We start from the raw sequence: 65915 nt of genomic DNA on the forward strand, positions 1-65915 counted from the left end.
ATTAAAATAAATATATAAATAAGATTAAAATAAATAAATAAGATTAAAATAAATAAATAAGATTAAAAGGAATCAATAAATAAATACGATTAAAATAAATCAATAAATAAGATCAAAATAAATCAATAAGTGATTAAATGTTAAATTAACAACATGTACAAATATAAATAATAAAATTAAGTAATTTTATAGTAAATAATAAGTAAATAAATACATTTGCCTAATTTATTATTTTTACATTTTTATACATGAATTTCTTATTTATGAATTTCCGTAAAAGTGTAGAGAAAAAAAATCAAACAATTTAAATAAACAAATTAGATTAAAATAAATAAATAAATGATTGAATAGTTATAAATATATATATATATATATATATATATAATTAAGTACATTAATAAATTACATTATAAACAGACAAATACATAAATAAATAAGTCAAGTCAAGTCAAGTCAACTTTATTTATATAGCGCTTTTAACAATGCAGATTGTTTCAAAGCAGCTTTACAGTGTTAAACAGGAAAATAATGCAGCATAATTTTATTCAGCTGTATAGCCATTCTGGAAAAAACGCTGATGTCATCAGTTCATTTCAATTATCATACAGTGACAGTGTGGGCTTTAGATCAATAATTCGATCAGTAATTTAGTTTAAATGGTTAATTTAGTTTATTAATTAGATTTATTTCAATGTTTAGTTGAAAAATTGAGTGTCCCCAACTGAGCACGCCAAGCCAGAGGCAACAGTGGCAAGGAAACCCCATCAGGTGACCTAATGGAGAAAAATAAACCTTGGGAGAAACCAGGCTCAGTCGGGGTGCCAGTTCTCCTCTGGCCAATTAACAAACAGCGTATTATTATTATTATTCTGGCAGCTTTACAGCTTAGAGGTCATAATAGATCTGAATATTCGAGGGACCGGGGGCAACATGCTGGAGACGGGTTTATTGAGGATGATGTTGATTAAATAATTATTAAAGTGCAATATTCGATTGATCAGAGGCAACACGCTGGAGACGGGTTTATTGAGGATGACATATCGATTTAAGTATTATTTAATTGTAATATTCGAACAATCTGAGTCAACACGCCGGAGACGGGTTTATTGAGATGCCGTGTCGATGAGGCAGTTGCAGGGGGCGTCTAATCACGGTCTCTTCGACACTTCAGGGTCCTGTGTTGGTCTTCTCTGGGCGCAGGTCCACCATCTGAACTGGATACGGCCCGGATCCGGCTGACTGCAGTAAACCTCGGGATAAAACAGAGAGACTATCATTAGCGTAGATGCCATTCTTCTGATGATGTCACGAGTACATCAGGTGTTATGGGAAGTGTTCCCGGTTCCGGCTGACCTAGTTAATGCAGCCTAACAATCATTTCATTGAAAAAGTGTTTTATGTGTATGCCACAGTAAAGAGATGTGTTTTTAGTCTAGATTTAAACTGACAGAGTGTGTCTGCTTCCCGAACAATGTTAGGAAGACTGTTCCAGAGTTTCGGAGCTAAATAGGAAAAGGATCGACCGCCTGCAGTTGATTTGGATATTCTAGGTATTATCAACTGGCCAGAATTTTGAGACCGCAGTAGACGTGATGGAGTATAATATGTTAAGAGCTCGCTCAAGTATTGGGGAGCTAAACCATTTAGTGCTTTGTAAGTAATAAGTAAGATTTTAAAATTTATGCGATGTTTAATAGGCAGCCAGAGCAGTGTTGACAGAACTGGGCTAATATGGTCATACTTCCTGGTTCTAGTAAGAACTCGAGCTGCTGCGTTTTGGACCAGCTGGAGTTTATTTATTAAGCGAGCAGGGCAACCACCCAGTAGAGCATTACAATAATCTAACCTTGAGGTCATGAACCAGCGAGTCGAATCATGATTCGGATCGCGTATCAAACCGGCAAACTGCTGAAATTTGGCGATTCAAACCGCTGATTCGACTCGCTGATTCATAACGCTTCGAAGCTTCATGATGCCGGGTTTTGAAATCGTCATCACTATGTAAGTCGTTAATTAGGGTTTTTTTGCGCACAAAAACTATTCTCGCCGATTCATAAAGTTATTTTAGAACCACTTTAGTAGCTTTTAAGGGTCTTGACAGTGAACCGTGCCATTGAGCCAATGGAGGCCTTTCTGAGCCATCGGATTTCAACTAAAATATCTTCATTTGTGTTCCGAAGATGAACGAAGGTCTGACGGGTGTCGAACGACATGAGGGTAAGTAATTAATGACAGAATTTTCATGTTTGGGTGAACTAACCCTTTAACATGTTCTGTATATGGTAGTGGTGCTATATAGCCCTTAGTCAAAGAACCGGTGAAGAATCTCTGAAGAACCGCTGAAGAACCACTGAAGCACCAAATTTGGTGCTATATAGCTCTTAAAAAGGTTCCCCTATATGATTACGAGCCAAGAACCATTTTTGGTGCCATATAGAACCTTTTTTTTTTTTAGAGTGTAGAGCACTCTTTTCCAGAGACACAAAATTAGACCAACCAACCTCAAAAGTATTTCAACTGAATCATCTTACCCTATATATTTTAAAAACTGTCATCTGTCTGTGTTTGGATGTGATGTCCTCTAGTGGCCAATTAAAGGAAACACTGACAATTTGCACTCTTACAAGAAAAGCTTATGAATAGAGCCTTAAAGGATCCGCCAGCCGCTTCTTTATACACTCTAAAAAAAAAGGTTCTATATTGCACCAAAAATGGTTCTTGGCTCGTAATCATAGGGGAACCTTTTTAGTGCTATATAGCACCAATTTTGGTGCTTCAGTGGTTCTTCAGTGGTTCTTCAGCGGTTCTTCAGAGGTTCTTCACCGGTTCTTTGACTAAGGTGCTATATAGCACCTCTGAAGAACCGCTGAAGAACCACTGAAGCACCAAAATTGGTGCTATATAGCACTAAAAAAGGTTCCCCTATGATTACGAGCCTTTTTTTTAGAGTGTAGGGATTCCCATCATAGGATCATTTTACGCATTTAGGTCTAATGAATCAATTTAGATTTTTATTTATTTATTTTTCTACAAATTAAACATCTTGTAAACATTTGTATCTTGTATCTTGTAACTTTATTACTAAAAAAAAAGTTAATTAATGAATATTATATGAAGTATCCTCTGTAATGTCTCTATGTGCTGTTTGTGAACTGAGCACGAGTTCCGGATTCATTCACGTGCAGCTTCCTATACATTACTGGTGTATAGCCTCAAGAATCCATAAGACCACAGCACACACATACACACCACAATGACTGAGCTGAAGAAAGACTAAAAGCTTTCCGGATGGATTGCCAGTGCCAGCGCAGCCCACGTGAAGCATAATGGGAGGTTTTCTGCCCTAGTTTTCAAGCAGAACTCGACCAGTGTGACTCCACAACACAATATGAGAGCGAGTTTATGATATATATGATATGGGAGTAAATGTTGCGCTGCGCATATATAAATAAATATATTCCGTCTATCCTAGATTTGAGGCGTGCACGCGCGCGTACTGTAGTTGCTGGATGTGTGTCCCCTCCCACCCGAGCTCGAGCGCACTGAATGCGCAGGAGAGAGAGAGAGAGAGGGGGATGATGATGGCGGAGGAAGATCGGCGCTGAGCGGATCTTTTTATATAATTGCGTTCCCTGAGTTTATTATAAATAGAAAACACAATCGACCTGCTCGCTAGATCCAGCCATGGGCAACGAGGCGAGCCTGGAGGGCGGAGAAGGGGCCACCGAGGTGGGGATGTCGGTTTCAGCACCGCTGGGCTCTGGACAGCTCGTGAAGCCCGTGAATGGCGCAGCGGCCGGGGCTGGACTCGAACCCAGGGCGGGGATGCATCGGTAAGAGCGGGGGTATTTCACCACACACACACACACACGGTAACAGCGAATCCTCGAATGTGATGCACGGGTTGACGGCGAGGAGCGTGTGATTGATTCTGAGGGGATGCTGGGGTGAGGAGGACGAGGAGGATGCTGTGGTGCTTGTTTCTAGGCTACGATCTCTGTTCACGAACACAAGAGCATGGGGACCGAGACGAGGCTGCCAGTGTGCTAACGTCGACCCATCAGAGAGATCGACACACCTGAGCTCGAGATGACAAACGGGGAAACCACACGGATGCTGAGAGAGAGAGAGAGAGAGAGAGAGAGAGAGAGAGAGAGAGAGAGAGAGAGAGAGAGAGAGAGAGAGAGAGAGAGAGAGAGAGAGAGAGAGAGAGAGAGAGAGAGAGAGAGAGAGAGAGAGAGAGAGAGAGAGAGAGAGAGAGAGAGAGAGAGAGAGAGAGAGAGAGAGAGAGAGAGAGAGAGAGAGAGAGAGAGAGAGAGAGAGAGAGAGAGAGAGAGAGAGAGAGAGAGAGAGAGAGAGAGAGAGAGAGAGAGAGAGAGAGAGCGCCTATGATCGTGTGAATGAGAATTGTCACGCGTTTGAAATATTTTCTCGGGCGCGCGCTGCATTCATAAATAATTCCACACACACGCGTTCAGATTCTTTTCGATTAATAAAGCGTGTGTATTCACGAGTGTGTGTGTTTTCTGAGAATCCTCAGAGCGCGAGCGCTTCTTCCTCTCTGCAAATGGCTGTCGGTGTGTGTTTGTGTGTGTGTGTGTGTGTGTGATGGAGGGTGAGAGGAGCTCCAGCTGTAAGTGCTTTTACATGAAGAATTGATAGCACTGCAATATACGCACAGCGGCTCATTCATGACTCATATTTACATCTGATCTCAGAGGCTAATAATAGCACGAGCTATGTGTGTTTTCAGGTACAGCCATCACTCACTCTCTACACACCGATCTGTGTTTTTGTTGATTTTTCCTTTAAACGCGCGCATGCTTGATTCATTCTGGTTGCTCTGGTTTTCAAAGGCTGTCCCTTATGCAGAATTGTAATGTAACATTTAGCAAAATCGTATTTGTATCTTATTGTAATTATTACTTAAGTTATGCCTTGCACAAAAACTGAGGAATATGATTCCATCAGGCAAAGCTTTAATTGTCACCATTGCACATGTGAATACACGCCAAAGGGTTGCAGAGATGCAGCCTCAGCTCCTTGTTGGTGTCTTGCCATCAAATTTGTTAATGCATTGGCTGAAGATGTGATGAGCGTGATATATTATATCTAGAACGATCTGATGATGATCTGAGCCAAAGATCCAGTCAACACTTGAGGAGGTGCACTGGCTGTGTTGAAATCCCTCCGTATCCTTGTGTAGTGCACGATTTGAAGGCACAGCCATTTTGTAGTGGTAGACGTTATTGAATGCACTCATTCAATCCCATAATGCACTGCAAAACCAAGTGTGCCACCCTCAACCGCCAGGGAATACCCATAATGCAGTGTGTTGATTGAGCCAAATTATTTCTTGGTCTGGCCAGAAGATAGTGCCCACAGTCGAATCACTTTTTTAACCACACCGTCAGCATTTTTATTTTATTAATAAAAAGCGATGCAAAATTTGGCAACCCTTCCGGGGCGCTCGATGTCCGATGGACTACACTAGTGATTTTGGACACAGTCACCGTCAATGAATTTCAAAATGATGGACATGCGTTGGCATAGCTTTGAAGATTTGCCGTACTTATGCATTCTATGGCGTTTTGTAGTGCGTGTTCCCAATTAAATTTCCAAAAAGAAAAAGTGCACTTTAAATACCCACATGATGCGCTTAATTAACTGAAAAACCAAGTGTGCAATGTTGGAAACTTCACGCACTCAAGAGTCGCAGCTTTCCTTATATAGCGGAAGGGAAGGGAAAATTGGAGGATGACAAAATAACCTTATCAATTCATATTCATACACAAGAGGGTTGAGTACAGTAGTGTATAGTGCATCATTTGAGACACAACTTTAGTGTTCCTGAATAAATAGGAAGAAATGGAAACTGAGAAATCGGATATACAACTGCTTTTAATTCTCAAAGAGTAGCCTAATAGACATGTGCTTCAGAATATCAGGCATTAATGCATAGGTGTGGTTCTTTTAGTGCATTTTATAATATTTAAAGGGGTCATGAACGGCAGTGTTCTGTTTTATGATGTTGCCTGTGGTAATGTTAGCATGATTTTTACATAAAAAATGGTCATAATTTAAAAATAAAAGGCATTTTCCTACCCTGATTTAGCCTCTGTTTGAAGGGGTGTGTCTGTTGTGAGACTCAGTGTAAACGCCCACTGCTGAAGTAATTCAGTGTAAACGCCCGTTGCTGTGATTGGCTACTGTGAGACTTCAGTGTAAACACCCACTGCTGTGATTGGCTACTGTGAGACTTCATTGTAAACGCCCACTGCTGTGATTGGCTACTGTGAGACTTCAGTGTAAACGCCCACTGCTGTGATTGGCTACTGTGAGACTCAGTGTAAACGCCAACTGCTGTGATTGGCTACTGTGAGACTTCAGTGTAAACGCCCACTGCTGTGATTGGCTACTGTGAGACTTCAGTGTACACTCACCTAAAGGATTATTAGGAACACCATACTAATATTGTGTTTGACCCCCTTTCGCCTTCAGAACTGCCTTAAAGGGGTGGTTGCATGCGATTTCACTTTTTAAACTTTAGTTAGTGTGTAATGTTGCTGCTTGAGCATAAACAGTATCTGCAAAGTTACAGCGCTGAAAGTTCAATGCAAACGGAGATATTGTCTTTTAAAGTTATGGCAATTTATTGCCTACAAAAACGGCCGGTTTGGACTACAACAAGCTTCTCCCCGGGTTGGTGACATCATAAACCCTTGCTATTAACATAAACACTGCCCCCGCGAACACGCAACAAAGTGGGCGAGGCCATGTAGCAGTCATTACGAAAGAGAGAGAGCTGTTGCAGAACCACAAACTACATTTGGCCATCTAACCAATCTAAGACCATTGCGTTTTTCGGAGGGATGGGCTTCACAGAAGCAGGAAGCAAACGAGCCGTTCAGAGGACAGTGGAGACAGCGGTGTGGAATAAAGGTAAAATATAAGAAAAATATGGCGTTTTAAAAATTAAGACATGTTATACTGCGCCCCATAAACACAACCAAGCCTAGAAAAAAACCACGGAACCACCCCTTTAATTCTACGTGGCATTGATTCAACAAGGTGCTGAAAGCATTCTTTAGAAATGTTGGCCCATATTGATAGGATAGCATCTTGCAGTTGATGGAGATTTGGGGGATGCACATCCAGGGCATGAAGCTCCCGTTCCACCACATCCCAAAGATGCTCTATTGGGTTGAGATCTGGAGACTGTGGGGGCCATTTTAGTCCAGTGAACTCATTGTCATGTTCAAGAAACCAATTTGAAATGATTTGAGCTTTGTGACATGGTGCATTATCCTGCTGGAAGTAGCCATCAGAGGATGGGCACATGGTGGTCATAAAGGTACGGACATGGTCAGAAACAATGCTCAGGTAGGCCGTGGCATTTAAACGATGCCCAATTGGCACTAAGGGGCCTAAAGTGTGCCAAGAAAACATCCCCCACACCATTACACCACCACCACCAGCCTGCACAGTGGTAACAAGGCATGATGGATCCATGTTCTCATTCTGTTTACGCCAAATTCTGACTCTACCATCTGAATGTCTCAACAGAAATCGAGACTCATCAGACCAGGCAACATTTTTCCAGTCTTCAACTGTCCAATTTTGGTGAGCTCGTGCAAATTGTAGCCTCTTTTTCCTATTTGTAGTAGAGATGAGTGGTACCCGGTGGGGTCTTCTGCTGTTGTAGCCCATCCGCCTCAAGGTTGTGCGTGTTGTGGCTTTACAAATGCTTTGCTGCATACCTCGGTTGTAACGAGTGGTTATTTCAGTCAAAGTTGCTCTTCTATCAGCTTGAATCAGTCGGCCCATTCTCCTCTGACCTCTAGCATCAACAAGGCATTTTCGCCCACACGACTGCCGCATACTGGATGTTTTTCCCTTTTCACACCATTCTTTGTAAAGCCTAGAAATGGTTGTGCGTGAAAATCCCAGTTACTGAGCAGATTGTGAAATACTCAGACCAGCCTGTCTGGCATCAACAACCATGCCACGCTCAAAATTGCTTAAATCACCTTTCTTTCCCATTCTGACATTCAGTTTGGAGTTCAGGAGATTGTCTTGACCAGGACCACAGCCCTAAATGCATTGAAGCAACTGCCATGTGATTGCTTGATTAGATCATTGCATTAATGATAAATTGAACAGGGTGTTCCTAATAATCCTTTAGGTGAGTGTAAACGCCCACTGCTGTGATTGGCTAATGTGAGACTTCAGTGTAAACGCCCGTTGCTGTGATTGGCTGCTGTGAGACTCAGTGTAAACGCCAACTGCTGAAATAATTCAGTGTAAACGCCCGTTGCTGTGATTGGCTGCTGTGAGACTCAGTGTAAACGCCAACTGCTGAAATAATTCAGTGTAAACGCCCGTTGCTGTGATTGTCTACTGTGAGGCTTCAGTGTAAACGCCCTCTGCTGTGATTGGCTACTGTGAGGCTTCAGTGTAAACGCCCTCTGCTGTGAGACTCAGTGTAAACGCCAACTGCTGAAATAATTCAGTGTAAATGCCCACTGCTGTGATTGGCTACTGTGAGACTTCAGTGTAAACGCCCACTGCTGTGATTAGCTACTGTGAGACTTCAGTGTAAATGCCCGTTGCTCTGATTGGCTACTGTGAGACTTCAGTGTAAACGTCCTCTGCTGTGATTGGCTGCTGTGAGACTCAGTGTAAACGCCAACTGCTGAAATAATTCAGTGTAAATGCCCACTGCTGTGATTGGCTACTGTGACACTTCAGTGTAAACGCCCACTGCTGTGATTGGCTACTGTGAGACTCAGTGTAAACGCCAACTGCTGAAATAATTCAGTGTAAATGCCCACTGCTGTGATTGGCTACTGTGAGACTTCAGTGTAAACGCCCACTGCTGTGAATGCTGCTGTGAGACTCAGTGTAAACGCCAACTGCTGAAATAATTCAGTGTACATGCCCACTGCTGTGATTGGCTACTGTGAGACTTCAGTGTAAACGCCCACTGCTGTGATTGGCTACTGTGAGACTTCAGTGTAAATGCCCACTGCTGTGATTGGCTACTGTGAGACTTCAGTGTAAACGCCCAGTGCTGTGATTGGCTGCTGTGAGACTCAGTGTAAACACCCACTGTTATGATTGGTTGCTGTGAGATTTTGGTGTAAACGCCCAGTGCTGTGATTGGCTGCTCTGAGACTTCAGTGTAAACACCCACTGCTATGATTGGTTGCCGTGAGACTTCAGTATAAACGCCTACTGCTGTGATTGGCTGCCGTGAGATTTAAGTGTAAACGCCCACTGCTGTGATTGGCTACTGTGAGACTTCAGTGTAAACGCCCACTGCTGTGATTGGCTGCTGTGAGACTCAGTGTAAACACCCACTGCTATGATTGGTTGCCGTGAGATTTCAGTGCAAATGCCCACTGCTGTGATTGGCTGCTGTGAGACTCAGTGTAAACGCCCACTGCTGTGATTGGCTGCTGTGAGACTCAGTGTAAACGCCCACTGCTGTGATTTGCTGCTGTGAGTCTCAGTGTAAACACCCACTGCTATGATTGGCTGCCGTGAGATTTCAGTGTAAATGCCCACTGCTGTGATTGGCTGCTGTGAGACTCAGTGTAAACACCCACCGCTGTGATTGACTGCTGTGAGACTCAGTGTAAACACCCACCGCTGTGATTGGCTGCTGTGAGAATTCATTGTAAACACCCACTGCTATGATTGGCTGCCGTGAGATATCAGTGTAAATGCCCACTGTTGTGATTGGCTGCTGTGAGACTCAGTGTAAATACCCACCTCTGTGATTGGCTGCTGTGAGACTCAGTGTAAACGGCCACTGCTGGATTGGCTGCTGTGAGATTTCAGTGTAAATGCCCAATGCTGTGATTGGCTGTTATGAGACTCAGTGTAAACTCCCACTGCTGTGATTGGCTGCTGTGAGACTCAGTGTAAACACGCATTGCTGTTATTGGCTGCTGTGAGGTTTTGTTGTAAACGCCCACTGCTGTGATTGGCTGCCGCAAGATATCAGTGTAAATGCCCACTGCTGTGATTGGCTGCTGTGAGAATTCAGTGTAAACACGCATTGCTGTTATTGGCTGCTGTGAGACTCAGTGTAAACGGCCACTGCTGGATTGGCTGCTGTGAGATTTCAGTGTAAACTCCCACTGCTGTGATTGGCTGCTTTGAGACTTCAGTGTAAACGCGCATTGCTGTTATTGGCTGCTGTGAGATTTCGGTGTAAACACCCACTGCTATGATTGGCTGCTATGAGACTTCAGTGTAAACGCCAACTGCTGTGATTGGCTGCTGTGAGACTCAGTGTAAACGCCCACTGCTGTAATTGGCTGTTTTTTACTATTACAGCTCTCAAGGCTAACTAATCTTGTAAATGGTATATTAGCATTATATTTAGATCTCTGGCATTATATTTAGATCTATCTATGGTATTATATTTAGATCTATGGCATTATATTAAGATATATGGCATTATATTTAGATCTATGGCATTATATTAAGATCTATAGCACTTTATTTAGCGCGTTCTTTGATCGCTTTCTATATATAATTTAATCTCAGTTTAAATAACAGATTATTTTCATCCTACTAAGAGAAACAATGTGAAGTTGAGCGTTTAGTCACTGGTTTGATTTTCTGACACATAGACAAAGAACATGTGACTGTGCATGAATCATATCAGAAATCACTGGTCTCAGATCAGGCATTAGAATCGTATCGCTCTTCTGTCCTCATCATCTCACTAACACTCCAGTGGGCGGGGCCAAAGTTGTGATGATGAAGTAGGCGTTGATCTTCTTCTGTAGAGGCGGTCTTTCACCATCTATTGTAGGCTCATTCCACAGCGAGTCATTCTCTGGGCTTGGTTACACTAAAAGTTGTTTTTGGACTAACAAGGAAGTTTTCGGTTCGGAAACTCACAGTATATTCTTATAGTATGATGACCTCTTATATGTTAAAAAGACCCCTTTAAGATTTGTATATGATCCTGTGTTTAAAAGACTTTTTTACATGCTATGCGCTGTGTACAGAGACACAAGAAGCGGCGTGTGCGGAAATGCAAGCTCCTGATATGGTAAATTAAGTAACATCTACTATATACCTAGTTCAGTCATGAAACTCTAGATGGCGCAGTTGACCAGAATGACCACAAGCTGATTGGCCTCTGCTGATCCTGCAGCCTATGAGATTGCTTGCTCAGTATTTAAACAGTCTGTTTCCGTGTTTCCTGCAGCACTATCAGAGTTCCCCTGAACCCCTCCACCTCCCCAGCTCCACCTGTCTAGATCTGATTCAGGATTCATGTCTGTCTATTCATGCAGCAGCAGATCTTACATGCTCTTTTCCGGACTCCGTTCTTCTCCCTTTCACATATCAGTTTGCAGCGGTCTTTATAAATTAGATGTGTCTGGTTTCCGCTCTCATCCGCCTCCAGTTATTTTTAGCTGTACAAAACGGCTCATTATGCTGCTTGATATTGCAAACGGGTGTTTCTTACTAAATTATTTGAATGTATTGTTGTAATTGTAAAGCACACATAGTTTTACTGTGAACTGCACTTTGTTATTCTATTTCCCTGCAGTGCTAATGAATCAGAAGTCTCACACATTCACAGATAATAGCTCACTTCCGCAGTGCATTATAAGGTGGATAGGGAACCTTGAAGCAGTGTTATATTATACTACAGTTCAGCACAGCAGACTCCACTTCATGTGTGCATTACTGTTCACCACATGCTTTTTCCTGTAAGCCTACCCATAAACTCAGTCTTTAAGTTAAGTTTCAACACCCATCATACATGAGAATTGGGTCACTCGCTGGTTGAGAAGCTACAAAACGATAGTTTTCCAGAAATGCAGGAGGCTGAAGTGCATCTGACAGAGACGGCAGCTCAAGCTGTGTGAGAGGAAACAGAAGCGCGATAAGTGTTTGTGCAAGGATAATGGATGGAAACACCAGACATTTAGTCGTTCAGCAGACGCTTTTATCCAAAGCAACTTACAAATCAGGAACATCATAAGCAATTTCTCCTGAGAGCATTAAAGTTTCAAGAGTAAGAGTAAGAGTACACAAGCTAAAGAAGACGTAACATACAGTGCACAATAATAAATAAATTGTATACTTTTGACCAGAGGTGTAGGAATAATCTTAAAATGGGAATGGCATGTTTTAAAATCACATTAGCCTCTCTATGCTTTTTAAAGGTCCATGGCATGGCATTTTTCTATTATTTTATAATGTTTCTTGAGGTGTACTTATATTGTTAGTATGATTTTTACATCATAAAATGTCATCATTAAGAAATAAAAGGCATTTTTTCTATACTGATGTTTGCCCTGTGGCTGAATGCCCTGTTTCAAGAGGCGTGTCTGCTGTGAGACTTCAGTAAAAATGCCCACTGTTGTGATTGGCTGACATCTTTGCATTTGAAGGAGTATCAGATCTTGTAGCGGAGGGGGCGTGGTTTAACAAGGTCTACGAGGCACGAGCAGAGCCTGCTGCCAGAGAGACGGATGGACCTGAGTTCACTTCTCATCAGTTCTCTCAGCACGTCTCAGTTCAGTGAACTGTTGTAGTTACTAGAATATACTTCAGGTTATTAGTTTATTTCTAGTCGGGGGGCTGTCACTCATGTCAGAAAGTTAGTAACTCTAGTAAATTATGGATCAGCGCTGACTCGAGACGCGAACCGTTTAGAACGATTCAGTCCGATTTGGTGAACTGGTTCGGTTCACAAAAAAGAACCGGTTCAAAAGAATGATTCGTTCGCGAACCGGACATCACGGACCAGAGACAGAGAGATTGCTAACAAAGTTATTTATAGTAACTACTGATTTGTGAGAGCGCTGTCAGCGCAAGTTTATTTTGTTTGTATCTGAGAGTTCTGAATAAACACGAGTCCCAGTCACGCCGAGCCCATCTTCCTCCTTATTCTACCAACTTTGTAACACATGTAATGTACCATTACAGCTGTCAAGATGAATGAGTTACGAGTAAGTGTTGATAATAGCATTATTTTTAGATATTTTCCTATCATATGAAAAGCGTCAGTGACGCGCATTGAGTACACAGCGCAAACAAAGACACAACAGCAGTAATCGAATGTAATCCAGTTTATTGTGGGCTAGGCTGGCTAGCCTGGATACGCTCACGATTACCCCCCTTCTGCTTAATCTTGTGCCGCGTATGGCGCCTCCGCTGTGGGCCAGATGCAGTACTGGGGGTCGGTGATGTTGAAGGCCGACCGGCCAGTGCAGCCCGAGCTGCGGCGTGTATGAGGTTTATCTCTAAAGAGATGTGACTCTGCTGATGTTGAGCAGAAACTCATGACTGTATGCACATTGTAGAACAGATAGACGCGATGAGGACGTACAAAAACACTGACTCGCAAGATAGAAAACAACGTTCTGTCGGGAGAAAGAGAAGCCGCAGTGTGTGCACGAATAATAAAGTTCTGTGTGAACTTGAATAATTAGCTACACATCAGAAATCACTGATTACAGATCAGAAGGAACTGAAAAAAGACTTCTGTTTTAATTTATACATCCAAACACTGAGAAACTGCCAGCATTCACTCGTTCACAAGCCATGATCTCTCGAGGACAAATATGGCGCTCGCATGGGCGTGCGAAAATCTCTGGGCGGAGGAAAGGGAGGTAACCGTTTCCTGTTATGACTTCATAACAGGAGACTTCAAGATTGGCTAGTCTGGGCTGTCATTTTCTCAAAGGCAGAGAAAGACAGCCAGAACTCGGGGACTTGGGGACAATATTCAGGCTAGGGGAACTCATATTAATGTTGAAAAACCTCATAAAATGACAATTTCATGCCATGGGACCTTTAAAGAATAGCTGTACATTCATATGGGATATCATTTGATAACCATAAGAACAGAATATTTAAGAAAAATCAGTCAATCAAGTCATTTTTTTAACAGTTCACAATTAGACCCGCAACATACATTAAGAAAACAAATAAGGTGAATTTTGGATGGCCGGTAGTCGCATCAGGTAAAACACATTTTTTCCTCAGCGCATAACATACATTTATTATACATTTGCTTCTATACGGAAAAAAAGTGCACAGCACACAACTAAATAAAAGAACAAGATTCAGAGCGAGAAAAACATGATGTAGGGTCCCATTCTCACTATTAACTAGTTGCGTATTATCATGCATATTACAAGGATATTGGCGGTTTATTAGTACTTATAAAGAACACATTAAAGCATGACCATATTCTACTAATGACTGCTTATTAACAGTTAGTGTGGTAGTTTTAGGTATTGGGTCGGATTAAGGGCTGTAGAATGGCTATTTTTGCTTATAACTTCTGAACTTCTTAGATTCGGGACATCATGCTGAGTCGTCTGATATCCAATTTGACCATATCGGCCATTTTGGCTGTTGGCCATTTTGAATTATGTGCTAAAATGCTGTATTTTATGAACGCATGAACGGATTGTTACGAAACTCGGTATGGGTCATCAACACGATGCCCTGAAGGAGCCCGAGAAGTTTCGAAACAGCGAGACCTAGTGGATATTTTTTATTTTTTTTATTTTATATTTATATATTTTTTTTTTATAACTTTAGGTGTGGTTGACTGATTTACATGGGAGTAACTTTTTTTGTCTCCTGAATCCTTGCCGAGTCCCATGATACCAGACTTGCCAGGTTTTGGCGTATGGTTTGTGCAGCGTGGTAATTTAGCACTTATAAAATGTTAGCTCATATCTTTGAAACCGCTAGTCCGATCGAGACGAAACCAGTGTTAGAATTTCGGAACCATAGGTTGATAGCCAAACAATAATGCCCAAATGTCAAAATATTGATAGTAAGGTGTAGTAAAATCCAATCAAAGTCAGGTGTCAGTCATTTCTTATGTATTTTTTCATATAAATGTATAAAACTCCAAAACAAAATTAGATATTTTCACCAAAATTGACATACACATGTATGGGCTCACTCCAAAGACACATAAAAAATTGTAGGATTGTGTCTCTTGAGTTGTGTGTTTTTGTCCATTTTTATATAAATGTCCTAGTTTATGTAATATTAGACACACTATTGAAAAAAAAAATGGTACTTGTCATTTTGCTTGGTATTTCTAAGCGATTGTGAGGGCATGGCATTATATAATGTTGCTGAACACAGCAATTTCAATTGTGTTTATACGATAAGTTGGCACGGTTTAGGTTGTGTCTGAAATCACCCTCAGTACCCGACAGCCATTTTAAGTGGTGTCCGAAACCACAGTGGACGATATTGAGTGCACTCATTCAATCCCACAATGAATCGCGATAACGAGTGAACAACCGATAGAGAATACCCATAATGCACTGTGAAGGTTGTGTTCGTATTAATTCCCTTGTCTGATCAGAAGATGGCGCCGCAGCTTAATCATTCATCTGGTTATTTTCCAAACCGCCGGTCCAATGTGGCTAGAGCATACTATCATAAAGGTATAAATTCCTTTTGACTTGATTATTAAATAGTTTAATTAAGGTTTACACATGACAATGTTTTCATCACTACTGGAGCTGCCAGTTTGCTAAGTTTCAAATGATTATTAATCAGTGCAAACTATGGAAAAGCTTCAGCCCTTCCACCGCACTCAGTGTCCAAATTCACTCACTTGTTTTCATTCACTCACTCAAGTGGACTATATTAGAGGACTAGTGTGGGGAATAGTGAATGAGGGTAGGGGGGTCAGCTTTAGTCTTCATGACCTGTGGCCGAACACTGAGAAAGAGCCAATGCTGACTCCAGTCTATCTGCCCTATACCTTAATATTGTAATATCCCTGAAAAGCAGTCGCACATCCACATTGGTTGTCATACGTGTACTCCACACTTCTCACACTACATACTCCGCATATCTGATATGATTTTGACAGGCTTGGACTGTACAGTATCCAAATCTGAAGTCTTGGGAAACGTTACTTTTAAAACTAGTAATGCATACTTTTGCACATTTTTCCTCACCTCAGCTCTCTGTCTCTTTCAGTCTAATATAGCATTATGCTGCATGGGCTTGCTTGTTGTTATCACACGTTAAATTTTTTCTATTGTAAATGTTTGACACAGTAATGCATCAGACTCACTCTCATAATTAAATGTGATTGTCACTCCTGAGGCTTTGCAGTGTATGGGGCTATTGTTCCTCTTATAGCTTTTTAAAATAAAGGAATACTTCAGAGGAATCCACTCATTGGCAGCAGTGCAAAAAGTTTGGGTGACTAAAATATGTTTCCTGCGATTGATTCATGTCCAAAGGCATATTTTTGTTGTGTCAGTGTTTGTTGAGCGAACAGAATACACTCATGCTTGTGAATCCTGTCTTTATAAACAACAAAGTGTAGACATGGTGTAAATAAGAGATTATGCAGTGTGGTGAGCTTTTTTTTAAACAATAACAGGTTTTGGCTCACGCTGAACGGAAGTGATTGACAGCTTCCGCTCTTTGCTCAGTTGTATTGTTCCTGCTGTTGAAAGGATCAATTGCCATGAATATTGCAAAGTTTCACATGACAGATATAGGCTATGATTTTGGATGCATTACTGCCAAACACTCTGAGATGGCAAATAAGCAGTTGTACATTTTTATGTTGCTGCCTTGTTTGTAAAATTAATTTTCCAATCCTTCTTTGTCTTAGGTTACATTAGCAACATGTTGTCAGATAATGTGTACTTTCTGAGTCAAAAATGTTTTGGATTTTCACACTGATTTGCACATTAGACTTTGTGCACATTAGAGTGTGCACAGATCTGCACTTCGGATTCTTACTGGATACATCCGGGGGGTATCTTTCAAATACTCATTTCAACATACTGTGATTTGAGATAGTATACTAATTGGGATGTAGCCTTGCTTATCCCTTGTTTTCCCACCCATCCACTTCAGTGCATGTTCTCTTGACTTTAACATGCTGCATCTTTTCTGAATGTAATGAAGTTGGCTTTCAGCACTCTCCAAAGTAATGGACCAAATGGAATGACTGCCAATTGGTAATAGGAAAAATGAAGAGGCTTGAAGAGCATGCAATCCTTCTACACTACCTGACTGTTCTTTAGACATAAAACAGATACATCATTCTTCCACTCCATAGTCAATGCTTTCATTTCCATCCTGCTTTAAGATAACACCACAACTCCCTCTAATGCAAGAAACCAGAAATCAGTCAAGTTAATTTGCATTCTGAAACCTTGCTTCCAATTAATAAATATCTTGACATATCAATCTGGCATCCACTTCCAAGTCTGATGACCGCAAGTCCAGTTTTTACAGTGGTTCCAAGTCCACTACTCCCAAGTCCAACTGCCATGGCCGCAACGTCAAAGTCTCCAGCAATCATGGCCCCCATGACAGAGCCTCCAGTCGTCATGGACGCCACGCCAGAGTCTTCAGCCATCATGGCCTTCTAAACTAGAGTCTCCATCCGCCATGGTCGCTACGCCAGAGTCTCCAGCCGTCATGACCGCTACGCCAGAGTGTCCAGCCGTCATGACCGCTACGCCAGAGTCTCCAGCCGTCATGACTGCTACGCCAGAGTCTCCAGTCATCATGACTGCTACGCCAGAGTCTCCAGCCGTCATGACCGCTACGCCAGAGTGTCCAGCTGTCATGACCGCTACGCCAGAGTCTCCAGCCGCCATGACCGCTACACCAGAGTCTCCAGTCATCATGACCGCTACGCCAGAGTCTCCAGCTGTCATGGCCGCCACGCCAGAGTCTCCAGCCATCATTGATCTCAAGCATGAGATCTACCTCAAGCTGCTAAGCCGGTCCCTAAGCCTTTGCAACTGGCTTCCAGTTTGGCAGATCCACCGCTCATGTCTGTGCGAGTGGTTGGCATCCCGGTGGTCCCAGCCCTTCAAGTCCAGCGGTTCCAGAGTTCCTACCACAGTTGTTTGCGCTGCTGGTGATGGCAACTACCATAATGTGTGTTTGGGCCGCATACTGCTCTCCAGCTCATCCTGAGGCGACGCTGTCCGCTCCGGAGTCGTCCCCGAAGTCGTCCATGAAATCTCTGTCTGCCCCGACACGACCACAGAGGTCACTGCCTGTCTTGTCTTGGCCAGAGAGGCAGTTCTAGATGGTCTGGTCTTCTGCTCCACAATGGGGATCATCAGTCCTGTCTACTCCGCTGTCGTGGTCTTCTGCTCCCCCATGGGGATCTGCAGTCCCATCTATTTTGCTGTGATGGTCATCTGCTCCACCGTGGTGGTCTTCAGCTCTGCTGAGATGGTCTTCAGTCCCGACAGCCCCACCCTGGCCACCTGCTCTGCCAGCTTCGCCCTGGATCCTCGATCCACCTCAGTCTCTAGTCCTGCTTCCACTCCACTCCACTGGCCCTCCGTCCCTCCCCTGGGTCTGCCTCGGCTCCACCTCCCTTCTATGTGACTGTTTGAGAAGTGTCTGGAATATGCTCCTTAAGGTATGTTACATCCACCAGCTGGAGTGTCCATGATCTCCACCAGATGACACTCCTCCCGACTCCCTTGCTTTCCCATCATGAACTTAAATTTTCCTGGACTCTTTATATTTGATTACTTCCACCTGTGTCTCATTATCCTGTTAAGCTCTGCCTATATAAACCCTGTATTTTCACTCATTCTTTGCAAAGTCTTGTATGTTGTTACACTGCTTTTCTGAGTGTTATCCTGTGTTTTCTGCCCGGTTGCTCATTTGGATTGTTTGTCCGTGTGTTTGGCCTAAATGATTCTAGATTGTCCCAATAAAGCTGCATTTGGATCTACAACCCAATTCTCAGAGCATTCTCAAGCTATCATCTGAAGTACAGAAGAAGAGAACTCACAAATATGCATGTTGTTTGGATGATATACGATATTTCATGCATCGTATGATTTTATTCAGTCTAGAACATTTTTCTGGTTATTCAATGCTCAGTTGGCTGGCCTTCCAGCATAGCAAACAATAAAAAAGGTCAACGTCACAGCATTGGTCTCAGTCCTGTATCCGCCTATAATAATAATTAAGGCTTTGTGGTTGTTCTGGAGGACTGATCTGTTGAGACCAGCACAACCATCAAGAAAGGGCTGAAACAGACACACAGCTAAACCAAAACCACACAAAAATGCACTTTAGAAACAAACTATTTTACTTTTCTGCATTTCTTTTCTTCTTCACTAGCCTCTGTGCCATAACCGTTGTTATTGTGGTACTGTGAATATTGTTGGTACCTGTGTGATAAATTGCTTGTGGTGTCCACTGTATGTACACTGTCTTGGATAAAAGTGTCTGTTAAATGATTCAATGTTAGTCTAATGTAAATTAATAACTGAGCTGAATTTTTACTCAAATGGCTGATATGTTAAGAGCAGGCTTGTTAAATAGGTGCACAAGATTAATCAGATGTTCTCATTCTCTTTTTGCTTCATTTAGGCTGGCCGGAGGGGGAGGCCCACCATCAAGCCCAAAACTAGGCTATGGAACTGCAGGCGATCGAGGGCCAGGCGGTGACTTTGGCATGCAAGCAAGTGGGAACCCATACAAAAAGGCAACCCATGATGGACCTAGACATCCCCAGACCACTTCTACACATCAGTCTCAAATTCAAGCGTCGTCAGGGGGAATGGGACCCAACCAAAGCCCTGGACAACACGCCTCCAGACGCAACCTCCAGGTGGACTTCAGCAGCAGCAGCAGCACCGGTGGTGGCAGACGAACAGGCCGGTCACCGTCAGTGTCTCCTGATAGAGCTAGCGCGCCAACTTCGCCATACTCCGTACCCCAGATAGCACCAATGCCTAGCAGTAAACTCTGTCCGGTCTGCAATACTACAGAGTTGACAAATGATGGGTCGCCAAATTTCAACAAGTGTACACAGTGCCACACTACAGCGTGCAACCAATGTGGCTTCAACCCCAACCCACACCTTATAGGGGTAAGACTTCTGAATAAATTGGATTCCTGCTACATAATGGTCTTATTATTATTGATTATGCGTTAGATTTTGATGATTATCTTCTAATAGTCTTTTAGTTTTTGCATGTGTGTCTTCTGTGACACCCTTCTTTATTTTTTATTTGTTTTATTCAAATCATTGCTGGACTGGTCATATTTTAGTTTAGTTTAGTTTAATTTTTGTTCAGTGATGCAGGTGGAACCAAATGTTATATTCTCAAGGTGTAACGGAAGAAAACCCAGTCAGTAGTACTAAAGCATACGTTTACAAGCATGTATATTTTAATTAGGGGCCGAGCACTGAAAGTGCTTCTTCCAATCTGGAAGTCTATGGCAGCCCATAGAACCGCTTGCGGAAAAGTTATAAAATTTGGCACACAGATAGAGGACAGTCTGAACATTAACCACAGTGATTTTTTGGAGTCTCTAACTCAAACCCTCTAGTGCCACCAGCTGTCCAAAATTGCACTTACGTTGATGCTAATAACTTTTGAACCATTAGGGCTAGAAACAAAATGATTTTTCCTCGGATTCCTTTGCTCGATTCAATTGCACTCCATGACGCCATTTTCTGTCATAAAATCTTTCCGCCATTTTGAATTTTCAGAAAAGACTACTTTTTTAAGCTCCTCCAAGGCCATTGCTCCAATTTTCACGAAAATTTAACCAGATCATCTTCAGACCGTGCCAACATAAATGTTGATTCATCAAACTGCTCTAGAACAACGCGCAAAACAATTCAACAGGGCATGACAAAATGGATGTGAGGCTATATCTCCACAACACTTTAGCATATTCTGCCCAATTTTGTTATGACAACCATAGATATACATAATAAAGGCTAGATGTCTTACGGTGGAGTCTCTAACGTCATCACCGGCGGCCATCTTGTCACAGGCAAGCTTTCTGGCGGGCTCTGTGGTACCTGATGTAAGGGGAGTGATCTGCAGTGTCATAACTACATCTCTGACGAACAAACCAAACAGTTTGAAAATCGGTTGAAAATTGAGCAAGTAATGGTTATTTAAAAAGTACATGCACCATTACAACAATGTTACGAGTGAGCGAGCTGACTGGGACAAGATGGCCGCCAGGTGCGGACGTCGACCTCCATTGGCCAGCAGCCTGGACGAGACATCTAGCCTTTATTATGTATATCTATGATGACAACCATGACCTAAGGCTACCTGCACAGTTTCAGTGCAGCGCCACCTAGTAGTCAGGAGATATAAATAATGGCTAAACAATTTTTTTCTTATAACTTCTTAATGGTTTGGACAAAAATCAAACCTAGTCTCTTTAGATTCAGTGCAGCAAACGTCGAACGATACCTAATTTTCCCATATTGGCCATTTTGGGCATCGGCCATTTTGAATTTTGTCATAAAATGTTATATTTTACGAACGTATTGGCGTATTGCTAAGAAACTTGTCTTTGGGACAGTGGACTGAGGGTACTCAAAAAGTGTTGAGACCTTGCGGTGAAAATTTATAATGAAATTTCTATAAATGTTAATATCTTTTAATTCAATTAATGTATTGTAATGAAACTAGTCTTAATTGATTCCTTGGGTCATGCCGAGAACATAGATACCAATTTTGCTGTAGTCGGCCAAACTTCTGGTCCGCAATTTGGTCCGATTTTCACTAAAATCGAATCTTATCATCTTCAGACCATACCAGCAAAAAGTTATGGATTTCATGTTGATAGACAAAACCGTTTTATTCGCAGCAACAAATTTGATGGCATGATGCCAAAATGACTGACATATTAAGGCTGTACCTCTGCAATGCTTTGACATATTGATACCACATTTTGCATGTGTCATTGTCACCTTACTCTGACCACAACACATCAATTTGGTCATAGCGCTACCTATTGGTTGAAAGTGATATACAATTACATCATATTACTAGTGATTGTATTTATGATTTTTCAGCAATTTTGCCTGGATCCTAATATGTCTCTAATATGTTGCTCATTGTTGCAGTTGTTCTGATGCTCCCAGCCATGATGTCATGACTTATCATGCCTTCTTTGTGCTTGGCCCTTTAATGGCTGCTTGCAGCTATATTTTATATTTGTTGCTGTCTGTGTTTTTGTGAGGGGAAGGACATTTAGAGTTTTGAGTGAAAATCAGATGTAACAGCCTTGGGTTGAAATGTTTGTGAATGAGAAAAGATGATAAAAAGGCTAGGAGAAAATCTGATTCGAAGACCATTATTCATTCATTTATTCAAGCCATTCTCTCTGCAATGAAATAAGGATGGATGATCTTTTTTCCACTAGAGGTCTCTGCTACCACATTTAACAATCTTCTGTCCCATGCTTATTTATCTCAAATAGTTATTTGATAAATAGAAAATCACTCACATTTCTCAGACCTTATCAAATACCAAATGTCAGACGAAATAAGTCAGTCTTGACTCCAAGCACAACTACACAATATGCTACAAAATCTTTAACACATTTAGGCAAAATCTTAAACAAAATCTTTTACACATTTTGAAAATATTTGAATAAGGGGTGAAGGGGTCAATTTTCCTAGGCCAGACATCACTTTTGGCCACTATGGTACACTATGTAACCTTTGCTCCTCTAGCGGTTAAAATTAAAACTGCATGCAAAATTGTTCTTGTTGTGCTCCTCTACGCATTTAGACAGGAAATTTTCCAGGACAGGAGTGCATTGACAAATAAATCATTTTAGTTTATTTGAATGATTCATGAATAATTTTTCTTTAATTTTACCACACCAAATCTGTCCCGGCAGCCCTAAAATATAAATAATTACTATAGGTTTATCAAATCGTATGAAGGTAAAGTAAAGAAGATGGATTTATTTCACTCTCAAAAAAAGACACGAATGAAAGTGACTTAAAGGAACTGTATGTAAGAAATGTATTTCAATGAATCATAAAATCGCCCTGATATGTCACTAGACATTAAGAAATCATGTTAATTTCAAATATTTATATCACTGACAACAGTAGTCCGGCCAGGATATTATCATTTAAAAGTGAAGTTGCAGCCCTCAACTGATGTTGATGTTGACATGTTGTGTTTTGGCCTGAAGCGCCACCCTCCGCCTATCTACCAATCACGAAGTCAGTAGTGTTTCGGCATCCGGGTTGCCAGCTCTGCTCTATTTACCACAGCTGCAGCTACAAACTTTTTGGATAAAAAAATTAAACTTTACGAAACCTAAAAGACCTTGTTATGAATCAGAAAAACGTTTTGACAATGAAAAAAAAATAGCAGCCATGTTCCTGCTGGATCCTGCAGCCTATCTGGCAACCTCGAGTCAGGGGGAGGGGGAGAGGGGATACACCGCTGTACAGTAATTTGAAAGTGATTGCAGTACCAGTTTTGGCCACAATCTTACATACATTTCCTTTAAGCACACTTATATTTCTTGCAAGTCAAAACATATTTCAAACACATTTCTTCAGAAATAACCCAGGCCCTTTTAGATAGGAAGGCTATCCCATGTACAACTGTCTTGAACTGGATCTTAGTAGGTCAGAGAATGAAATGGACAGTCCAGATGTTCATCATGGTCCAGTAGCAGTCTGATCTGTGAACAATTAATTCTTTTGAACTGATTGTTTTTAAAGGTCCTGTTCTTCGTGATTCCATTTTTCAAACTTTAGTTAGTGTGTAATGTTGCTGTTAGAGCATAAATAATACCTGTAAAATTGTAAGCTCAAAGTTCAAAGCCAAGAGAGATATTTTATTTAACAGAAGTTCCCTTTCAAAGCCTACAGCAAACGGCCGGTTTGGACTACATCCCTGTACATCCTGCTTTAATGACGTCAGTAGAACAGTTTGTTGACTAACCTCCGCCCACAAGAGTACACGAAAAAGGGGGCGTGGTCTTGTTGCTCCCGCGTGGAGAAGAGGAAGTGTTGCGTTTGTATAGTTTGTTTGTCGCCATGTCGTCGAGACGCTGTTATTTTCATCCCGGAGTCAAATCACCTTTGTTTGGCTTTCCCAGGGACGCTATACTTAGAGATCATTGAGCGCATGCATCTCCGTTATGGTAAGAGGCGTGACCTTTCCGGGTAACGTTCGCTAAGCTGCTGTCGAATCACAACACGGGAACCGCTGGCACAATTAGAACTCGTTACGTGTTTCTGAAGGGGGGACTTCATAGAATAAGGAAATCTTTCAAGCTGTTTTTAGGACAGTGGAAACAGCGGTATACAGATAAGTAATTTAATTTCTGAATTTGACTGATGCAGAGAATGAACATTTTAACAAAAGCATATTCTCTATAATCAATTTTTACACTTTTGCAGTAATGTATCAAATAGCAACAAAATGATAAACTGAAGTCTTCACAGATCACTGCTTTTACTTATGATTCTCAAATATATGAAAGAATAACTCAAGAACAGGCTTAACTGAGTTTTATTGTGTTTTTTCCCTGTTTCCCCGTGACCCATTTTCCCAACGTGTCTAATTAGTCATCACATTCACCTGTTCTGTTAATCATCTTGTTAGTTCCCTGTGTATTTATACCCTGTGTTCTACCTCATTCTCGTTGACATTTCTGTTGTGTGTAGTTTGGATATCTCCCTATTCCCCTCAGTTTTGTTATTAAAAGACTGTTACCTTGATTCTCCTTCATCTTTGTGACGTTTACAACCCATGACAGAAGAACGGACCAAATTTGGAGGAATTTTTTCCCCTTTTTTATTTTAGTTTTTTCCCTATGGACCTACCCCGCCGTCCAGCTTCTCTGCCTGGAGCAGGGAGACTGACCGCTGGAGGAACACACGGGACTTCCCCCATCTTGCGTGTCAGACACACTTCTTAGTGCTCACTCTGTTCATTCTATTACGCCGGCCTGAGCCATTGGTCTTACATGAGAGTTAGTTGACATGTATTTGCAAAGTTACTTCTGTCAGGATCACTATTGTCAAAGTGATAGACAATTAGCATATAGCTGAGATTGGCTGTATGGTTCTGTTCTGGGCAAGAACTCCCTGCGCATCCACGTAGCCTAGCATGGATAAGAGCAGGGAGAGCAGTGATAAACCCCCCTTAGGGTAAACAGAACAGAAGCAACAATTTATTGCAGATAGCATTCATGTCAATATTAATTTTAGAATTTAGTGTGATTCAGGGAGAATCAGAATGCCAAATCCTGACTGACGAGAGGAGGAGCTGGGGAAGAAGGAGGGTAATTAGCTCTGGAGAAACGAGAAACGATAGCAGCTAATAATACTTAAGGAGCTCATATCTATATAATATCTTTATAATATATTAGGCATGCTGTGATAGGCATTGTATTCCTATAGGTAGAAGTGATCAGCTGACAGTCAGCTGATGCGAGCTTGACTAACGTGACCTGCCAGAACTAACGCTATACGCTTGATTTATAGCCAACTGAATGTTCAAAAGGGACCATCAAAATAAAGTGTTTCATTGTGTTTTCCTGTGACCCAGTTTTCCCAATGTGTCTAATTAGTCATCACATTCACCTGTTCTGTTAATCGTCTCGTTAGTTCCCTGTGTATTTATACCCTGTGTTCTCCCTCATTCTCTGTCCATTCTCGTTGACTTTGTTGTGTGTAGTTTGCATATCTCCCTATTCTCCTGAGTTTTTTCATTAAAAGACTGTTACCTTACCTTACCTGTGACATTGGCGTACTTGATCCACCACTAAAACTGACAAATTTGAAAAGGGGATTGAAAGTGCAAAAGAAGTTAAATATTAGGTGGTAAATGGTTAGAAACACTGCTATAGATGGATTAATCTATATGATTGAGGTGTTGAGCTGTTTGATCATAAAGTTAGTGAGAAGTGCCCTGCAACTCAATCACACCTATGGGAAGTGCAGCAGAAATAATATGAAACCTCATGAGATGAAATATCATCTGCATATCCTGCTAATTTCACTGCTATAATGCAAAAGGTCTGAAGAATGCTGCATTTATTTGAAATATAAATAGTAATTTGAAACATCAAACATTTTCTTCCCTGTTGTGATTACAGGATGCATGGATTTATAATAACATTTATAATAACATTATAGATTATAATAACATTATAAGATTTATAATAACATTTATAAAGTATAGCTGCAAGTAGCCATTAAGGGGTCAAGGACAAAGGACACACGATAAGTCATACCAGCATGGCTGGGAGCGTCAAACCAACTGCAACAATGAATAGTTGATGACATAGTATGATGTTTTTAGGCAAAATGGCTGAAAAGTTATGAATACAGTCACTTGTAATATGATTTAATGGTTATCACTTTTGACCAATAGGTGGCGCTGTGACCAAATTGATGTGGTGTGGTCGGAGTGAGGCGTCAATGACACATGCAAAGTTTGGTGTCAATATGTCAAAGCACTGCAGAGATACAGCCTCCGAGTCATTTTGGCATCGTGCCATAAACTTTGTTGATGCGGTATACGAAAGTGGTTTTGTCTATCAACACAAAATCCATAGCATTTTGCCGGCATGGTCTGAAGATTATGAAGACTCGAATTTGGTGAAAAATTGACAAACAGTCTAGGAGGGATTCGGACAGGAGGGTTGGCTGACTATGGCAACATTTTTTCTAGCCTTTACGGTTCAAAAGTTATTTGCATAAACGTAACGGCAAATTTGGACAGCTGGTGGCTCTAGAGGGATTGAGTTAGAGACTCCAAAAACACTGGTTAATTTTCAGACTGTCCTCTATCTGTGTGCCAGATTTCATAAGCGGTTCAATGGGCTGCCATAGACTTTCAGAGCGGAAGAAGAATAAGAACACTAACGATAAGTGCCTACGCCTTCAGTGCTTGATGCCTAATAAACACCACAATATTCCATAAAACAACAAGAATTGTCCATGTGGATTTCATTGTGACTTTAATGTATCCATGGTCAATTAAAATAATGCGGAACATAAAGTGATTACAAATGTTTGAATGCAGTGTATATCTTTCTCTGAGTAATGAACTAATATGTGTCTTCAACAGATCAAGGAGTGGCTCTGTTTAAACTGCCAGATGCAGCGGGCTTTGGGAATAAACATGACTACACCACGTTCCAAGAGTCAGCAGCAGATACATTCTCCCTCTCATCAACCTAAGGCTGACCCCATACCCAAGCTCCAACCTTCTGCTCAGCCCACACCGCAGCTACAATCCCAAACGCAGGCACAGACGAAAATACAACCTCAGACTCAACCTTTCTCTGGGATCCAGAGACAGATTGGTCCTACTGGACCTAACCAGACTGGACTTCACAGTGGGCCACAAACTGGTCTCCAGACACAAAAAGAGCAACCACATTCAGGTCCCCAGTCAGGGTCCAAGGATATCCAAAGGCAGCGAGGGGAAGTATTTGGACCAAAAAGTCCAGAAAAAGTGGCCCAAATAGGACGGATTCCTCATCCAGGGGCAGTGCCTTTACCTGGCTTAGCAAAGGCACAATCGCAGTCTGATCTGGGGCGTGGCTCTCCAGTGCGGCTTGGAGGTCAATTTGATAAGACCCGAAGTGCCGGAAGCTCCCCAGCCCATCACCCACCCGCCCAAGAGCAACCTCAAGATGGTCTAACTAAGCTGTTTGGTTTTGGGGCGTCTCTCCTAAACCAGGCAAGCACCCTTATTTCTGTCGATCCTCTTCCTGGATCCTCCCAGCCCTCACCTGCCCGTAACCAGAGTGCCCAGGGGACAAGGGTGATCTTTAGTGATGCTACTGTAGGAGCTAGTGCTAAAACTACAGCAGGGCCACCTGGCACTGCCAAAACAGTCCCAGGTGGAGTCATGCTCCCTAAAGGTCCTGGAGCCCCTCCGCAGAAACAGCCTCTACAGCAGCAGTTACCAGTGCACCAACAAAAAGGGCCGAAACAACAGCAGTCACCGGCACACCATCAAATAACACCACAGCAGCAGCAGTCACCACTAAAGCAGCCGCCAACTCAATCAGTTATCCAGCAACAGTCACCACTAAAACAGCCGCAAACTCAACCATTTATCCAGCAGCAGTCACCACTAAAACAGCCGCCAACTCAACCATTTATCCAGCAGCAGTCACCACTAAAACAGCCACAAACTCAACCATTTAGCCAGCAGCAGTCACCACTAAAGCAGCCTCCAACTCAACCATTTATCCAGCAGCAGTCACCACTAAAACAGCCGCCAACTCAACCATTTATCCAGCAGCAGTTACCACTAAAACAGCCTCCAATTCAGCCAGTTATCCAGAAGCCAGACGTCACCTGCCCACTATGCAAGACTGCGTTCAACATCGGAACTACAGAACCACCGAACTACAGGTCGTGCACCCAGTGTCATACAGAGGTGTGCAATCTTTGTGGTTTCAATCCCACACCACACCTGGTGGAGGTAAGGAGCTACACACATCTTGTAATGTAGTGGGCTGAAACTATTCCTTCTTTTTATTTCTTCTCTCTCATTGCTTCTTATTTTACTCTTTCTCTGTCTTAAATCCTTCTTTTTTCATATTGAGTGCCAACAGAATCAATTTAAAAAAATCATCATACATACCATAACATTTTATTCCACCAAATTGTTTTAATATAAATGAAAGAAGCAGTTTTATTTTTTCTACGGGCAGTGGGAATTGTGTGTGATGTGTGTAGAGTAACTGTGTTCACAGGGAGAGGCCCAGACATCTGTGTTGTATCTTCTGCATTGTACACAAGTACTTTCCAAAGCGCTGCAGGTTTATAAGCTATAGTACCGGATTTAGGCTTCTACGTAGGTGACATGGTTTTCGATCACTGGTTTACACGTCATGTCAATAGCTATGTTTCCATCCACCTATTTTTACGCGCATATCGCATAAACAAACGCTGGATGGAAATGCCAAGATGTGCATACATTCAAAAAATGTGCATAAAAAACATATGCGTAAATTTTTTATCCGATCAGAATATATGTACAGCTAACATATGCTTGAACACTAGTCTTCTACAAATGCACCATACATTGGATATACAGTATATGGAGCGAACGATGCGCCACCATAAGGAAGTTTAACCTCGAATGGCGAGCCAAACGAATGCCGTGACCAGGGTTGAGACACGACTTCGCTCCCGTGGCCTGTAACAAAGTTGCCACTGACTACAATAGGAGCGTTATACAAGCGTTGCGGCTGTGGTCACACTATTCATTTAGTGGGTTGAAATGTTTATGTCTACGAGACGAGATGGCACAAATTATACTTGTTTTTAATGTAATTTAATGCAAATGTGAATAATAGTACAAGACATTAAATAAACTGGAACAGTTTTCTTCTCACGGGCACTTCCTAAAATGTTTACTAAATGTTTTTGAGTATTTTATGATTGTAAAAGAATGACTTGTCATTGAATAAAAAAATATATTTTATATGAAGTGTCCTTGTCCTATATATATATATATATATATATACAACAGAGATTTTAGAGATATTTATTTAAAATGAAAAACCTTCAATATCAGGTTGATTGATCCAGCACTATTTCAAAAACATCCCAGCAAATAACCCAGGGTTAATGTATAAAACCCAACAAGCTGGGTTGTTTCAGAAATGCTTGTCTTTAACCCTCTGGGGTCTGAGGTGTTTTCTGGGCCCTGGAGGTGTTTTGACATGCCCTGTCATTTGTGCTTATTTTTTTTTAATTGTAACATTTTCATGGCTAAAGTCTGATTACTCTGTATTTAGCACAAACTCTGCTACAATAATATGTGAGCTGCATTTATGTAAAAGTTGACACTGAGAAATTACGTTTATGCAAGTTACTGAAATAAGTCCATAAAACCCATTCTGAATATTTGTTCACAAGACTTTTGAAAACTAGAACACGTAGGCTAGAATGATTTTGCTTCAAAATGATATAAAAATTACCCTGCCCACTCATTCACATAAAACAATGTATTTATTTAAAATTTGTAAGACACGTTTGTGTCAGGAAGGCTTATGCAGGGAGGGCGTGAATCATCATGAATATTGATGTGTTTCACGCCTGGGAAGACAAAGACCCTCCCCTAATGGCCTTATCAGCTGAATGGGACCGTGAGGGAACTAGAATAAAGAATGTGAAGAGATTAAAAGAATGGCTTTTTTTTTTTGTTTGCATTTATTTACAACACAACATAATCCAAATATACATAACGAAGGAGAAAAAGTCACAACTGTGAACATGCTGATATCAGGAGCAACTAGGACTGCACGATTTGGTAAAAAAAGGAGGCATATAACTATAAATCACTAGAAAGGACACTTCACTACACTAGAGAAAAATAGCTTATATAGATTATCATTTGTTACTTCAAATGTTTTCATATGTTATGCCATTATGAAATGAGTTTAGAGTAAAAACATATAGCCTAATGTTTGGCGCATTTTGCTTTTCAACCCAGGGTTAATGTATAAAACCCAACAAGCTGGGTTGTTTCAGCAATGGTTGTCTTTAACCCTCTGGGGTCTGAGGTGTTTTCTGGGCCCTGGAGGTGTTTTGACATGCCCTGACATTTGTGCTTATTTTTCTTACTTGTAACATTTTCATGGCTAAAGTCTGATTACTCTGTATTCAGCACAAACTCTGCTACAATAATATGTGAGCTGCATTTATGTAAAAGTTTGTAGTTTTGAGAAAATACGTTTATGCAAGTTACTGAAATAAGTCCATGAAACCCATACTGAATATTTGTTCACAAGACTTTTGAAAACTGGAACATGTAGGCTAGAATGATTTTGCTTCAAAATGATGTAAAAATTACCCTGCCAACTCACATAAAACAATATATTTATTTAAAATTTGTAAGACACGTTTTGTGTCAGGAAGACGTATGCAGGGAGGGTGTGAATCATCATGAATATTGATGTGTTTCATACCTGGGAAGACAAAGACCCTCCCCTAATGGCCCTATCAGCTGAATGGGACTGTGAGGGAACTAGAACAAAGAATGTGAAGAGATTAAAAGAATGGCTTTTTGTACGTAGTCAAGCTCCGCTATCAGCTGATTGAAAAAATTCCAACCCGCCCATATCAGCTGATCCAATTCCTATGCACTAAATTGGCAACTCTCAAACAGGGCCCCTTACTTAAGCGTAGCTTCAGTTCAGTCTGCCTGCTTGCTTCTTTCTTTGCACGATGCTTTGCAACCCACCTCCACCCCAGCTTCACCTTAAAATGTGTTTAACTTAATCAATGTCATTCTGTTGTCGTTGATGGATGCTCTGTTCTCAATGGGGGATTTATGCTGCCCTCCCAGTTTAACAAAATGTGAGGTTGTCCCCAGAAGCTACTGTTCCCTGTCTTGGCTTTTCATGGAGCTCATGAAAAGGATGGGGAATTTAGAACAGAGCCATATTGCCAAATGTAAATTTAGCAAAATATGCCAATAAAAGGTTGACTAAAAGTTTGTCTATGTTTTTTTGACTAAAGTGGAGACTGGAACTGAATGGGGCATTTGCACCACAAAACAATAGGCCAGCTACAAACTCAGTTCTTCAGTTCTCTGTAGTTTAGCTTCAACCCTGATTAAACGATTATCCAGTTCATCAAGTCCTTCAGGATTATTTGAAAACTACAGGTATGCGTGTTGGAGCAGGGTTGGGCATCCAGGAGTTTGACACCCCTGTAATAGAGTGAATGGATGGATGCTTAGAAGATGTGAATAAACATCAGTTAGCGTTTTAAAGTCTTTAAAGGAACAGGCTGACTTTTTTGGATTTTAGCTTATTCACCGTATCCCCCAGAGTTAGATAAGTCCATACATACCATTTTCATCTCTGTGCGTTCCATAACTCTGTCTGACGCACCCACCACTAGCCTAGCTTAGCACAAAGACTGGAGGTAAATGGCTCCAGCTATACTACTGCTCAATAAGTGACAAAATAATGCAAATTTTCCTATTTGCATGTTGTGATGTGTATAGTTACATCGTGTACTAAGGCAGACGGAAAATTAAAAGTTGCGATTTTCTAGACCGATTTGGCTAGGAACTATACTCTCATTCCTGCGTAATAATCATGGAACTTTGCTGCCGTACCATGGGTGCAGCGGTGCAATGATATTACACAGTGCTTCCTTCAACATAACTAACGTGACAACCTGCTTGCACAGAGAGCATGCTGGGGACTATTTTCAGGCTCTGCGTAATATCATTGCTCGTCAGACAGAGTTATAGCACACACGGAGATGAGAATGGTATATATGGACTTCTCTAACTCTGGGGGATATGTTGAATAAGCTAAAGTCCCAAAAATTTGGCGTGTTCCTTTAAATAAAATCACATGGCATGGCCTTAAAAAATATTTCACAAAAGTCAGAGTTTCAGAGTTATCATCTTCACATTTGAAATAAAACATGATCAGCCGGTGGCTTTAGCTGCATTGCATTTCTAGATTGCAATAAGGCCAATATCATATTTTATTCCATAAAGACATTTCATATCAATACATTTCTAATAAATTCCCAATACATTTAATTCCTTTATACATTTTGTCTTCATAATTAATTCTGACCACGGTCTGCTTTCAAAAGGAGACTACTTGATGAACTTTAGCTATTTTAGTTTGGGTATGCCACAGGCTAACAGTTTAAACGTTACCTCATAATGTGTAATGAAAATAGCTAGTCTTTCTGTGAAAATGGCAGTTCCCTTTCGTTCAGTCACTACGACGTAACGTTAGTGACTAACGAATGGGGGTTTCGCTTAGAAGCCTATCAACTTCGAGTTTTGAGAAAACGCCCAATGGCGTGCCAATGCCATGGGGCATGCGGAATTTGCATACGTAGCTCCGCCTCACTGCGTGAGTATATAAGAAAGTACGAGGCAATATCGCATTATGTTTCTGCTTTCGGAGCCAAGAGTACCTACCTCTTCACTCCTACAGCCTTCTGAGACTCTGTCAGCTTCTTCGAGACGAGCAGCTTTCCAGTCGGTGTTGGTGTGACGGCGCGTTCCAGTGATCGCATACTTCCTGCCTGCTGATCTGTGCAGTGGTCTGCATCCAGCTGGTGTGTGTTTCCCTGGGCGCTTCGGCATCGACTGCAAAGTTTCCTCTCACAAAAGAGCTTGCACGTGACACGTCCTTTTCAGGATGTTTCGTCCGTGCACTTCTGGGTGCGGTAGATCGCTTTTTTCTTTCGACGGGCACGAGCGCTGTGTGACGTGTTTGGGCTTTCAGCACGCTCAGGCAGCGCTCGTGGATGACTCATGTTCTCTCTGCGGGAACCTGGCCATCTCAGTGCTTCGATCAAGACTCCGTGAATTCCGTGCTGATGCCGGAACGAGAGTCCCCTCCGCCACCCCCCAATCTGCGGTCTCCTCTGGAGGCGGCACTTTGGCTGGTGACCAGGGTGATCTGAGGGTGACGGTGTGGAACAAAGCTCCGACGCTAGTTCCTCGGCCCACACCCCCCTCTCAGGCACTTGACCCGGTCCGCGCTCAGGCGTCTACATCGGGGCCGGCTCCTGCTGTCCCGACTGTGGCGTTTGGCGCGGCGGAGGAGGAAGTGATGTCTATCGCCGCATCACAAGGTGGGCTGGAGTCATCTGAGGATGATGATTCGGCTGTGCTGCCACCTTCGGGTGCGCCAGCATTGCCCGAGTCGGACCCAGAGTTGACAGCCATGCTGTCTCGGGCCGCCGCAGCGCTTGGACTGGAGTGGAACCCTCCGCCTCAGCCCGAGCGTTCGCGGTTGGATGATTGGTTTTTGGGGGCGGCGCGTCCGGACACCCGTTCGGCCGCTCCTCCAATACCTTTCTTCCCCGAGGTGCATGAAGAGGTCGCGCGTTCCTGGAAGGCCCCGTTGTCTTCCCGTGAACGTTTGGCGGCCTCTTCCGCCTTCACCTCTCTCGATGAAGCCGCGGCTCATGGGTACACTGGGGTCCCCCCAGTCGAACGTTCTGTTGCGATGCAACTGTGTCCACAGAGCGCTTCGTCCTGGCGTGGTGACCCAAAGCACCCCTCCAAGGCCTGTAGGTTTTCGTCATCTCTGGTGGCGAGGTCCTATAGAGCTGCGGGGCAGGCCGCCGCTTCTTTGCATACCATGGCAACTCTTCAGGCTTACCAAGCCAAGTTGCTGTGCGATATGCACGAGAGAGGGGCTGATCCAGGACTCAGCAATGAGTTGCGTGCCGCCACCGACCTCGCTCTCCGGGCGATGAAGGTGACCGCACGCTCCCTGGGTCAGGTGATGTCCACAAATGTGGTCCAGGAGAGACACTTATGACTCACCCTGTCTGATATGCGCGACGCTGAGCGAACACGTTTCCTCAACGCCCCCATATCACAGGATGGACTATTCGGCGGAGCGGTCGAGAGCTTCGCCCAACAGTTCTCGGCTGCTCAGAAGCAGACTGAGGCTATAAAATACATCCTGCCCCGGCGGTCAGCTGCTGCCTCCACCCCACCGCCCGCGCAGGTGCCTCAGCCTGCTCGCCGCCGAGGACGCCCTCCCGCGGCTTCCTCCGCCTCTGCGCCACCCAAGCAGCAGCCTCCACCCGGGCCGCGCAGAGGCAGCCGCAGGAAGGCGTCCCAGTCCGCTCCAGCCCCGCAGCCCGCGAAGAAACGCCAGGCTAAGCGGCCCTCCTGATGCGGACGGCTCAGGGATGGGCAGTTCTTTCCAGGAGACGGCGGCAGGGCCGCTCCTTCCCCCGGTGGAGGGCCGGGGGAGAATCTTTTGTTCAGCTGCTGGCCCCCGGGTCAGCAGCACCCTAATGTGGTTAAAGAAAGAACTGACAACCCCATCCCTGAGCCCCCAGAGATCGGTGACGGCAGTGCGCGCCACCCTCGGGTCTCGCCACTCTCGTCCCTCTCTGTCGCCAGCCCCCTGGCAGAGCAGACCCCAGTGGAACGCGAGTCCTTCCCTGGTCTCCTCTGTCAGGGCGCAGCCGTTAACCGTGCTCCGACCCGGGGACGCCCAACAGCCTCCCCTGTCCGCGCCGGTAACGCTGCCTCGCTGCCCCACCCAGGGTACGTCTGTCGTCCGTATGACCCCGTTGGTGCAGTCTCTGGAAGCCTGGCTTCAGCTTCCGGGGCTGTCCCGCTGGGTTGCCCGGACCATCAGGCTCGGCTACGCGATTCAGTTCGCGCAGGCTCCTCCCCGTTACAGGGGAGTCCGCTATACCATGACCGGGGCCCATGCCCCCGTCATGCGTGCGGAGATTGCCACTCTACTGGCGAAGGGTGCGATCGAGCCTGTCCCTCCAGCCGAAATGAGGTCGGGGTTCTACAGCCCCTACTTCATTGTACCCAAGAAAACCGGTGGGTTACGGCCAATCCTGGACCTTCGCATCTTGAACCGATCCCTTCACCGGCTTCCGTTCAAGATGTTGACTGCGAAACGCCTTTTCGAATGCGTTCGTCCGGACGATTGGTTTGCAGCGATCGACCTGAAGGACGCCTACTTCCATGTCTCCATCCTTCCTCGACACAGACCGTTCCTACGGTTTGCTTTCGAGGGGCGGGCATACCAGTACGCAGTTATCCCATTCGGGTTATCTCTGTCCCCTCGTGTCTTCACGAAGATCGCCGAGGCAGCCCTTGCGCCCCTTTGGCAGCACGGGGTCCGCATCCTGAACTACCTCGACGACTGGCTCATACTAGGCCACTCTCGAGAGCAGGTTTGCGGACACAGAGATCTGGTTCTCCACCACTTAACCCGTCTGGGCCTTCGGGTCAACTGGGAGAAGAGCAAACTTTGCCCAGTGCAGAGGATCTCTTTTCTCGGTATGGAGATCGACTCGGTCGCCATGTACGCGCAGCTTTCGAGCGAGCGCGCGCAGTCTCTGCTGACTTGCCTCCGACAGATCGAGAGCAAGAATGCGGTTCCACTGAAACTATTTCAGAGGCTCCTGGGGCATATGGCATCTGCAGCCGCGGTAACGCCGCTCGGATTGCTTCATATGAGACCGCTTCAGCACTGGCTTCGCGATCGAGTCCCGAGATGGGCATGGCAGTCTGGCACGCTCCGGGTCCAAGTGACTCGGGCCTGCCTACAGACGCTCACCCCGTGGTCGAACCTCAGCTTTCTACGGGCAGGTGTGCCCTTAGAACGAGTTTCCAGGCATGTTGTCGTATCGACGGATGCCTCTGCCACGGGCTGGGGTGCCATGTGCAATGGACAAGCAGCCGCGGGCTCCTGGACAGGACCCCAGCAACTCCTGCATGTCAATTGCCTCGAGTTGCTGGCAGTACGGTTCGCCCTGCACCGCTTCCGAGCGCTGCTGAAGGGTCAACATGTGCTTGTCCGGACAGACAACACGGCCGTAGTAGCGTACATCAACCACCAGGGCGGTCTACGCTCCCGCCGCATGTCTCAACTCGCCCGCCATCTCATTTTATGGAGTCAGAAGCGCCTGAGGTCCCTTCGTGCTGTCCATATTCCGGGAGTTCTGAACCACGCAGCCGACGAGCTCTCGCGGTTTCAGCCTCTCCCGGGAGAATGGAGACTCCATCCCCGGACGGTTCAGCTGATTTGGGAACAGTTCGGCGACGCACAGGTAGATCTGTTTGCCTCCCACGACTCTTCCCACTGCAGCCTGTATTATTCCCTGACCGAGGGCACGCTCGGCACGGATGCACTGGCGCACAGCTGGCCGCGGGGCCTACGCAAATATGCGTTCCCCCCAGTGAGCCTACTTGCACAGCTCCTGTGCAAGATCAGGGAGGACAAGGAGCAGGTCCTTTTGGTCGCCCCGTACTGGCACGGCCGGACTTGGTTCCCCGAACTCATACTCCTTGCGACAGCCCCTCCCTGGCCTATTCCTCTGAGACCGGACCTCCTTACTCAGAGACGGGGCACCCATTGGCACCCGCGTCCCGACCTCTGGAACCTCCACGTGTGGCTCCTAGACGGGACGCGGCAGGTTTGAGTGGCCTACCACCTACTGTGGTCGCCACCATCACTTCCGCTAGGGCAGAGTCCACTCGGCATGCCTATGCGTTGAAGTGGAACCTCTTCGTCACCTGGTGCTCTTCCCGCCAAGAAGACCCCTGGAAATGCCCGATCAGGTCCGTGCTTGAGTTTCTCCAAGAGGGGCTGGAGCGAAGGCTGTCTCCCTCCACCCTCAAAGTTTATGTGGCTGCAATATCTGCCCACCATGATCTCTTGGAGAACAAAAAGGTAAGTCAGCACGACCTGGTCATCAGGTTCCTTAGGGGAGCCAGGAGACTGAATCCTCCTCGCTCTCCTCTCGTACCCTCTTGGGACCTCGCAGTAGTGTTAACTGCTCTGCAGAGACCTCCCTTTGAGCCTTTGCGGTCGGTTGATATTAAGTTTCTGTCCATGAAGACAGCTCTGCTGACCGCATTGGCCTCCGTTAAGAGGGTCGGGGACCTGCAGGCATTTTCGGTTGACGAAGCGTGCCTGGAGTTCGGGCCGGCTAACTCTCACGTGATCCTGAGACCCCGGCCTGGACATGTGCCCAAGGTTCCCACCACTCCGTTCAAGGACCAGGTGGTGAACCTGCAAGCGCTGCCTTTGGAGGAGGCAGACCCAGCCTTGGCATTGCTCTGTCCAGTACGCGCTCTCCGCGCCTACGTAGACATGACGCAGTGTTTCAGGACCTCAGACCAGCTCTTTGTCTGTTATGGTGGAGAGCGGAAGGGAAGTGCTCTCTCGAAGCAAAGGCTGTCTCACTGGATTGTGGACACCATTGCTTTGGCTTACCAGCAGCAAGGCCGACCATGTCCCCTTGGTGTGAAGGCGCACTCCACCCGGAGTGTGGCCTCCTCTTGGACTCTAGCGCATGGCGCCTCGCTAGCAGACATCTGCAGAGCTGCAGGCTGGGCGACACCCAACACATTCGCCAGATTCTATAATCTCCGAGTGGAGCCAGTGTCCGACTATGTACTCGCCCCCCCGAGGGGCCGGTGATGGACCAGGTTCAGGTGTCTTCGCTTGCTCGCCACTCCACTCCACGGACTGGATACGTGCGATATTTCCTCAGGTGAGTTCCCCGAGAGCCCTGAGCTCCTCCAGCACTGTCGACGCCGACATCAGTTCAGTCTGCCCTTTCGAGCCCAGACCCTCATGTCCGGCCAGGTGCCCCATGTGCATGGTTCCCTCTGGCGACCCCCACATGTGTATTTCACCGTAAGTCTCCGCAGTGAGCGGGTTTCTTCCCTTGGCGTGTCCCCGCCACCCCTAGGGTTAAAAATCCACCTTCGGCTGGTACCCTAGAGATCTTCCATATGCAACCCTCTCCGGGTCATATGTGTCTCTTTAGTCCTCCCCACGGGTAGGCATCTTGGCATTTCCTCACTGGGATATGCTTCCCAGTGTACCTTGGTAATCCTGTGTTAAGTGGGAGTCCTTCGTCCGTACTAGTCTTACGACAGGGTACTCACACTTACGCAGGGCACTGGAAGACAGCTGAGTGGCGGGATTATATTGGGACCCCCATTCGTTAGTCACTAACGTTACGTCGTAGTGACTGAATGAAAGGGAACGTCTCGGTTACGGATGTAACCCTCGTTCCCTGAGGAGGGAACGGAGACGTAACGTCCCCTTGCCACATCGAGCTGTGTTGCCTGGAACGCAGGAGTTCAGTCTTGGCTCCTCAAGCAGGTAACATAATGCGATATTGCCTCGTACTTCCTTATATACTCACGCAGTGAGGCGGAGCTATGTATGCAAATTCCGCATGCCCCATGGCATTGGCACGCCATTGGGCGTTTTCTCAAAACTCGAAGTTGATAGGCTTCTAAGCGAAACCCCCATTCGTTAGTCACTAACGTTACGTCTCCGTTCCCTCCTCAGGGAACGAGGGTTACATCCGTAACCGAGGCGTTTCTCCTCAATCATTTTTAGTTCACTTAAACCCTGCACTTTTACAATTGACTGCAAGCTTGCATTAATTTTGGAGTGTGACACGCACATCTCAAAATTCAATCAACAGCCGATAGATACAACCAAGTCCTACTCTACATGTTTTTCTTTTTTCATAATCCATTACACTTGGATGTATTTCACAATACGGATTTAAAGTTCTACTGCAACTTCTGTTTTATTGCCACTTTAATGCAATAAAAAAGTATTGTTCACAATAATTTTATTCCCTCAGTATGTTGTTATCAGCATTGTCCTTTGTTTTTTATTACTTTATATATTTGCTACGTTGTGTACCTTTTTCAAAATAAAGTAAACTCTAAGATCATTTTGTGATTTTAAGTATTGAACATAAACTTCCCTGTTGTTTTGCAGAAGAAAGAATGGCTCTGTCTGAACTGTCAGACTCAGAGACTGATGTCTGGTGGACTTGACCCTGTTCCAGTTCTACCTTCATCTCCCAGCCATCAGCCAGCGGGTTCACCTCGGCATCCGCAACTTCCCAGCAAGCAGCAGCAAGGGCTTCAGGCAATGTCACCAAAGCAGAAACCTCCAGTTTCTCAACAGAGTGGTTTCTCTTCCCCCTTAGCTAGACCAGCAAGTGATATAAAGACATCTATACAGCCTACTACAGCTATAAAACCTCCTTTGTCTACCACTACTGCATTTACTTGTGAAGAAGTGAGGAAGGAAACTGCACCCAAACTAGATAAGATTGGCATTGACAATAAGGACAATAAACTAACTCAGAAGAGAGGAACAACAGAGTCAATTCAGACACCTACTAAAGATGAAAAGAAAGAATTACAGAGTACTACCAAGTACTATGAGGTAAGCCATTGGGTCACAGTAATGTAAACATTTGTAAAAAATGTTATTCTTAAGTATTTTTAATCTTAAAATTACTTTCAAAAAGAGGCCAAAGTGAAGTTGCATATGTTTGCATTGCTTGTTGCATGCCCTTAACAGAAGATTTTTAGATTAATAAAGAGAGGGCTCAGTTAACAGATTGATAGAGTACCACTCTATAGACTGAATTTATGGTGTGCACTGGCATTCATACGTCTAAGTGTATGTTTTGTATTTTTGTGTTTTGCTCTCCCAGGAAACCAGCAAGACAAACAGCAATCATGATTTATCACGGAGCCCACAGAGTTTGAGTGATACTGGCTATTCCTCTGATGGGATCTCCAGTTCACATAGTGAAATTACTGGTCTTATCCACGAGGAAGAGCTGAAGATGAGTGAGAGAGGTCTGACTGGGCACCATACACCACCAAGTCCGTCTGAGCTGATTAAGCTGGAGAGCTCCATGCGACCCCTTCTAGAGTCTAAATTTTCATCTGAAGGAGAAAGAGCACAGGACAAAAAGCGAGGAAAACAGCAACACGGTGACTTAAGGAAGCATCAATCTCGCTCAATATCAATCAGTCCGGAGGAATATGACTCAGATGAGGACCTTGAAGGTATTTTGGAAGAGGAGGAAGATCCAACTGAGGGAGAGTTTAGAACAATTGCTGCTGCAGGAGAGAAGAGTGGCCATAAAAAAAGAAATGTTGAGCCCGAAGAGATTACTGATGAGGAGTTTATGAGGAGGCAAATTATGGAGATGAGTGCAGATGAGGAGAATGAGGATGAGGATGAAGAAGAGGAAATGGAAGAAGAGGACGATGATGAGGATGAAGGCTATGGCTATAAAAAGCTTAAAAAGGCACAAAAGCACATCAGTGACTCAGGAAAAGAAAAGCGCCGTCTCACTTATCACTCTAGTAGCTTTGAGGAAGAGAGTAAAACAGCGAGTGATGTTTACAAAGGATCAGCTGAAGAGGACCTCATGGCCTCACAAGGAGGGTTACGCAGATTCAAGACCATAGAATTGAACAACACCAGCAGTTATAGTCGAGACATGGAATTAAACAATGACAATGACCTGAGTCTTGACAGAGAGCCTGAGCTGGAGATGGAAAGCCTCACTGGTTCTCCAGAAGAAAGGTCAAGAGGGGAATATTCCTCCACCCTCCCACCAACCACCTCTAGCTACACCTCGGGGATATCCCCTACTTCCATATCCTCTATGGAAGATGACAGTGACAGTAGTCCTAGTCGCAGACAGCGTCTGGAGGAGGCGAAGCAGCAGAGGAAGGCCAGGCATCGCTCCCACGGCCCTCTCCTACCCACCATTGAGGATTCTTCAGAAGAAGACGAATTGAGGGAAGAAGAAGAACTCCTAAGGGAGCAGGAAAAGATGAGAGAAGTGGAGCAACAGAGAATACGAAGCACTGTCCGGAAAACAAAACGTGACAAAGAAGAGCTAAGGGCGCAAAGACGCAGAGAACGATCCAAGACTCCCCCAAGCAATCTATCCCCCATTGAGGATGCTTCTCCAACAGAGGAGCTAAGACAGGCAGCCGAGATGGAGGAACTCCACCGGTCCTCCTGCTCAGAATACTCTCCTTCGGCTGACTCAGATGGCGAGGGCTATGAAATGTCATCAAAGCTGTACAAATCTGGTAGTGAGTACAACTTACCAACCTTCATGTCACTTTATTCTCCTACTGAAAAACCACAAACTACATCATCTACAGCTGCTACAACTACTTCCTCGAGTGGCAAGAAATTAAAAAGTGCAGAAGAAGTATATGAAGAAATGATGAGGAAAGCAGAGATGTTGCAGAAACAACAAAAGCAGCAGACACCGCCACAATCTTCACAACAGTACAGCACAAACACCTATCAAGAGTCAGACATTAGAAACAGACAAGATATCGAGGATGAATATGACTATACTGATCAAGAGAATATTCACTATGATAATGAGGAGACAGTTGATATCTATGAAGAGATCCGCCAAACCTCACAAAACATTTCAAAGCAGCTTGATGACCAAGTGGAGATGGATGTATCCTACTCAGAAAAGCAGTTACTAGATACAAGCTCAGCCTTTGCTAAGTTGCTGGAACAAAGCAATGCTTTACTGACTCCTGGCACAAGCCCTACCCAGATCTCAGCACCAATATCATTTTCTGAAGCTGGGACAGGAGGGCGGATACCTGATGTTAAAGTAACTCAGCATTTCTCAAAAGATGGGCCAAAAGAAAGACTTAGAAATCAAACAGGTAAAAATGGTATTACACCAGCAGTTGCTGCCACAACTATTGCTGCTTATGGAGTGTATGCCAGGGATGCTGTCACTGTCTCTCAAACTAGTGCCAGTCAAACGGTGTCCACCACACAACCCAATTTATTTGGTCGGCAGACCACCACAACCACTGCTAGTGTTTCAAATGTGTCTCACAAAATAGCTGCAATCACTCAGGCTTGCAACCAAAGAGAAAGTTCTGCAAGGAAAATGGCAATCAGCAAGGGAGTCCAAATGAGGGATAATTCAACATCCTCAGAAGCTATAAGTGAATCTGGCCCGAGATCAATTAGGTGTTATACTTACCATGAAAGGAGTCCACCTGTTTCTCCCACTTCATCTCCTCTTCATAGTCCATCACGATCTCTTGCTAGGAGAACAGCTGAGCTTTCAACTCAGACAGTTATCCCTTCAATATTAGCTTCATCTGGGAATGCTTCTCACACCTCTCCAGTTATGACACATGGCACTCAGACTTCACATGGGGTTGTTCAACCAAGCCTTTTTAGACAGCAGTCCTCTCAAGATACCCATTTTATGGTTAGAACAGAAGAGCTTGAGCCCACTAGCCCACCAAAGCCAGTCACAGTTAACACAGCTACATCTCCTTTGTCTTCACCGACAAGGTTTAGCCGCCAATCAACATTTGATGCCTACTCACCTCCTGTCAGCCCTCCTGATACTCCACCACATCAACTATCACAACAGCATGGATTCTACAAGAACTATAGAGCTGTTAGTGTTGGAACAAGCATGGTCACCACTGCTAGCATGTACACACGTGGATCAATGTCAATGGAAAACATTTCCCTTTGTCGTATTTCCACAGTTCCTGGTACTTCAAGAATTGAGCAAGGACAAAGGTTTCAGAGTGGAAGTGTAGTAGATCTACGGACTGGCATAAAGCCAACACCAATTATCATGACTGACCAAGGTATGGATTTGACTTCCTTAGCCACAGAATCTCGAAAATATTCTGGGTCTGTTGAAGGAAGCCCCATTCGTCAATCCACAACTATTCAGCCCTTAATAATGAACCTGAATACACAGGAGCAGATGCATGTTGTGACTCCAACAGCAACAACTATCAGTGTTACTGTAGCTGCATCTATGTTCATGTCCCAGCCTAAGCACCCTGTGCTGTATTGTGATCCTCTTGAAAGCAGAGTTGATTTGGGCAAAGATATGGGAACAGTTGTTTGCCTGGCACCAAACAAGCCACCACCAATTGATCCATCTATACCAAAGATTGATGCAAAGCTGGAAGACCTGAGTATCCAGCAAGAACAGTTACTTAAACAGCAGCAGAAGCTTCAACAGCAACAACAACTTCTTGAGCAGCAGCTTCAGCAACATCATCAGCTTCAACAACAACAAGCTGCCTCTTTTGCTAAGTTGAACTTATCTAGCCAACTACCTCTAATCAAAAAGGATATGCTTGTCACTCAGACAAGTACTGCCACAGAGGTTAATGTCATCTCACCGGCTATGACATCTGAGGTTTATAGTGCTGGAGGTTCTCTTGATTTAAGGGGAAAGCAAGCAGAGACAGGAATAATGAATCTGACAAACGTAAAGCCTCATGTGATGATGGTCCAGATAGATGGCACTGCACAAGGAGCAGGAGCTACTATCACACAACTCATCAAATCAGAGGAAGGCCAGGATGCAATGAATTTAACTGGGCAAATAAAATCTGAAAATCAAGTGACGTGCTGTGACATGGTTTATAACCTGCCCTTTGGTGGCAGCTGTGTGGGTGGTCCATTCTCCCAGAAACCAGTCACAGATGAGACTTCTAAGCTATCATCAAGAGCACCTTCCACATTACCACAGCTTTATCAACAACATGATTTACGGCAAGATGGACAGACATACCAAGATTACGCAATTAAATCATACACGTTGCCCCTCCCTGGACGTCTTCAACCATCAATGTCTGAAACTAACCTTGCAGAGGCAGGGTTGTCGTCATATTCAGCAAATCTTGATCCCCATTTTCATTCCTCTGGAGAATTATTCACAGACACAGTAAAGGATGGCTATGATGGAGGGTACCTTGGAATGGGGCTTCAATATGGCTCCTACACAGATCTTCGTCAGGGTGATGTGGCAGATCTACCAATAAGAAGGTACAGCTCCCTGACCAATATCAGCTCAGATTATGGATATTTCTCAGGTGATTTTGCAGAGTCTAATCTTGCCCAGTACAGTGCCACAACTGCCAGGGAGATAAGTCGCATGTGTGCAGCTCTTAACTCCATAGATAGATATAGTAGTAACCCTGACATATTCCAGGTGGGCACCGAAAGAAGCAGTGGTCCACCTAGTAGAATTAATCTGCAACAAAGTCCCAGATTTGGTTTCAAGTACACCCCAGATGGAAAGCCTCTTTCCCATAGTCAAGCTCTAACTGATCTCATAAATGCAAGACAAGCCAGTCTTCGAGCTATGTATCCATCAGCTATTAGATCATCTGATGGCATGATCTATTCAACTATAAATACACCAATTGCATCCACAGTTCCAATTACAACCCAGCCAGCTTCTGTGCTACATCCGTTATTAAGAGGGGTTTATAGACCTTATCCTTCACCAAATATGACACCAGTACCTCTGGCAAGCCTAACTAGATTGCCACTAGCTCCAAGAACTGGGCAGGCACATTTACAATATCCTACACCCAATCCACTCCCTGTTACAACATCCACAAAAGTACCTGAGTCTCCAGCTATCACAACAATCCAAGATACTCCATTGTACCTTGGCAATTCTCCAGTAAGCTTAACAGTAGCTGGAACTGTTACACAACCAATTCAGTTCTCTTCTGTACCTGCTGGTTCTATCACATCAGCACCTATTTCAACACCAGTGGCTGTGGCAATGAGCCAAACTGAGATCCAGTTGCAACCAATGAATCTATCTCAGCCCCACCTTCAGAACATGGCCACGGCCCAGACGCCTCTTATGCAACACCAACTACCACAATCTAAACAATCTGCTCAACCCTATCCTCCAGTGCAGAGTCATCCTATTACTCCCAAAGCACAGCCATCCCCATCATCTCAAGGAGGTAGAACTACTGCTATTAGAAATCTTGCTCAAACTCAAGAAAAAGAAACAGAGGAAAGACTACATCAACAGCAGGAACAACTTTTGCAAATTGAGAGAGAGAGAGTGGAACTGGAAAAATTGCGACAGCTAAGGCTTCAGGAAGAGCTTGAGCGGGAGCGTACAGAGTTGCAGAGGCATAGAGAAAAAGAGCAGATGCTAGTACAGCGAGAGATTCAAGAATTGCAGACTATAAAGCAACAAGTTTTGCAGCAGCAGCAAACTGAGAGAGAAAGCCAGTTGGTCCTGCAGAGAGAGCAACTAGCTCAACAAAAACAGCAGCTTGACCAGATACAATCTTTGCAACAACAGTTACAGCAGCAGCTTGAGGAACAAAAGAGACAAAAGACTGCAACAGCTGTTGCTGCAGCCAGTTCAAATACTCAAATAATCAGTGATCATGCTGGCAGAATGGTTCAGCAACAGGAAATGGCCTCAGATATGTTGTATAATGATGTTCAGGTTTTCTTAAGATCACTACCAAATTCTACATCAGAGATATGCTTGAGAAATAGTGAAGATCAGCCAGAAATCTGGTCCATGCGTAAACAAAGATCTATGCCTCGACTGCAAGATGGAAATGAGGGAGAACTGACAATGTTCCCCCAGAGGCGAGTAGACTGCAGTGTGCAAACAGATGATGAAGATGGAGAGGAGAGATATCTGGTATCAAGAAAACGACGGACTAGGCGCAGTGTGGACTCCAGTGTTCAGACAGATGATGACGAAGACAAGGCAGAGTGGGAACAGCCAGTTAGACGAAGACGTTCCCGTTACTCAAGACATTCTGCTGAATCTGGTGTAGACCACAAATCCGAAGCACCTACATTTACCACTTCAACTGCTAAGACAACATCCTCCAGCATTGCCATCCAGACCATTCGAGACTGTTCTTGCCAAACAGAAACCGAGCAGCTGGTTAGAGTATCCCCGAGCATACATGTCACCATCCCAGACCCCAACAAGGTTGAAATTGTCCACTATATTTCTGGTCCTGAGAGAACACAGAAGGGTCAAAGCTTAGCTTGCCAAACTGACCCTGAGACTCAGTCTCAAAGCATAGTTATTCCACAGATAAGCATTGCTACCACTGTCAGCCCCACCAGTATCCAGTTGGTTGGATCAGCTGATCCACTCTCCCCAGGTCAACAGAGTGCTCTGAAGTTTGGGAGGCGGAGGCCTGATCCTTTGGAGTTTGGTTACCAGCAGCATCACCTGCACAATGAGTCTCTGTCCAGCTTGATCCGGCAACAACCTAAATCTCCACAGGTGCTGTATTCCCCTGTTTCTCCTCTTTCTTCTCCACAACGCATCATAGAAACATCATTCTCTTCTAATGAGAGGCTGAATAAAGCACATGTCACCCCGCAGCAGAAGTCCTGTATTGCTGAGCCATCACAGAGACACCAGGCCCTTCCCCGCCCAATGAAGAATATTCAGAGATCTTTGTCAGACCCTAAGCCTCTCAGTCCCACTACAGATGAAAATACCAAGGCTAGGATTTCACTTTATCAACAGCAAGCCCTTCAGAGTCAGGTATGTGTCATTTATTATCTCTTTGATTACAAACTTGCACTTTGTATAAAGGACAATATGAACTGCTGTTTATACATTATATATACAGAAAATGTAATTATTGAAGTGAGGTTGTAGTGTGAATTAATTGTGATATTAATTATTATGTCTACAAGCCTGAGATACTAAAAAATGGCAGTTTGTATATACCTTGGATTTATTTATTTATTTTTTGCTGGTGTAATATTGTTTCAATGTAGTTTGTTGTTGTTTGTTATGGTGTTGTGTTTAGTTTTCCGCTAACAGTACAGTATATGCAGTTTTTAGAAAGTACATTTAAAATATGTTTTCACATGCACTTTTTTGCCTTCTTGAATGGAGTAAATAACCTTTCAATCAGTTTCTGGGACCTTTTTGCCTGCTTGTGCCACAGACTTTCTCTTTTTTTAAGAGAAATGAATTATTACAGCAGCAATAATACCATGTATTGTATGGACAGGAATGTGTATTCTTAAGGTGATGATACACAGGGCAATTTTTTTGATCAATGTTGCCCCGCATTGTTGCCGAGTGATGTTGCTTGGGCACTTTCCCATTGAGAATGGACAACAAATTTCTATCTGGTCGTGGGCCCTGTGTCTCACCTGGTTGCCCGTTGATGGCAACATTGCTCAAAAAGTTCCCCCGCGTTTCATCACCTTTACAGTTTTATATCACATTAAACCAGTAGTTAGAGCTAAGCTAGTCATTATGTGTAGTACTCTAATATATAACATTGTGTTGTCCTCTGTATTTCATGGTCCTGGCTCTTTCACTCCTCCTGGGCCCTGTGTCTCTACAGCTGGCAGCCCTGCAGCAGAGCTCCCTCCTAAGGAAGGTGAAGAGGACCTTGCCAAGCCCTCCACCAGACGAGACACAACTGCCTATGGTCACCCCTAACCTATCCCACATACTTATGCCCTCTCTGCCATCTCTGAAAGGGAGTTCTCGTTTAGCTGCAAAGGCCAGTCTACTTAAGGACTTGACCCATGAGCTGAAGGCTGTTGAACAGGAATCTACAAAGCTACGTAAACAGCAGGCTGAGTTGGAGGAGGAGAAAAGGAAATTGACGCCAAACTTAGATACCTGGAGTTGGGCATCACACAGAGAAAAGAAACTTTGGCGAAGGATAGAGACAGGAGGGAGCTAACATACCTGCGCTGCATGGGTGATTCACGAGACTATATGTCAGACTCTGAGCTCAACAATCTTCGCCTGACAGCTGCAGCCTCATCCTTTGAGAGCAATGGGCTACTGACCAGACCTAGCACGGCACCACTCAGCCAGTTTACTTGTGAGCTGAACACTGCAGCCCAGTTTCCCCCCACATCATCTTTCATGTCGTACCAGTACTCCCAAAGTCTCCCACCGGCACCTACCCCACAGAGCACAGGTTTCAACCAACCTCCCTATCCGTCAGTCACTCAAGCTCAAGCTCTCCCCCAACCCACCCCCTTGCAGACTTATCCAACCCTATCTTATCAGGTCCAAGGGACATTTCCTTCCCAAGTCTTCCCACAGAGCCAGCCTCCATATCCAACAGACACTTCAATGCCAACTCCAGCCCAGCCAAGTCAACCAGGGTTTCAGCCTAACCTACCACCCACTGGTCCAGTCCCTTATCCAACCCACAGTACACCATACCCAAGCCAGGCACCCCCCTATCCGGTCAGTCAAGCAAGCAATTATCAGCCACAGACAGACACTCTCCCTTTTCACCAAAAGCCACGACAGACATCACTTGCTGACCTTGAACACAAGATGCCCACTAATTATGAGGTTATAAGTAATCCTACAGTTGTAGTATCAACCACTGCCCAAGATATGAGTTACAGCCAGTCTGGTTTGGGTTCATCTTATGGCCAATACAGCACAAGCATGGCAAGCACTTATGGTCCCTACTCCTCTTCTGTTTCAAATACATATGGTGGGTCTTTAACAACCTCCGCAGCCTCTGGTTATGGGCCATACACAACAATCTCATCCAGTAGTTATGGGCCATACACAACAACTATTGCAAATACTTATGGATATACAGTAACCACAGCCAGTTCCTATGGGCAATATAATACAATTCCTACCAATACATATGGCCAGACAACACTATCTGACCATATACATTCAATGGAAAGCCCCTCTATGTACACCAGTGATAGCCTATATGGATCCTCCAACCTAGATCAGAATGTCCCAAGGAACTATGTCATGATCGATGACATATGTGAACTCACCAAAGAAGGCATGGGCTCTAGTTCAGAGTCACATCGCAATGAGGGTCATGGACGATATGGGAGTGACGGACTTCACACTCGAGGGGGGAGCTCTTTTGGCAGACCAGAGGATGAACGTGATGCAGATCTGTACGACCAGCATCATGGCAGGGGTAAGAGCACCTGCAGCTACCAAGCACAAGGGGCAAATACGCATGGCCGGGTAGTGGGAAGCAGTAGCATGGGTGGGGGATCATCATATTACTATGATGACTGCAGTCACTCGACACCTACATGGGCAGCCCAAAGGCACTCCTCAAAGAACCTGTGCCCTTCAGCCGTCATGTCCTCCAAGAGGAGCAAACATCGTAAACAAGGCATTGAGCAGAAGATATCCAAGTTTTCCCCAATTGAGGAAGCTCATGATGTGGAGGCAGATCTGGCCTCTTACACCATGAGCACCTCTGCAACCAGTGGTTATGGCTCAGGTTCCCATTACCATAAACTTCAGGATGGCATCTATGGGCTACGGAGCACTTACAGTCCACAACGGGGCAACCATAATGATGAACGTCTCTATGGCTATGGCAGGTCCCGTTCAACTGGCTATGGCATGGACAAAATCTCTCCCTGTGAGAGGGGCTACAGAAGCAGGTCATATGAACGGGACCGTGTAGACCGGTCATACCACAGCAACTATGGCCACAGTGTGCACCCCGCTTTGCATTCTCAGTATTCAGAAAAGGAGAGCTCCCATCTCATGACAAAGCTCATGGGTGTTGGGAGGGCTTTCAGCTATCCATCAAATTCATATGGTTCAAGTCACTCTCTACCCGATGTGCAGGACCATATTCGAGACCTGCCCCGGACCCATGTCTACAAACCAGATGATATGTATATAATTGACGATATGCATTGTGCTGTTTCTGACAGCGAAGGTAATTGGGAGCTGAATGCCAGCGTTACTGCCCACTTTAAACATCCCCCACCCACCCAGAGAAAGAGAGTGAATAGCTGAAGTAAAGAAGTGAAAATCAAGTGCATGCCCTTGTTTTGTCTCCAGGCAACATGCAGCTTTCAATAAAACTGACTCTCAATGTTGTGCTCAGTTCCAAAAACTGCATGGGTTGTTGTGTGGTCTCTTTATTTTTGCCCACTCTTGTTCTTTTCCAAGGTGTTTCATTTGTGTGTATTGAATGGTTTTGACTTCCAAACCTATTAATGAAAAAAAATGGCTTTATATGTTGTATGTTGAGTTTAAATACATTGCATGCATTTTATTTAAGCTTGGCTATTTTTGTTCTTCTTTTTCTTTTGCATGGTCTTACAAGTGTGCAATCCTCTTTCGCCATCAGACATCGAGATTGATTGTGATCTGCTTTTGGTTTCCAAAGCATACCATCTCGGTCAAGAGGAGACAGACTGGTTTGAGAAGCCCCGCGATGTTCGTGGTTCCCGTCACTATGGCAGCAGTGGTCATTCTGGGAGGCGAGGCCATGTCAAGCACACATACCATGATTATGATGAGCCACCAGAAGATCTTTGGCCACAAGATGATTATGGTCAAACCCGCCAGACTTCCTCTAGAGAGCACCGCCATCACAGCAGTGGAAGTACTGGTAGGCACTCCTCACGCCACTCAGATGAGCCTCGTTCCTCTCGATCGTCACGTTCCTCAAAGGATCCATCCATGCGGCATGACTCCCGCTCCTTGTCATCTTCAGGAAGGAGGGGAGACTCTCGATCTCAGGGCTACCACTCCTCAGATTATTCCCGTGACACCTCAGGCCACCAACATAGCTCCCGCTCTGGAAAACAGTCCTCCCAACATCAAGGGTCCTCCAGCAGGAAGCAACAGGACCACCCCTCGTCATCCAGGCAGCAAGGACCTCTTGGGCCTGGACAGAAGGGACAAAGTGGACCTTCAAGTTCAAGCAGGCAAGCTGTCTCCCAGCCACCTGTTGATGGGCAGCAAGGCCAGCGAGCACAGCTTCAACAGCAGGCACAGACAGCAGCTGCCAGGTCAGGGTCACAGATATCTGCCACAGGCACAGCGCAACCACAGTTAGTACAAGCCCAGCAACTGCAAGCTAAACCTGGCCAGACTGGTCCAATGGCTCGACAACCCACCTCAGTAGCACAGATCTCCCCAGCTGCAGTAAGTAAATATTTTGAGACATATATTTAGTCATTATGTCATATAATATTTTAAACAGCCAGATCTTATATAGCCTTTCTTAAAATTGGAGTCACCTATTAAGCATGTTCCTGTGATGTTCATAATCTTTAGTCTTAATGAACATTATAGATGAGATTTATGAATGCCCGCAGTAAAATATTTTTCTTAAGTCTGTTCGTAGTCAGATTAATATTAGTAAGCTACATGCTTTTCAGAGTTCATTAATGGAATAGTTAATTTACTCACCGTCAGGCCATCCAAGAAGTAGGTGACTTTCTTTTTTCAGCTTTTAGCTAAATTTTTAGCTAAAACCAGTCTTTGGTGATTCATAAATGCAAGTCAATGGGTGCCTTCACTTTGAGAGTCAAATTAATCCCTTTGGCTCCTGATGATATTCTTATGAATGATCTATATATGGTCTTATGAAGCAAAATAATCAGTCTGTGCAACAAACGGAACATTATTTTCAACATTATTACCAGTAATCCGTAACCTCAAGATTTCATTCGCATGATGTTTGCACAATAACATTGCAATGCTCCACTCGTGTCAACGGAGGCTCTCTAACTCTGACGTATGCGCAGAGGCAAAATCACGCATGAAATGACGGCATTGTTGTTTACAATACGCGTGCAGACCAAACACCTTCACCAACAGTTTAACACCAGCAAGTAAAGCAGTTTAAAAAAACCTGGAAAAAACAGTGGCTGATGATTCTTATGTAAAACAAGCTCTACTTGTTTGCACAGCTCTACTTGTTTAAACCCAAATATACCAATCAAAAACTGAGAGAGCTGGAGAAAGCAGCGGCAGCACCTTAACCACAAGCCTTGGGGAGACAGAGAGCTCTTGAGATGTGGTGGTGCTCATGTTCTGAGTACCATGCCGTAACAGCAGAGCTAGAGAGCCTCTGTTGTCATGAGTGGAGCATTGAAATGTCATTTTTCTGTCGTGCATACATCATGTGAAAGAAAGCTTGAGCTTGGGACTCTTATGATTACGCACAGGGCTGTTTCCATGAGGCTATGGATTACCGGTTATCATGTTGCAAATTATATTCAGGGTTTTTCTTTTACAGATTGATCGTTTTGCTTCATAAGACCTCAACATCATAAGGAGCCATGGGCATTTAGTTTGAGTTGCCAGTATCTGCTTTTTTCTCTCAAAGTGATGGCACACGAGGACATAAGGACAACTGGTTCATCTTTAGCTTTCTACTAAAGAAAGAAAATAAATTAACAGCAAATTTTAGTTTTGGGGGGAACTATTCATTTCAGAGCCAGTGTAAAGCCATCAGATGTTAAACTCAGATCACTGTGGCCAGATGAGATGAACCTTATTCTTTTTATCTGTTTACCTGTGCCTGGTTTATTACAGGTCTTGCAAGGCAGCACTATATTGATCGTCCTCAAAAATCTTGCATTGGATTTGTTCTTCTGATCCTGTATTACAGAAACATCCTAACTTAGAATCCTATCCTGTCTGTTTAGCCATGGGAATTTCACTTAAGAAATATAGCTTTTTTAAATCTTAGGTGAAGAATACTGCATTATGTGTCAATGCTTGTGTGCAGCCAACTAAAAACAAGACACATGCTTGTGCATAACAACGGCAAAGTGGCTCTGATGCTGCATTTCATTTAAGCAAAACTAAGCCGAGGCCTAAAAGGCTTACCTGAAACTTCAACTCTATTCTGTTGCTGCCTTGCACTTTTTTTCCAAGGAAGTGCAGACCTACTTTTTCTTATAATGCAATTCTACTAGTTACATATGCATAGTTACATAATCATTTGTCTATATGTTCAAATGTATGCCTAACAAATTTCCTGTATTCACCATCTCTGTTCTATACTCTGTTCTGTTACAAAACTCCCCTTTCTTTAGTGCCTGCTTAAGTTATAGATTGAAAGAGTGAGTTATAGTTTTCTTTTAAACAGTACTTTTAAAAGTTTTAAATTATTTTAAATCATAATATTGCTTTTGTCTAATTTCACATTAAATATGTATTAATTATTAACTTAAGTATTAACTTAACAAATAAGTAACAGTATTAAAATATGAATAGGCGTATTTTTATGAACATGTGTCTCTTGTCTCCAATAGATGAAACCAGAGCCGACCCCTGCCACTGCTATTGGAGCTAAAGCAGTCCCCGGCCAGCCTGCCAAAATAGCTCAACCTCCACTTACCGGGATAGGTAAGTATGCTCAAAAACTACAACATGGCCTAGATTCACTAAAATCTCAATCAATCAATCAATCAATCTTTCGGTGAAAGGGTGAATTGTACCAAATGTTAACCGTGCTGCTCAGTGCTGTCACTAAATACCAGGGATATACAAAAGACCTATAAGTAACAATTATGTAAATATCTAATTCATTTCAGAAACTCTATATGTCACAGGCTGATCTGTCCTTTATATGCAATCGCATAATTTACTATAAATCATTTATCATATAATTTATCAATCAAATCATTTACTGTAAGTAGGTCCAGAGTTCTTCTGAACCCCTCCACCTCCCCAGCTCCACCTGTCTAGATCTGATACAGGATTTATGTATGTATATTCATGCAGCAGCAGAATTTCTTACATGCAAGCCTTACCAAAAATAAGATTGTGCCTATGTCACTGATATACTATCGGCATTTGTGTGGAAAAACAAATGTTACAGCAAATAAATTAGCGAAGAATGAGTGTATACTTTTAATCTGTAAATATCGGCAAGACAGCTACTGTGTCTTGAGGATTAATGAGTGGTCACTGTCTGATCATTACATTATCTTGGATTACCACCTTGATTTTCACCCATATCCATGCCTAAATGAAGTGGGGGATATATTTGTCTGTTGACAATGTTCCCATAATTCTCTAGGCTCCAAGGCTCCCACAAGGCCTGGAGGAATTGGCAGTGCAGCTGCGGGTCAGATGGGTGTGGATGGAGAAGGCATGCTGTCTAAAATTTTGCCTGGAGGAGCTGCAGAGCAAGCTGGCAAATTAGGAGAAGGTGAGCCGAGTTTTCAAGATTGAATGACTATTTTTAGGCCTAGTTTAAGTAAAACATGGGTCAGTCAAAGAGTCTTACTAATCAATGTTTTTTTTCATTTGCAAAAAAACATTTCATTATTTGTACAATACTTTTTATAACCAATATTAATCTATTGTATTTCTCCTTTTATTTTAATTTTCAATTTTACTTTCTGTGACTGGCACAGCCATCTCTGGGTTTGGCAAGAAGTTCACCTCCTTGTGGTGAGGAAGAACAATTAAAGGTGGGTGCAATTGCTTCACACTTTAGAATAATATGCAGGACTAATGAGTAGTACTACATTAACTCTTGAGCTACTACTGACTAATTTGGAAACAAGCTTAACTTATCAGTAAGTGATATTGAATTTAGAACTGAGATAGTTCCTTATTAGGTCATCAATAATATTTACTGAATGTGATTTGCCTCATTAAGTGATTTGCCTCATTAACTATGACAAATTATAAAGAATTACTAATTACAGTGTGGTCAGAGAGTGTGTGTGTATGAGAGAGAGAGAGAGAGAGAGAGAGAGAGAGAGAGAGAGAGAGAGAACAGTGCATTATAGTAAGGTGGCATATTTTCAGCTTTACGGTGATTATTCTCCTTTTTTCTGTGTTATTTTAAGGTGTCTACAATGACAGAGGACATTTTTGCACTGGAAAAACCTATGAAGTTTCCCTAAAATGTTTTAATATAAAGAGAAGACAACACACGAAAGTGAGAGGGAGAGATGCTATCTGGTTGTTCTGGTAAGAAAACGAAAAGTTATGATACAATTTCATACATATTACATTAGGGTTGGTATCTTGGATATGTAACCTTGTTTCCTGAGTAGTGAACGAGAGAGTAGCTCCAGACACTAACATCCTCTGTTGTGACGATTGTCTGAAAGTCATAAAGAATTATGCCAATTAATTGGCAGATTTTCATTATTGTTAGTGATAGTTGGTGATATTGCAACTTTTTAGACCATTTTGTAAAAACCGTTGTGCAATATTTATAGAATAGAATTTGTTCTTGTTTTGTTTTTGTTTATTAAGCCAACCAAGACTGGAATCACAGGACTCTACCAACTCAAGGTCATAATTCAAAGGAGACAACACTATTCGCTCTGAAAGCCTGTAAGTAGCTTTAGAATTTGAAGTTTTTTTAAATTACATAGTCTTAATCCAGGGGTTGGAAATTTAGACTGGTGACATTGGGGAGCAGTTTTATTATGTCTTAGGTGGAGTGGGGAGCAAAAAACGATTGCCGGGTGTAAGGCTTGGATGCAGCTGCTCGGCTATGAAAACCCATTCCAAGCTCTCTAATCGCTAATCTGAAGGCCACACGAAGTTTGGAGGTCTGTAGCTATTGACTCTGCAGAAAGTTGGCAACTTCTGCGTACTGTACACCTCAGCATATGCTGACCCCGCTCTGTGATTTTACATGGCCTACCACTTCATGGCTGAGTTGCTGTTGTTCCCAATTGCTTCCACTTTGTTATAATACCACTAACAGTTGACCGTGGAATATTTAGTAGTGAGGAAATTTCATGAATGGACTTATTGCACAGGTGGCAACCTATCAAGGTACCACGCTTGAATTCACTGAGCTCCTGAGAGCGACCCATTCTTTCACAAATGTTTGTAGAAGTGTCTGCATGCCTAGTGCTTGATTTTATACACCTTTGGCTATGGAAGTGATTGGAACACCTGAATTCAATGATTTGGAGGGGTGTCTCAATACTTTTGGCAATATAGTGTATTTGGCAGTAGGTTCAAGCATCCCAGTGCCGCTATGTGTCTGGGCAGACACTGAGATAAGTGCTCGCTGGAGACCGCTGCATCCTGAAGCAATGGTAGAACGGTCCCCTGAGGGACCAAAGAGAAATGGGTACCATATACTGAGGTCTTAACCATTTCCTTTCGGGGGAAACTTCCCTCAGAGGTCTGATGCTTTGAGCGTCAGGACCTCTTTCCCGTAGCCTTCTTGGCGATAAGGACGGTCCTCAGATCTGTCTGGTTGAAAGCGCCTCCTTCTTTCTGGGGAGGAGCCCGGAAAGCGATGCTCAGTTTTTGTACCACCCAGTACGAGGAAGTGGTTTTTGAAGTCTGGGGCTGCTCCCACCTGAGATTGACGCAGGAGGAGCTTCTGGATCGCCACCGCCTGCTTGTTAGCCTCCTGGTACCTCTCAACGACTTTATTGACAGTGTCGCCAAAGAGGCCAGGGGGGGCGATAGCGGGGCATCCATAAGGAATCTTTCTCCTTTATGGCACTCAAATTTAAGTGCCTCTCTGTGGCCACCAGGCCATAGCACAACCGATGGATCTGGCCAACTGACATAAAAAGCAAAGAGTCAAACTGCCCAACTAAATGAAACAATGATCACCATAATGGTGACCAAACATTTTCAATAAAACATCAGTATCTAAACCTCTGTCAATAAGAGCTTCTGTAGATGTCTGACAAAAATAAAGTCAGTCTGGTTAGTAATGCGTGAAGCTGGTAATGCTGTTTGTGGTGTTGTTTAATCCTCCTCTGCTGAGATCTTCAGAAATTGTATGTCTTCTTTTATCTTCAGTTGATTTCATCTAAGACTGTGGCTGAAGTCAGTCGTACTTCTTGTGTTCCTCTTTCCTTCAGTGATTCTGCATGTTATCATCAGGTGTTTACCACTAATGCTGTGGCAATATATTGCCTGCCTTTGCTGTGCAGGAGTGGCACTGGCTTTATATGATGAACAGATTGTGTCTCTTCAGACTATATTTAAGCACATGCTTTACATAAACTATAGTTTAACAGCAGACTGGCCCTTGGGTCCATGTTTAGAACCTAAGAAGCCTTCTATAAACGGTAACATTTAAAGGTGTATTGTGTATTTTTTACAACAAACAGATATTGTCGTCCATAAATTGAGTATAAACACTGACTGTTTAGAGCTTTTTCCAGATCGGCTCAACTGATGTGAGCCTGATGGGGAATGTTATGCCACGTTCAGAATGCACAATTTCCAAACTTGTCGGATCACAAGCTCTTTTCACATGACTATCTGTGGTAGCATTCAGTCACTGGTGTGTTCACACTGCATGATGGATCAGCGACAGGGGGTTTCACACGGCATGACGTTACTATAGGAAGAATTGCGACAACTCTGTCCCGTCTGCAAACTATATTTCACAACCAAATACACGCGAGATGTGACAAGGAAACAACTCGAGATAATGCAAGATAACGTGTGCGTCAGACCAGAGTTCTCGCACGAGACTGGGATTGTAATTAAAAATATAGCTTGCAGAAAGCTTGCGATCCAAATTGTCTGTGTGCTGATTTTCAGCGAAAAGGAGAAAAAGAAAAAAGGTTATGGAGGAGGAAATGGTTGGGGAGACGCGGGGAGCAAGGATTGTGTTCAAAGAGAGTTGGAGGTCAAGCAAATGTTTGTGCTTTGTTTCTGTTTGATAAAATTGTAAATATATCTATTAAAATACTGATATTTTGGTCTATAAATTCTCCCCGAACCTCCCGCTGCCCTGTATCTTGCTCTCTCATTGGCTGTATGTCATCGCAGATGTGATTTTCAGTCCGAACACATTTCACACAGCAGGATTTTGATCTCAGATCATGTCTTTGATAATTCACACTGCGTGATTGTCACTCCCGTAAACGAGCAATGATTTGCCTATGATTTCGGGTGTTTGAGACAATTTCGCAAAACCTGTCGGCGAGTCAAAATCGGGATAAGTGCTCAAACATTTCATCTGACAGAAAATCAATTTCATAGACTTACATCTAGAGACTTGGGTTTGGTGCGATACTAACACGTGTAATAGAAGCAAGCTAACGTTCTGACAAGGTTCTCTCAAAGTTATGAACAAACATTCTTCCAGTAACTTTGATAAAACGCTCTTTCAAAGTTCTCAAAACATTAGCACAAAAACTATATTTATACATCATTCATGGAACGTTTTATTTCTGAAACATTTGAGTTGGACATACATATTTTAAATGTCACTAATTATTTTAAGAATGTTCAGAGAACATTCCCTTAATGTTTGAACATTGAGAAAATGGAACGTTCGCGTAACCAAGAAAACACCTTTTTAAAACATTTGAAAAATTAGTGGTTTTGAACATTCAGAGAACATTCAGAAATATCGTTTTCATAAGTCAATGGGAATGTTAGCAAGCGTTCTTAGAACTTATTCTTTATTAGAAGGGACCTTCTGAAAATGATAAGAAAGCTCTTAGATCTCAAATCGTCGGTGAATCTTTTGGATCGAATCTTTGATAATTCACACTGCGTGATTGTCACTCACGTGCACGAACACCGATTTGCCTAGGATTTCAGGCATTTGTCAGCATTTTTGCCTGTCAGCAAGTCAAAATTGGGCCTAAAATCGGGCAGTGTGAACTCTGCATTAGGGAAACATGTTTGAAAGTAGTCATTATTTTCATATTTGATGTCATTGGATTGTAATGCCGTCTTTGTATTCCATATTGTTCTTCTTCAGATTATTTGGGAATTCTGTATCCGTGTTCCATCCGAACAACATGAGCAGCTCTGAGAGAGCTTCCTGGCCTATGGAACACAGAAGAAGAAGAGCGATGACTCCAGTCGCACACTATCAGCAAACCACGCCGGTCGATAATGCCTACAGTGAATCCTGTGCATTACTCTGGAAACAAGCTGACACGCTCTCACTCGAGGAGCACAGCGAGTTACTCACAGAGAAGTGTGATTCCGCGTTTCTCTTGGGAAACGCTCTTCACTCCCCTCTCAGGAACGGAAGAAATCGCAATGTTTGAACACTTAGAAAAACTTCATAGGTTTTTCCTAAAAGAAGAAAAAAAAAAGGAAAATCATGAACATGGTTACTGTAACACACATCTCTATGCTAAGTCCTTTAACTCAACATTCCAGAATGAGGAAAAAAAAAAAAACCTGTTTGTTTGTTTTTGTCTTTTTTTGTTTTCCTTCCTTCTCTTGCTATGTGCTATAAAAGTGTAAAGTGGACTCGGAATGCATGTAATCCAAGACCTTACACTGTTCACGATATCAACGAGAGACCGGCAATGCGTTAATGAAGAAGAGGACGGAAGAAACTCCAGGACAAGCCCAAACATAAGACTCCGATCATCATGTAAAGCAGGTTCTGGCCGATCAGGTCTTTTTTATTCATTATCCTTCCCAAAGTGTTCAGAAATTGTCCTCAGGCAGCAGATGGGGTATTTTTACAACAATCGTACGGTATTGGCGAGTTGGAATATTGTGCATTATCTTTTTGTTTTTGTCGCCTTACTATGTTTGTAGATATTTTTCTATTCACAGTTTCTATTTATTTATTTTTTTCGCATTGTTTGTATATGGAAAAAGTTTATTTTTGAATTTTTAAATAATTTATTCATTGCTGTTTTGAATCATTGTCCTTGTTTACAATTTCCTTTTTTTAATTTAGTTTATTTTTATCAGTTTAAAATTAGATCAAAAGCAATAGAGGATGGAGGTCAGTCGGTAAAGAGCACAATTGTTCGATGTTTTTACAGTAGTGGTCAGGAGAGTGTGTAAACCTGTAATATATCTGTACGGTTCAGGATCACTGTCTGTTGAGTCATTAAATAAGTGATGCTCAGTCTCTCACGATAACACGTTAGGTGTCAAAGCCATGATATTTTTTATGAAATAATGGTAATAATTAAGAAAAACATAAAGCTAGTGGGAGAAATAAGGGAGGTGTTTAGTGGAATGTTGGAACTTTTAAGCAAGTAGAGATTGCATGTTCTAAAAAAAGAAAAATATTGATATTGCTATATGTTCTAATGGTATGTGTGAATGATTTTGGATGTGTGTATGTATGCATCTACATTTGTTATCATTCAATCAATCAAAAAAAAAGAAAAAAAATCTGATCAACAACCAGAAACTAAACATTTGGTCAGAGGACTTTTAATTTCAGACCTTCTATGCAATGAATTTCTCAGCTGAGAGAAACACAAAATAGTATTGAAACGAAATAAAACACCTAATCCAAGAATAACTAGATCGTAGTTTCACAAATGTTACTAGGGGGCTGATTTGTTTGTATAAGAGAAACTGTAATGTAAATAATCAATCTGAATGGACATTTAGTTTCCCATATTTGTGGCATGTCTCCCATTGTTGAAATGGAACCAATTAGCCATAGCGATTAACATGAACGTCAATCATTTCTCACTGTCCACGGATGGACGTTGCCGCTAGATGGAAGATGATGCGTACACTCGAAAAAATGCTGGGTTAAAAACAACCCGAGTTGGGTTGAAAATGGACAAACCCAGCGGTTTGATTAAATGTTTGCCCAGCGTGCTGGGTAGTTTTATTTAACCCAAATATTGTTTAAAAATAACTATATGGCTGGCTTAAAATTAACCAAAAATAGGTTGGAAGTTAAAAATCAGACACATAGCCTAAATACTAGAGGCAACAATATTGATCAACCCATTCACTGGGTTAAAACAACACATTTCGCTGGGTTAAAACAGCCCATTTGCTGGGTTAAAACAACCCATTCGCTGGGTTAAAACAGCCCATTCGCTGGGTTAAAACAACCCATTCGCTGGGTTAAAACAGCCCATTCGCTGGGTTAAAACAGCCCATTCGCTGGGTTAAAGGAACAAGCCACTATTTTTGAAAATGTTCAAAACTCCCCTAGAGGTTAACAGTTGAGTTTTACTGTTTTCAAATCCATTCAGCCGATCTCCGGGTCTGGCGGTAGCACTTTTAGCATAGCTTAACATAGATCATTGAATCTGATTAAACCGTTAGCATCTCGCTCAAAAAATGACCAAAGAGTTTTGATATTTTCCTATTTCAAACTTCACACTTCTGTTGTTAAATCATGTACTGAGACCGACGGAAAATTAATAGTTGCTATTTTCTAGGCCGATATGGCTAGGAACTATATTCTCATTCCTGCGTAATAATCAAGGAACTTTGTTGCCGTACCATGGGTGCAGCGGCACAATGATATTACGCAGCGCCTGACAATAGGCTAACTTCCATAAACATAACCAATGTTTAGCGTGCCTTGTAACCATGGAGACATTTCTGAGTTACGATTCAGAAGATATTTACTTTGGTGCAGATCCTGAACCGTACCTATTTGAACCGGAATACACTGAAGATTAGGTTGTCACGTTGAGCGAGATGCTAGCGGTCTAATCAGATCCAATGATCTATGCTAAGCTATGCTAAAAGTGCTACCGCCAGACCCAGAGATCAGATTCAAAAACGGTAAAACTCAACTGTTTAACTCTAGGGGAGTTGGAAAATGAGCCTATTTTCAAAAATAGTGCCGTGTTCCTTTAAAACAACCCGCTCACTGTGTTAAAACAACCCAACTGCTGGGTTTGTCCATTTTCAATCTAACTTGGGTTGTTTTTAACCCAGCATTTTTTAGAGTGTAGCTGCCTATTGGTGCAATACTTAAATACAATTATATAGTATATACGGAGGTTTATATTTGAGAAATATTACATAATGCAGTGCCCAATATCTGGTCTTAAATGATACTTTATGTGGGAAATCTGTGTGTTCAGAGGAAACACAGACTACAGATTTTCAGTTCTATTCGTTTATATATATTAGGATATATTTATTTTTTCAAATGGAAGTTTTAAATAACTATACCAAAATTTAATAAATCATATTTTATTAAACAAATAAATATGTAAATGGATTAGAATGTATATGGGGCAGCACGTAAGAGAGCAGTTATATAGTAGCAATGTATAGCACCTAAAGAAACACCCAACGGAAAGCTGTTTGTACTGCCTGCAATATGAACTATATTAGCTATCATTCTGTCTGGCGTCTCAGAGATTTCTTTTTTTATTGTGCATGTGTGTGTCTGATCCTTTTCACCTCAGGAAAGCATAGACTTAATGCACCAAGGGGAGATATATGCAGAGCTATAAGGGCTTAATTACAATACCAAGAAAGCCATTCATTCTAACACCCTAGGTTTTTATTCATTAGGACTTTTGACTGTGATGTATGTCAGGGAAAGCAGATCACCTGCCATTATATCTGTGGTATTTATTTATTCGCTCATCGTGCATTATGATCCTTTTTACTGGGTTAGAAAACAGTTACTCTTGTAGGAGTAAATTAGTGGCACAAAGAAAGAAACACACGACAGGAAACAAACAGGTCACTGTCACTCTGGCAAAAAGGAAACAATCAGATGAATTTGTGTTCAAAGTAGCTTGAGAAGTGCATGGGCCTTAAGCGTCCCGTCCCGTCCCGATCCTTCGCTGCTCAGTTGCACTGGAAACCATTTTCACGGTTAAAAAGACATGAATATATCTGTAAAACATGTAAATTGTACTATACTTCTGCACACGAAACATTCAAAGCAAGGTGTAAAATGACCTGTTGTTTTGTGTAAATTACGTCAAAAAAAGGAGCATCAAGACATCAACAGAAACCAAATAAACACATAAATATTCAAATAAATCACACTGTGTATGTGATCGGCTCATGTGGACTGTTTGGAAATGTAAAACAAAAAAAAATGTATTGAGACATTTTTGGTCTATGGTCTATACTTGTTGTGATTGTAAAAGACTCTTTAAAAAAGAGAAAACGGCTTCCATTTAATTTGTGGATGGGGAAATTTCAATCGACATGTATTTTAGAAAAAAAAAAAAGACAACAGTTTCGAGATGGTCGAAAAATAAAATAAGTGTTACATTGACTGTTGTGAGAGCATATCCATATATCCATTGTAAACTTTGTGTTTGTTTCAGTGTATACCTGTAGTAGGCTTGATGTAACGTCATGTTGTGTGATGAAAGTAATAATGACCCTCCGATACAATCAGGAAAAAATAAAAGAGGATTTTAAAAAACACCTGACTCTAACTGTCCTTTTCACTGCTATCACAGACACTGATTTAAATATATTGGGAAATGACTAAAATAACCAAATCTATGGAAGCTTGTTTCCACCACGGAATAAAAAAATAAAAAAAAGGTAATTTGCAACATCTCACAATTGCAAGTTAATTGTGAGATAAAAAATCACAATTATCTTTTAAGTTGTTTTGTTCCGTGCACTGTAAACCCCGAAAAGTTGGGCTAACTCAAAGAAAAGAGATAATCAGTTACATAAAAATGTTTGAGTTATGATGTTCCCAATTTTAAGTAAGCAGAACTATCGACTTTTGAGTTTGTAGTACTCATGCATGTTAATCGCTCCTAACTTGAAGTACTGAGTTAGCTAACTCATAAGCTGCGTTTCCACCGCAGGAACTTTCCCCAGGAACTTGTAACTTTGGTGTGGAACTTTGGCCAACTTGCTAATTTGCTAACAAGTGACCTGTGAATAGCATGGTGTAGCTTTTACTGAACGAGGACAGCAACTTAAAACATGTAACGATGGTAACTCTCCATAAACACATTAGCAAAAACACATTAGCATAGCAAAACATGAATCTCTACTAAATCTTCCTTTCCATTAATCTTGCACAAAAAACATTTATATAACACTTCATTTGAGCATTTACTGTCCTTTTTTTCGAGTGCCACGGGCAAAGCATGCTGGGATATAAAAGATCCCAGCCCAGTTTAAGTTAAACTTAAGTTCGTCTAAATGAAAGGAAATTAGTTCATAAAACTCAAAACAATGAAACAGTTCAGATTACTTGAAATATGTCAGTGCTGTGAACTCAAAATAAAAAGAAAGTGCTAAATATAACAGTTCATAAAAAATGTTCCTACTCAAACCAATTAATTATTTTGAGTGTTAGGGTTTACAGCGTGGAAACAAGCTATTTGTATTAATCAGGTAGATAAGTCGAATCTGAAGTTTTGAGCACTTTACAATAAAATACTTTACAATCAGACAGCAGACTTCTCAATTGTCTGTTCTTGCTCCACGTAATAAATCAATGCCTCAGGAGGTCGATTTATAAAGACTGAAGTCAATTTATTGATTACAATTACTTTCTCTTTTTCAATCAAGGCAACATCAGCAGTGATTCTGACGCTCTTCAGGTGGACACGAAGCACATCTGGTGTTACCGATATTTAAAGGGGTCATGAACTGCATTGTTTTATTGCTTTATCATGTTTCCTGTGGTGCACTTATAATGTTAGTATGCTTTGCATAAAAATTGTCATAATTTAGAAATAAAAGGCATACCCTGATTTTAACCTCTGATTTGAATGCTATGTTTGAAGGGGCGTGTCTGCTGTAAACGCCCACTGCTGTGATTGGCTGCTGTGAGACTTCAGTGTAAACGCTGACTGCTGTGATTGGCTGCTGTGAGGCTTCAGTGTAAACGCCCACTGCTGTGATTGGCTGCTGTGAGGCTTCAGTGTAAACGCCCACTGCTGTGATTGGCTGCTGTGAGGCTTCAGTGTAAACGCCCACTGCTGTGATTGGCTGCTGTGAGACTTAAGTGTAAAAGCCCACTGCTGTGATTGGCTGCTGTGAGACTTCAGTGTAAACGCCCACTGCTGTGATTGGTTGCTGTGAGACTTCAGTGTAAACGCTGACTGCTGTGATTGGCTGCTGTGAGGCTTCAGTGTAAACGCCCACTGCTGTGATTGGCTGCTGTGAGACTTAAGTGTAAACGCCCACTGCTGTGATTGGCTGCTGTGAGACTTCAGTGTAAACGCCCACTGCTGTGATTGGCTGCTGTGAGACTTCAGTGTTAACGCCCACTGCTCTGATTGGCTGCTGTGAGCAGATCGCTGAGCTATTTGGATTTTAAAGTTCCAAAAGACAAAAATGAACATTTTCACATTTGATAATTAAGTTACACAGCCAAAATATGTGTGATATGTGTGAAGAACTGAGTAGGAGATCCAAAATTTTACAAAGTAATTTGTCAACACACAACCAAAGTGTTTGCATTTAATGAGATATATTAAACATGGATTTAAATGTCAGTCTTTTGTGGAAATGTTTAAACTGGCAGTCTTCAATGCTGATGGTTTAAATTCATTTGTGACCATAAGCTACAGAATACGTGGAAAACTGAATACACTGTAAACAACAGAAGGGCATTAATAATGTATGATCTGGCTTCGGTTCATAACCTAAAGTATATAACTAGGCCTGAAGACATTTTAGTATTTATTACCCTAAAGTGAAGCTTTATTATATATTTTTTTTACAATACATTATCACATGACAATGACAACATGACAGATGTAGTGCAGATTACATTCATACTTTTGTAGTGGTCACAAAGTATTTACTTGTGCAAAATAAGTACCTATATGTGATTTCACCTGCATACTTCCTCCGTCTCTCCTTTTACTTACTATCATATTTTTATGATATGATGTTTTTTTTTGTAATATCTGTTTTTATTATATGCTACAAGAACAAGAGTTATTACATAGTTATATCATCAACAAAATGTGACATCAATTTAATTACATTATATGCTTTTAGTACTTTTTGTTTCTAGCTTGTTCCAAAAGGTTTTTATGTATATAACGTAAAGGATTAGTTCACTTTTAAATAAACTTTTGCTGATATTTTACTCACCCCCATGTCATCCAAGATGTCCATGTCTTTCTTTCTGCAGTCGAAAAGAAATCAAGGTTTTGGATGAAAACATTCCAGGGGTTTCCTCCATATAATGGACTTCAATGGGCCCCAAACGGTTCAAGGTCCAAATGACAGTTTCAGTGCAGCTTCAAAGGGCTTTAAAGGGTTAGTTCACCCAAAAATGAAAATTCTGTCATTAATTACTCACCCTCATGTCGTTGGACACCCGTAAGACCTCCGTTCATATTCGGAACACAAATGAAGATATTTTAGTTGAAAGCTGATGGCTGAGAAAGGCTTCACACAGGCCTCCATTGGCATTCAGTACATTGACACTTCCAAGATCCATGAAAGGCACTTAAAACGTCGTTACAAAGTCTATCTCACCACAGTGGCTCTACAATAATCATACAATGCGACGACAATAGTTTTTGTGCGCAAA

The 65915-nt window shown here is 42.9% G+C and overlaps 1 protein-coding gene across 1 annotated transcript; it reads left to right on the top strand.

Moving 5' to 3' along the window:
* The first annotated feature begins 3481 nt into the window (after positions 1–3481).
* On the top strand, positions 3482–59812 carry bsna (bassoon presynaptic cytomatrix protein a). Its single transcript, XM_079826552.1, is given in 14 exon segments — positions 3482–3833; positions 19408–19909; positions 26910–28280; positions 39103–39558; positions 39833–46513; positions 47334–47583; positions 47586–49679; positions 50136–50899; positions 53023–53116; positions 53793–53924; positions 54133–54189; positions 54574–54697; positions 54989–55069; positions 58440–59812. Coding segments are annotated over 11 exon segments (12534 nt in total). The 5' UTR covers positions 3482–3684; the 3' UTR covers positions 54174–54189; positions 54574–54697; positions 54989–55069; positions 58440–59812.
* Positions 59813–65915: the final 6103 nt, after the last annotated feature.

This window comes from Gobio gobio (genome assembly GCF_949357685.1).
Source record: "Gobio gobio genome assembly, chromosome: 10".
Lineage (NCBI taxonomy): Eukaryota > Metazoa > Chordata > Actinopteri > Cypriniformes > Gobionidae > Gobio > Gobio gobio.